Below are 72,089 nucleotides of genomic sequence, written 5' to 3'. Positions count from 1 at the left end.
ACTAGATAGATAGAGTAAGCATCATTAATCGAATCAAAACTATAATTTGCCACTGAAGTTTATTCTAATTAATTTATCTTAGGCCCAAAGAACAAGAACTAAAGCAAAAAAAGACTTACGTTATACTTCTTTCTTGGAGTTGGCAGGAATTTTTTTTTTTTTTAGGTTGGTAGCTTGAAAATTCCAAAATCAGTATCTTTGAACGATCTAAATATTATTTTTAAAATATTAATCAAATTAATTAATTAAATGTACTATTAAGTTCAAAAGAATCTTATGACTCTTGTGTGGGGAAGTCTCAAACCACTAATATAGGGTTTGTACTTTGTAATCAAGGCCACCATTTTTGTGGAATTTAAATTTTGAATAAATTTGGTGCCATTTGGACCTAAAATTAGTTTATTGAGGAATAAATAAATAGATAGAATAAACTTGCTAGCTCAAGCCACACGAGGAGTATCACTCTGTCTAAATTGGGTTGTTGTTTTTGGCATGAAAAGAAGAAAAAGTGCTACTAATTTGTGCAAGACTGTGAGAAGAATGTGACTGTGAAGCAATAGTATAATTGTAAAGGTGGGAATACATTAAAAGATGTGTTAAACGCATGCAATATAAAAATAATGCACTATTACCTAGTTCTTTAGGGAAAAAAAGGAAGATTAAAAAATATATATTACACCTAGTTTTCCTCAATACTCATTGGAATGGTGAATTTAATAACATGATCCCTATATAGCTCGGAGCTAAAACGGGCAATTTGTTCTCTCTCACTCTCTGTCCTTTTTACTTCTTCTTTTCTTTTCTTTTTAACTTATTATAACAACAAAAAAAATAAAAAATAAAAATAAAAATAAAAAAACCTTATAACTCAATTAATTAATACTTTTTAGTATTTCCAGTGCAAATATCCATGATTCAAATTGCTCATTCTTAACTATCGAATTTATTAAAAAATTTAAAAAAAATCTTAGAACCCCAACCTTCTTTGAGATTTATCAAAATGACACACTTCTTAACATTTGCATAGATAATTTTTCTTGACTCCTTAAGGTTTTTATAAATGCAACATATGAGCTTATATTCATTAGTATTGATACTTGTTTAACAAAATATTTCATTTTAAAAAATTCTTATTCATTTTGTACAAAACCCCAAGAGGAGAGTACTATTTATACAATTATTAAAAGGAGAGTGTCATTTTATAAATATTTTGAGGAACATTTTTTCTTTTGAAAAAAATTAAACATTCTTTTAGAAAAGTTAGGTATGGATTTATTAATTACATTTTTATAAATCATAAATCATAATGGATAGTTGTGTCATTTATACAAATATTTCTCAAGAAAGATTTGGTGTAGTTTACATAATTGTTTATAATTGAGTAAGGTTGGATTAAAAAAACAAAATAATTTCCCTCAATAATTAAACTAAGATGGCAATGCCTTTTATGGCAGTCTTTGTCTCTCAATATTAGAATCTAATCCATTAATAAAGAACCCAAAAATAAAAAATAAAAAATAAAAAGAAAGACAATGAGTTAATCGAGAAACCCAGAAGATTCCAAAGCTGGCCACTGTAAATAACAAAAATTTAGTATCTTTTCAGTTTTCACTGCAATTTTTTTTAGGCAACGTTAGTTATATTATTTGGAGCTACTCGTCCTGTCATGCTGTAACTTGATTAAAATTAAAAAGTACTACTTTTTGTGTTGGCGGACAATTTTCCATTTCCATTAGAAGCAGAACTTTAAAACCATTGCATATGTACAACTTTTACTCTAGCATGCGCAATAGGATTCAAATTTATTAAGGTCTGTGACTTTGATACTGCAGTGGATTCCCCTTTTGAGAGACAATTGGGGAGGAAAGTATAGATAAAATAACAAAATAAAGGAGAGAAAAAGACCTTGCTTTTATGAGTTTATGGTAGAGTATTTGCCTTACCAAAAGCAGGTTAAAGGGTAAGAGTTCCAAGAAATAAAGGAGCTACAATGGCATTGCCACTAAGGTACATGTAGTAGAGTAATACTATAAACTATAAGGCTCTTCTTTTTAAGGGCTTTAAGGTTTGTCTTAGCCTCCCAGCATGTGATTAAGGCCAATACCTACAGCTTAGGGGTACAAAGAAATGGAATTAATGTTTTTAGGAACCTAACACTTTTTGGCTTAATGCCATGATGTACAAGGAATATAATTTTAGCTTTTTGTTTGATAAGTTTTTGAGTAATTGAACTAAATACTCATTCCACCCAATTTCAATTATCACATTCGAGCAAGTTGCATGTAACTCATATTTTTCTTCAGAATAACTCCTGTTACTTCCCAATTGTGGATTGTGTTTGTAAAAATTAACAAGTTTTATCATGAAGCATTTGTAATTGGTGTCACCTTATTTTTTTTTTTGGTTAAAAGGTATTTCATTAAAGCAACTAACTAGCCATAAGAGACACTTATTATTAGTTTTCTTCAATATTTCGATAAGTTTCAAAAATTTTGTAACTTAGCTAATTGGCACATCAATTTCCAATAAAAACATTTAGGATTTAGATCCCCACCCCTAACTATCGATGTATAAAAAAGATATTTCAATAACTTTTATTGTAAAAAAATTGTAATTTTTAGTTATTATTATTATTATTATTTTTATTAACAGAACACGTCGTCTCACAACACTAAGAATAGTATAGTGATTTGATCATAATATATATGTGTTTACAAATTGAAAATTGCATGATATGGTAGCTAATATAGATAGGCATGTTTCATGCCTACTAAAAAATGTATATATCCTTCAATTTTTTTTTTTTTTTTGACATTCTTGATTTTGTGTTACTAAATTTTTTCCCCTTTTTGTTGGACGTGGTTTCAATTGTTGCAAAAACAACTAAATTTGAGTAAAAATGCCATATTTCAAATCAATTGTTTCTCACATAAAAATAAAAAAAATAAAAAATAAAAAAACCAATTTTTTCTCATATAAATCTTAGAAAAATGATATTAAAATTTTATTATGCTTAAAATAATTAATATAACAAAATAAACATATTTATTATATCAGTAATTTTTCTAATTACATAGAATACAGACTACGGTGTTAGTTTCACACACACACATACACACATGCGCGCACACACAAAGGAGTTAGGAAATTTAAAGGATTAAGATTAATTTTAGTGAATCCACAAATATATTTTTTAATGGCTTTTATGACAATTTTTGTCAAAGCAACTAAACATGAATAAGAATGTCATATTCTAAATTTATTATTATTACTAGTTTTATGCTTGTACGATGCACGGCTTAGTGAAAGAGTTATATATAAATTTTTTTTAAATATATTTTTTTGATAATATAATTAAATTTAATAAAAAATAAAATAGTAAAAATATTTTATAAATAATGGCTAGTTTTAAATTTCTAAAAGCTCTTAGTAGTAATTTTTTTTGAGGAACACTAATTAATGATTGGAGAGAAATGCTATATCCGGTTATACTAAGACATAACTTTTACTCGTTCAAATAACAATTAAGGCGAAGTAAGATGTGGAAGAACAAATAATAATTATAACATACCAACATGATAACATTTATATTTAATTATAATGACTCGCTTGCATCTCAAAGTGTCAAATTAATATCAACACTAAACATGCTAGGATGTTTATGTTAATTAATCTAAATAAGCAAAAAATTATTATCAACATCTAACACCCTACTATTGCATGAATTATGATTAAAATTGACGAAATATTTTTACTTTAACCCTAAGAAATCATCCTGAGTATACAAATTAAAAACTACCCAAATTTATAAATAAATAAAAATTGAAAGCAAAATTCACTACAATACACACATAAATATATACACACAAAGAAACTCAGAATTCATTAATTACAAATAATATAAATTTCTAAACGTTAAAAAAAAATGGAATTAGAGTTAAAGTAAAGACACTCACATGAAAGTAGAATTAACTTTGACAGAAGGGGGAGGCAGGCGAAGTCATGTAAATTTCACATCACCTTAAATATCCATTGTTTTTATATCACTCTTTTTATATTTAATCAATTTTCTGTCTCCATTCTTTGTGGAGTGATATTCATTATCATGGTTTTCAATGCTCAAATCTTGGTCTCATGGCTACCTGTAGATCTCTACATATTGGAAAAATCAATAATAGTACCTTACTTTGTCAATATTTCATATATACACACACACACACATATATTACAAATTAAAAGCTACCCAAATTTATTTTTTTTAAAAATTGAAACAAAAATTTACTACAACACATACATAAAAATATACACACAAAGAAACTCTGAATTCAATAATTACAAACAATATAAATTTCTAAACATTACAAAAAAAATCTAGAATTACAGTTAAAGTAAAGACACTCACATAAACACAAATTTTTCAAAAAGCAAATAAGATTTTTGTTAAAATTAATCTGTTAGTTCTCATGGAAGATATACCATTGATTCTGAAGACCATATATAATAAGCATATAAATTAGATGAAATTTAACAAAAATAACTTAAACAAAAGGCAACCCACACACAAAACATATTCAATTTGATGAAAAAAAAAATTAAGAACAGAATTTTATGAAAAAAAAGAAGGCAAATACATATATGCAAGTTTCATAGGTAAGGTATGAGAAGGAAATAATATCAACAAACTGTATAGTAGAAAAAGGGAAAAATACACCAAAACCGTATATATACCCTCACTTTTATATTAGATAATTTTAAGTTGTGAAAAAGTTGATAACTTGATATGAACAAAGAGAAAAAGGAGTTTACCTAATCAAGAAGTTTAGGTTAATTACATATTAGTGTTTTTTTATTTTTTTTTTTATTTTTTTTACTTTATCACAAAAGATTAGTCAACGTTATTAGCTAGATTGTTATTAGATTTAAATTTTTTTGTTGTTGTTTACGTTAAAGTTAATACATATTACCTATTTTTTTGTTACTTTATCCCAAAAAAAAAAATTAGAAGAAAAAATAAAACTTTTAAATTTGTTACTATTAGAAAATAGATGGTGTAGGATAAATGTTTATCCAAAAAAAATACTAACGTAAGCTAAGAGTAAAATTGTTACTTTATAAAATAAAAAAAAAAAAAAAAGGTGATACAAACACTTATTGTTACTTTATCCAAACTCTAAAGAAATTGATAAAATCAAAAACTTTTTGTTTTTATCTAAAAACTTATTGTAGTTTGGTGCAGCCACTTGGCTTAACAATTATATATATTTTTTCAAAAATATAAAAAAAAAATTCTTCAATTTGGTAAAGTCACTTGGTGTAACCATGGCGTTTAAGCCCAACTTTTATTATATAATATATGATTCCAACTAAAAATTATTTTCTATATAGAGTTTATAAAAATAATTATATAAATTCATTTAATATAAATAATTAATGCACAACAATACATAATTAATATATGTATTTGTAAGGACGCAATTCGTGGCGGACTGTAACAGTGTCGGGTTCGCGCGTGAAAAGGCCCTAACAATATCATTTGTAGAGCGTGGGTTTGGAAGGCTAGGCCTTGATCGACAGGCGGTGGGTTTTTCATGGTGTTCGTACAAGTTTAAGTTTTCCTTCACCCCTAGAGTCTTTCTCCTGGAGGTGGGCTGAGAGGCTCTGGTTTTTGGCCATTTTTCCCAACCCCCTGTTGGTGCACCTTCCTTTTTATTATATAGTCTGTCTTGGTTGATCCTGACCCTCCACTTGTAGGTCAGGCAGGAGCTTATTTCTGTACCCATCCCATCAACCGTCCCGTCTAACTTTCTATTAGTTGCATGGATCGAAGTTTACACCGTCCAAACGTCTTTTCTCATTAATCAGCTCTGGGTATTGGCAGGTGCATTTACTGAAGAGGGGACGCATTTTCCTTGGTCCAATTTCACACCCTGCTTCCCTATGGGCCCCATTCCGTTCACATCCCCTTGAGAGGGCTGTTTGGGGATTGCCTACACCATGGTGTTGGTCTTCCCATTGAAGCTCTGGAATGCCGAGGACAGGGTAAGTTCTCAGCCGTTCCCCTTGCTACCTCGGCCACTGATCATTCGTCTTTGGCAAGATACCTCCTCGGCACGGGCCCCTTCTTTCTGGGGGTACTTTGGGTCTGCCGAGGACTGAACTGCCCTCGGCGGTATCCAAAGGCTATCTTGTCGAGTTTGGGCCATAGCCCTCCTCGGCTTGGGCCTTCGGATTCTCCCCAGGTAGATGGGCCTGGCCCATAAATCATTTGGGCCCCACAATAGCCCCTCAAAACCCGGCTGTCCAACCTCTTGGTTGGAAAGGGGGGTTTTGGTGATGCCGAACCTCTTCCTACGGCCCAATCAATTTGGCCTATTAATAATGCTGGCGGCTCTTCATCTGTCCAAGAAATGCACCGGTCTATGAGACAGTTTTTTGATTTCGCGCTTGATGCGTTCTTATCGTTTGGGCATCCAAAACGCGCTTTTAATGACCACTATTTATGAGACTACTTTAATTCGGCGGTTTGTTTTGATGGGGTGGAGAAACGGAACCGACATGTTTGTGTTGGCAGATTCCTTTGGAGATCTGAACCTATTAAATGTCTCCCGCTCCACCCTCTGTATAAGAAGGAAGAGAGGAGGTTATTGTTTTTGTAAAGAATCCCTTTTCATCCTTCTGAGATTTGAAATACTTGGCCTCCCCTAGGGTTCATTTTACCCACTGGTTTATACACTAAATCGTGATACACTTTACCATAACAACGAGTGATGCAGGAGCCAAACCCCTCCCATAAACGCCATGTTCCAATAAAACTCATTATGGCTCGATCGGGACAGGGATGGCGAAGACTCAAAATCAACCTCACCCTTCTTTCAGTCCAAATCCGAAGCAGGGACTTGTCACGTCAAAATTTCGGCGTGACTGAGTCGAGAACACCCATCATCAGTACCAACCGCTCTCCTATGAGCATACCTAGTATGGCTCCAGTGTGTTGGGAGTCAGGATCGAGGCAGGGACTAAGTGTCTCTACTTCTTCCTCTCTTCCTTCACTGGTGCTATCCTCCGTCTCCCTTTCTTAGTCTTCCCAGCACCAGATCCATCCTGGTACTTTCACTTCTCCCTCTTTTGCTCATTTTTCTTTCTTTTTATCTCTTCTCTCTTCTTCTCCTCCTTCTTTACTCATGTCCTCCATCTTTTTCATTCATCTCCTCCATCTTCTTCATTGATTTCTTCCTTACTATTTCCTTCTCCTTCATTTTTTCCCAAAGAATGTCCTTATCGTAATATGAGCAGTATTGAGGCAGAGATTGGAGAGACTTTGAAGACGAGTTTAAAAAACGCCTGACAGTTTACTTATCTGTACTACGGATGTAATTGTTGCTTAGGCAGTTCACATTTTGTATAGGCTCGTTTGAGCCCCTCTTTGTACGTTGTAATAATTTTTCGTATTAATAAAAATTGTTGTTATTTTATTTTGCATGTTTTGTCTCTATGCCCTTTTTTTTTAAATTTACAAACGCTGCTCGGCACCATAATATAGCATCTAAATCAATGACGACTAAGACCAAAATACTTGATAATAAAAAGATGTCGCCATAACTTTAATAGGAATGCTTGGCACAATAAGGCCGACCAGTGAAAAGTAATATTTACCCCATGCTAGCCGAGGAGAAAAACGAAGGTTTGATGCCGTGTGAGGAATAACCATTTGAAGATATATCACCCACCAAATGAACAGCCTTCTTATACGACTAAATGCTGGGGCGTTCCACCACCTTCCTTACACCTTTATTGGCCTTAACCTTTTATGGTGTTTAAACCGTGGATGAAGTGACCTGACATTTTTATCAAGTAACCCATCTTACGAAATTCAAACCTTTTCTTATCCAAGTATTTGGTTTCCCCATTGGCTTGGGTCCGAGGACCATACAAGGCCTTGGTTCTGTCCAAAACTTGTCATAATTATAATTTTTTGTACTTGGTTTCCCCATAGGCTTGGGTCCGAGGACCATGCAAGGCCTTGGTTCTGTCCAAAACTTGTAATTTTTTTATGTACTTGGTTTCCCCATAGGCTTGAGTCCGAGGACCATGCAAGGCCTTGGTTCTGTCCCTGAGCTCCTATGCTGAACGAGCCTGGGCCGCGAATTTACTGGGCCCGCAAATTAAGAGGTATTTCCATAGTCTTTGATCACGCGGTACTTTTTGGCATCCCAGTGTTCGAGGTGCGCTTTCTCGAGACTCCTTTAGCCTCAGGGTTGCAGACGACATTGGAAATCGAGCCAGAGACATTTTGTTTGTAGCGTTCCTTGGGACGCCGCGTGAGTAAAATGCCTCCACCTTATCTCTTAAATAAATAGGAGAGAAAGTCGCTTTACTTTCGCACAAATCCTTCAATCTTCTCTCCTAGTACATCATGTTCGAAGCGAGGGTTGGGGCAAAAGAGCTCTCTCCGCCACAAAGGCGCCGTGTCCTCCTGAGACTCCAGATGGTGAGGCACGGGCAAAGGAGGCACAAATTCAAGAGAATATTCCAGTTTGACAGAGGGGAAAGGGTGTTTCTCCCTCTTTTAGTCAAAATCCGAAGCAGGTTCTGTTCATGCCAAATTTTTGGTGTGTCAGAAGAAAGATTCTCCGCCCCCAGCGCCTCTGCCTTGTTGCAGGCAATTTTTTGGTGAAGGCTCCTCAGCTTCCGGCTCCCTGCATCTTTCCCTCAGCGGTGTGAGGCTTAAGTCGGGTTCTTTTGCTGCCTGAGTTATGGGCGTGCAAAAGCATTGAGGAGGAATAAGGTCTCGAGGCAGTAGCCAACTTCTCCTCTGTGCTACCTCCTCGGCTTTATTTTCACTCTCTTGTATTTTTCGTTACTTACGTAGTTAGCTTCAATGTAAGCTTTGTTTCAACTTTTCATTGTACACTGTACTGTTCCTTTGTCTTAATAAAATATGTGTCTATTTCTCTATACATATCTTTCTTCTCCGTAACAACTACTTTATGCATGAATATTAAATATAAGCTTGCCCTTAATGATATTCCAGGCAGAAAAATGCCTTAACACAGATTCCTACTAGTTTAAACTTACAAATATTATCAAGCATAACAAGGTTAATCCTCAATAAATTAAACTCTTGGAACTAACCGGGATAACCGCTGAGTGCTGTGCGATGCATGCTAGAGCGATGTCCGAGAACGATAAATTCTAAATAATTCGTCCGAGAGGGTAGCCGAGTAGCGAGGGACTTTGGTTGTGCTTTTGGGTAATATGTTGCGCCGTATCGCATCAACCCCCTTGATACTGGGGATCCGAGGGTAGACCGAGGAATCCGCGCAATCAAGGTATTAACCCATCTGTTAACGCGGAGTTCTCTTCGGATGGATTTTGAGGTTTATGTGCCATAGTTTTTTTTTTTTTTTTTTAAATAGTTGGTTCCTCATCCAAGTAGTTGGTTTCCCCATAGGCTTGAGTCCGAGGACTATGCAATGCCCTGGTTCTGTTCAAAACTTAGTTTTCCTCATCCAGGTAGTTGGTTTCCCCATAGGCTTGAGTCCGTGGACCATGCAATGCCCTGGTTCTGTCCAAAACCTAGTTTTCCTCATCCAGGCAGTTGGTTTCGCCATAGGCTTGAGTCCGAGGACCATGCAATGCCCTGGTTCTGTCCAAAACCTAGTTTTCCTCATCCAGGCAGTTGGTTTCCCCATAGGCTTGAGTCCGTGGACCATGCAATGCCCTGGTTCTGTCCAAAACCTAGTTTTCCTCATCCAGGCAGTTGGTTTCCCCATAGGCTTGAGTCCGTGGACTATGCAATGCCCTGGTTCTGTCCAAAACCTAGTTTTCCTCATCCAGGCAGTTGGTTTCCCCATAGGCTTGAGTCCGTGGACTATGCAATGCCCTGGTTCTGTCCAAAACCTAGTTTTCCTCATCCAGGCAGTTGGTTTCCCCATAGGCTTGAGTCCGAGGACTATGCAATGCCTTGGTTCTGTCCAAAACCTAGTTTTCCTCATCCAGGTAGTTGGTTTCCCCATAGGCTTGAGTCCGTGGACCATGCAATTCCTTGGTTCTGTCCAAAACCTAGTTTTCCACATCCAGGTAGTTGGTTTCCCCATAGGCTTGAGTCCGAGGACTATGCAATGCCTTGGTTCTGTCCAAAACCTAGTTTTCCTCATCCAGGTAGTTGGTTTTCCCATAGGCTTGAGTCCGAGGACCATGCAATGTCTTGGTTCTGTCCAAAACCTAGTTTTCCTCATCCAGGTAGTTGGTTTCCCCATAGGCTTGAGTCCGTGGACCATGCAATGCCTTGGTTCTGTCCAAAACCTAGTTTTCTCTTTGAGTGGGATCTTGGCTTTAGGGGAGTTAGCTCCTCAGCCAAGCCCCTAGAGTTTATCCATACGATTAACGCTATCAAGTGCCTAGTTTGCTCTTTACGGGGGACCTTGGCTTTAAGGGAGTTAGCTCCTCAGCCAAGCCCCTAGTCAAGAAACGTAGCCCCTAGCAGAACTTTATACTAGAACTTTATAACCAACGGTTAGAAATAACGAAGAAACTCTATCGACCCACATCCTATACCAACACACAAGCCTTTCCCACAGACGGCGCCAATTGTAAGGACGCGATTCATGGCGGACCGTAACAGTGTCGGGTTCGCGCGTGAAAAGGCCCTAACAATATCATTTGTAGAGCGTGGGTTTGGAAGGCTAGGCCTTGATCGACAGGCGGTGGGTTTTTCATGGTGTTCGTACAAGTTTAAGTTTTCCTTCACCCCTGGAGTCTTTCTCCTGGAGGTGGGCTGGGAGGCTCTGGTTTTTGGCCATTTTTCCCAACCCCCTGTTGGTGCACCTTCCTTTTTATTATATAGTCCGTCTTGGTTGATCCTGACCCTTCACTTGTAGGTCAGGCAGGAGCTTATTTCTGTACCCATCCCATCAACCGTCCCGTCTAACTTTCTATTAGTTGCATGGATCGAAGTTTACACCGTCCAAACGTCTTTTCTCATTAATCAGCTCTGGGTATTGGCAGGTGCATTTACTGAAGAGGGGACGCATTTTCCTTGGTCCAATTTCACACCCTGCTTCCCTATAGGCCCCATTCCGTTCACATCCCCTTGAGGGGGCTGTTTGGGGATTGCCTACACCATGGTGTTGGTCTTCCCATTGAAGCTCTGGAATGCCGAGGACAGGGTAAGTTCTCAGCCGTTCCCCTTGCTACCTCGGCCACTGATCATTCGTCTTCGGCAAGATATCTCCTCGGCACGGGCCCCTTCTTTCTGGGGGTACTTTGGGTCTGCCGAGAACTGAACTGCCCTCGGCGGTATCCAAAGGCTATCTTGTCGAGTTTGGGCCATAGCCCTCCTCGGCTTGGGCCTTCGGATTCTCCCCAGGTAGATGGGCCTGGCCCATAAATCATTTGGGCCCCACAGTATTTAATCTATTGGCTAATTCAATGAACTAATACTTTAATATAAATTCAAACTTTGTTGATTTAGAAAACTAAATAAAGAGAATTTCAAATAATGCATGACACAACCCTATACTCTCCAACATGAGATCTTTACTTATATATATATATATTAACTGTGAAACTATTAAAACGGGATTTTAATGATGTCAAAATAGTATATTCTTTTGCTTTTTAACTTAAACATGGCTAGAATAGAAATTCTATATTGTAAAAAAAAAAAAATAAAAAAAAAAAAAAAACCTTAAACGTGGCAGAATTTTAAATGAACTTTTTTTCTTCATGGCAACAAAACCTTAATTGCGACTTCTACTTTTATATATAATATGAGATTTATATATATATAATTTGGGCCTGACCCGTTACCATGATAAATATTCCTTTTTTTTTTTTTTGTTTCTGGGCCTTAACCATGATTTATAGTTGTGAAAAATAGCCCAATGAACAGAGTCATAACTATGGGCTTGTTATTTTCCCTCAGTAGTCCCGATTCGTCGGCTCTATGGGTTGGTAAAAAGTAAAAACGCAGGCCATGATAGTCAACAATGTGGACGCTTAAGGTCTAATATACCCACATCCTGGTGGACTTGCAAGCTTACAATTGCAATCAGAAGCCCAAATCCTAACTTTACAGGATCCTAGATGGTGAAAAGCCCGTAGGCTATGAGATGGCTTCAGATCGTGAAAAGCTCCCTGACTTAAAGTCCAGTCCACATTAGCATTACGGCTCTTGCAGGGTCCGAAACTCTTTACAAGTTTTCTCTTCCAAAAAAAAAAAAAAAAACCCTCGTGCTGAAGGTTAGCTTCCATAGAGAAAGAAACATTAGAACAAAGAAAGCTTCTTTTCTTAAAATATAAATTATTAATTTGATCCTCCCACTATTATGTAAATTCAATTTCTCAAAGACACAAAAAAGAAAAAAGAAAAAAAAAAAGATCACTCAATTAAATATGTCAATTTTGGTATTCTTAAGTTTCAAAATTAAAGCACCAAGAACCTCATAGGCTGTATCTCAACTAGTTGACACTTTTTAGTATTTTCAACAGACACATTTATAATTCAATTCTTCTCCATCTCCAACTATTGAATTGTTTATATAAACAAAATCAAAATTAAATCAGAGAAATTGGAGTGTCAAATATGCAGTCCAAATTTTATAGGAGAGAAGGGGGGAAAACTTTGTAGACATTTTATTTTATTTTGGCTCAATCAAGTAGCAAATAATTTTGTGTTAAAAACAACTTGTTGGACTTAACTCAAGTCAAAGACAATTATGGTATAGTAGGAGAATTGAATTTCATCTCATAGTATAAGGAGACAAATTGCAATTAAGGCAGTAATTTTTCAAGGGTACTCCAGAAAATTTTGATTGCCAAGTTCTCAAACCATTACAAGAACTCAGAGCCTGAGAAGGGGGATATCTGTTAAAAATCAAATGGAGATATATTTGAGAATGTTTCAAGGACACTAGGGGAAAATACTGGTATGTTCTGATCAATACCTCACTAGCTCAGAAACATTGTCTATTACAGATTCCACAAAATTTCTCATATACCAAGTGTCACACTAATGGGATCATCTATCTGTGTTTCCATGAGAGAGACAGAGAGCACACAGCACATTCATGAAATGACAATAATAATTTTACTACTAAAACAAACAAATACATCATACATAGCTTCAAAGCATATTCAAAACTGTTAAGGTTTTAATTCTCAATTTTTTTTCTTGCCTCTCTTTCTTGAACTAGTTTCAGCCCCTTCTGCCTCTTCAGCCTTCTGCTCGGCTTCTAATATGGCCAGCTGCATTATACATGCAAAGAAAAGAAAATTATATGTAAATTTGAATGATTTTATTCACAGGCAGTATTGCTATGCGAACCTTGAGATACAAATAAAAAATATTACCTCATCAAGAATGGGTTTAAGCTCCTTGTATCGAGACTCAGCAAGATCAAAACCATCCTTGCGAAGCTCCTGCAAGGCCAAGACAATATTATGTCAGACATCCATAAAGACATTCAATATTATATCCAGTTACAACCTGGCTCTGTGCTTTTACTTGAGGACTCAACAAAAATGGGGTTAAAAAGGTTTGAGATCAAATTTAAACTGAAGGATCCCCTTCCACACAAACCCATTAAAAATGCCACTTTGATTCAACCATTTCAAAAGTACTTTATGATACTTGCTTCCTCCAATTGTAAGTGGACTAGACCTGGGTCTTTCTTGCAGAACTAATAAAATCTGATACCATTTATTAGTATTTTTTATGTTTTACTAAAAAATTGAAAATGGGGCTAAACCCTTTGATAAGTAAAGCTGTTTTAATTTATCCAACACCAATAATTAGCTGACAGAAAACGAGCAACAAAAGGGAGAAGAGATAACATGTAGCAGGTATTTCCAAGAGAGAACAGAACTGTATATAGTTGGATTTATTTAGGGGGAAAGAATAGACCTTTCCAGTGTGTTGAGTATGTTCGTGAGCCGCCATTTGCCAGTACATATTTGTACGCTTATAGAAATCCCTCAATGATTCTCCAGGCTTCATGCACAAAGATGACAAGCTATCAGTTGACAAATTTATGGGATGAAGAAAGATAAATTAGGAGTCTAAACTCTAAAGCTGCCTTCAGCTGCATAATAAGTAAAGACTGCTATAATCAGCAACGGCAATCAAAACACAATCCACATAAATTACATCCTCATGCTGTAAATGATTTATATACTTGAATAAACAGCCACATATGTTAAAGTACCACTGGGGTTCTTTGTGAATCTGAAAGGCCTAGACTGGCTCTGATCTGCTCTATCCTGGCCCGTTTTTCCTTTCTTCGAAGAGTCTTTCCTTGACCTTTGATCAAAGCAACCGCATCTCCCATTTGAAGGGACCCATCATTTTTAGCCTATATGCATAGAAGAGCGAAAACCAAATTTAAATAAACTGGCACATCTTCTCAACTTCTATTAAATATAAGGAAATAGCAACCAAAACATCTCTAAGCAGCACATCAGCAGCTCTCTCTCTCACACACACACACACACACAAGATCATGAGAGTTTGAATCACATACTGATATATATATACACACACAAACATATCACAAATGAATTAGAATTGGAGGCACCAAGTCAGGTTTAATTTTCACCATAACAAACACCCTCTCCCCCGGCCAAAAAGTAAATAAATAAATAAACTAGAGATTTTGCCTTTAACATCTTCATCATTTGTATCATAATATACAAAACTAGAAAATTGTTTCAGAAACAAGATTGCATATTTGAATATTATTTTATGCTCAAGAAATTAAGTATTCAAGATTCAATAATATCAAAATATTGTAGAATTTTAATTTTATCAGCGACAGTATCTACAGGCATTAATTTCTAATGAGAAAGCCTCTAGGTGAAACCTATGCTCTTCATATTAAAGGAACAAAATAAGATGATAAATGTCATGAAATTAGGGATACTCAAAATTTGTGTTTTAAAAAGATAAGGAAGGAGAAAACAGGAAACAAGGTTTCAAATATTGAAATTCCAAGCAAGAGAAGGACAAAACTAAGGGTTCAATCTTGCTGCTAACAAGTTAAAGAGGGTGCATAAAATTTGTGTTTTAAGAAGATAAGGAAGGAGAAAACAGGAAACAAGGTTTCAAATATTGAAATTCCAAGCAAGGGAAGGGCAAAACTAAGGGTTCAATCTTGCTGCTAACAAGTTAAAGAGGGTGCATGCCTAAACTAAAAAACAACACAACTATCTTTTGCTGAATGAGGAAAATATGATGCACCTCCACATCATCATCATCATCATCATCAGTAGTCTCGTCACTATTGCCTTCCCCATCATCATCTTCACTATCATCTTCATCCTCATCTTCATCTTCATCATCATCTTCGTCCTTGGCTTCCACCCATTCAGATTCCGATGCCTGTCTCAGAAAAATAAAAGCATAGTCAAGCATTCAAGAATGCAAGGATCAAAAATGATACACTTTGCAATATTTCTCAAATTCAAACAAATTAAACATGCAAAGAAATAATATTAGCAAAGTCAACATTTCAAAACTAGTTTTAGTTGTGCAATTTCATATTTTCATGACAAGTAAGTCCCATCATTTTTGACATGAAATCTCATAATAAAGACATAGAATAATTTCTAAATTGATTGCCATATCTAGCCATTTTTAGCCTTCAAGATTGGTTCAGAATAGTGACAGGGTGCAAACAGGAATAAATTGGCTTTACAAATGCAATTTTTCATTATTAAGGGAAGAAAGAATGTCCATTAAAACATATCTTAAAAAAAAAAGGTATAACCTTTATGCATTAATTTAGACTGGAGAACTTAGAAAATTACACATTCATCCCTATTGCAGAAGTTAAAGCTTCTGTGACATTACAAATGATTAACATTTAAGACTAGAGTACAGCACATCACTACTTAGACATCTACAAATTAGTAAAAATAAGCATTGACATGTAGGGAAGGAAATGAAACAAACCGGAATGATGCACTTCCATTCATCAAGTTTGCTGAGATTAAGAGAATACAGATCATCGAGTGTAATTTCTTGATCTTTAACTTCCATCATGCCCCCATATATATATAATGTATCTCTTCCAACAACCATGCAGGAGTTTATGCGTCCACAAGGTTTCACTACCTAAAAGTTTGCGCTGAATTAATGATCCAATAATTGAATAAACCTAAATGCATATTGGATTAATAATCCAATAGTTGAAAGACACTAAAAGCATGTGAAAAAATCTCAATCCAGCATTACAAACCTCTGCCAAATCAGAATTCTGCATTTCCAATTTAGCACCAGATTCATGAGGCTTTCCACCAGATTTGGCAGCCAACCCTCCATTATCAACAGTCACGGCTTTTGCCATATGCTGAGATATCTCATCAAGGTTGGTCTCCATGTCACCTGCTTGGCACTCTGAATTCTCATCATCATTTGCTGCACACTCCTCTTGTTCAATTGGGTTAATCTTACCATCAAAATCCACATCCATATCTTTCTGCCCACAACTCTTTTTTAACTGAAAAACACCAATGCAGAAGGTAGCCGCTATTAAAACAAAAGCAATATTAAATGAATGACTTCTATTTTTTATACCCAAAGAATGTGAACACAAACTCTATAGGCAATGTATCTGGGAGATATCCAGATTAAATATTTTTCCTATACCATATTATTATATGATAAACAGAGTATACCTTATCTTTCGTTGACTTCTCCTTTCGTAGCTCCAATGGATACCTATATACAGTGTATTAACATAATCAGTAAGTGGCATGATCAACAAAATGACATTCACAACTAAAGTAGTCATTGCCTTTATTTAAAATAAAAATTCATTCATTATTGCAAATAATTAGAGAAATGAAGCAAGATATAAAGCCAAAACTGAATATCATGACAGTGCTATACCCTTACATAAAAGATGTAAACACATAATATGTCTAGGAATAACTGAACCATTACAAAAATAATGTCAGGTAGAACTTACCACCGACGGCTGTCTATCTGGAAGCCATAAAGTTCATTCAGAAACAAGCTCATTATAACATCACCTGCACATTTGGGGGGAAGAAAGGCACCGGCCCATAAAAAGACAGACAATCATGAAATCAGAGACTGCAACTGTATAGGAAGCAAGAATATAACGTGATGTAGTGAACATATTTAGTCATCAAACCTGATACTTTGAGGTCAGTCACACCACTTATATTTTGCAATGTTGTTTTAGCCTCATGCAGTGTTATTCATCAAAACACAGACAAAAAAGTTTTACTCACTAACTTAATTCTCATTTCCCTTTTTTTCAGTCTTGATTAGTACATTGAACGAAACCATTTCACTTCTCACCAATGCATGCATTATTCTTGACCAAACATAACCCTGCCATCAGTACACAGTTGGTGCTATCACTATCATCTCACAAGCATTTTCATCACTGATCCTGTCCTTTTACCATCAATTCAAGGGTATACAGATGGCTTTTAAAGTGACACTCGTAGGTTACAAATTCAAGCACGTGAGGGAGTAGAGAATATAAAATAAAGTAGTTTTTAACATTCTTATGAGCTTTGATAGGTGACAACCAGGTCTAGGAGTGACCATTTTAAATTAAGGATTGACAATGTGCAAGGGAGCGGTTGATGAGAATTTGCAGTTCAATTACTTAGGATTAGTTTCACATGATATCTGTACATCAAAGCATGCCACACATGCACATATATGACATCACAAGCAGATGTAAAGGAAAACTGAACACACAGACCAGAACAACTAACCTTGAACTTCCATATCCACCACACCACCGAATAGCAAGGCCCGCCTCTTATGAATACACATGGTAAACCCAGCACGAGGCCCAGGAGGCATCCCACTTTTCTTAACCTATTACAAAGGAAATGATATTAGCAACAATAAAACACATTCATAGCAACAATCTCAACAAAAGAGAACTTAATTAGATAATGATAACTTTAATTTCAGGAAAAGTTTATATGAGCAGCACAGAAGTTGCTTGCTCATGATTCTTAAGTCACTTATTTTTATAAAACATTAAAACAAGGCTGAGACAAGAACATATAAGTTAAATACTTTCAGGAGCCAGCGGCATCTTAAACCTACTTACGATGATATGAATACAGTTAGACTGAATAGTACACCCACAAGCATGGTTGAATTTCCATAAATAAAATAAAATCAAAGTGTTCTATGCATATATAACACTTCTATTAAAGAAACAAGACAAAGAAATAAGGAAAAAATAATTTTCCATTTAAATATAAAAGAAACCAGAATGGAAAATCATGGTCATAACGACAGCTATAAATATGCAACTCATATGCCAAATAATCAATTAATAAGGATCTAGACAATAGTTTGACGTGTCAAGTGGGGCTTGCTTATAGAGGACTACAGAATAATCCTAGAATGTTACCATTGTATGCTTGCTGGGCATTAGTTTTAGAGTAATAACTTCTGTTTCTTCATTAAGAAGAAAAAGATTAAAGACAACTCACACTCTTTACAGTATAACCCCTGACTGTAGGGTTGACAAAATGCCTTTGGGTCAAAGACATTGGCACTTGTGTTCCTTCCCAGCTCACAATAAAATAGTCAGTGATACAAATTAAATATAAGACAATTTTGTTAAGCTTAGCACCAAAAAAAAAAAAAAAGAAGGTTTTGTTAGAACATTTGGAAGATCATCCTCTGTTTTTTATAGACAGATGGTGAAGTGAAAGTGGCTCCTTTGTAATTGTATCCATTGCCATAAAGAAACCATGCTTGCCTCTCCATTCTAATACACTTCTATATATTCATTGAAAAACAAGAAAAGACTTGAGGTTATGGACCTTGTTCCATTCCCAAGTTCTAGGATCAAGTGACCACATGTCTGAATGAACAATTCCTTTCTCAGAGCTGCTCTTATCAGATGAAACTTCTTTGGAATAGCCACCATATAAGAAAATCTGCAATGCCAAAGGAACTCAGTAAATATATAGTTTTCTTTTTCTCCTGAAAACACTTCAATTCAGTGGTGGCAGAAAAGATGACAAAGTCAAATTCATTGAAAAGGACAATAAATGGTAAAGACAATGCATTTTTATTTGATAATTATCAATGATAATTTAAAAACTCGAGTCTGCAAACCAACAATAAAGAAAATCTTATATAAGAAAGCAGCTTACACCTTTGAGGCTAATACAAGCAAAATGGATACAAATGCAAGCATTGCATTGCATTGTTCAACAAGCCAACAACTTAAAACTAATTAATCATTCATTAACAACCTTTTTTCTTTCTTTCTTTGGTTTTTATTTTATTTTTTATTTTCCGAAGAGAGAGGAGGGGAATAATGATAGTGACTATCCTAGATCAAGAACCAACCTTACTGGTATGCATCAAACTCTGACCACTCAAGTCAATAAAATTTCTAGAAATCCTAAATCAACTCCATTTGAAATCCCTCAAAGAACCTAGGAATCATATCGAAGAAGGCAATATACCAACATAAAAAGTCATTGCTCATACCAAGGGATAATTGTAATTTTTTTTATAAGTAAATTGTTTCTCAACAACTCCAACTAATGTTGGGACATGACAAAATTCAAATTTACAAAATCCAAAAATACCCGTAAAAGTACATAAATTCCTCTTTAACTCCAATGGAATTTGACATTTTGAATGATAATTATATGCTCTGGACTTCGTAGCACATCTTAGGCAGAGTATGACAGATCTAAAATAACAAATAAAGCAGGGAATAGCTCCATAGCTACCATAACAAAGTGCATTCTAAATCACTCACCTCATCTTGGTTAACAAAAAACTGAAAACCACTACGAGCACTTGGCCACATGGATCCAGGACTAGGCTTTACTTCTTGCCACTACAATGCAACATTTCATTAGCATTGGTTAAATGATAGATGGGGACATAACAGATAAGTATAACACTAGCCTCCTACAACGGGGGCCAAAAATGTGCACCTTGTACTGATCCAGGTCAAATACATACAAATCGTTATAATACCTGCACATTTGGAGTTAAACAGCTTCATTAATCATATGGCATAAAGAAGTGCTATTAAGTTCATACAAACTGATTAGCGTTTATTACCAAACATGTTTAAAAAAAGAAACTCATTCTCTTCCTAGATGGAGGAAACAAATCAAGCAGAGAGACAGACATAATAGTTTTTATGTTAAATAGTTGACAATGTGTATTCAAAACAATAAAAAAGTATTTGAAAGCTTAGAATCTACAATTATACTACAACTGACAAGTATGCAAGACAAGACAACAAAACTCTGATCCTTGGTTCAGTTAGATTACATTCAAATACATGAATTATAGAATCTGGATTCCTCCTTCTGCAAGACGTTATGAAACCTCATCTGTTAGGCACAAAATTTTTATGAATATCCTAACCAAAAAGATATAGTATCAAGAAGGGCATAAATATATTCAACAAATCATACTCATGATTAGAGTCCCTAATGTGGTTACATTTCTCTATTAATTTTTTATAGAAACAGTTATGCAACAAAACAAGCTTGAATTAGAGTCTCTTTTGTGGTTTAGGACAGGATCTTAAAAATTCAAGCAGACAATCAACACAGATGCATTAGTTAACAATGATGAAACCTTCAACAACGTTGATAAAGACCCATCAACAACCTCACTTCTCTAAGAGTGTCATAGAATCCACCGAAAACAATAATCTTGTGCTTGTATAAAACCTGTAACAGAATCAAATAAAATTATTGAAAAAGAACAAAGACCATATGAGATTAAAAGACAATACTAATACATGAATTATGAAAATGTATCAAAACCTATATACGCATCAACTACCAAAAAATGGATGACATTTAAAAAGCAATTGAGCAATACATAAAGCTGAGAAGTCTAAAAATTAGTTATTCAACTAGAAAGGAAAAAATAAATACTTGTGAGCATGCATATGGTGATCAGCATGTGTAGGGGTCAATGCGTAATGAAAAGAGAGAGATGGAAGGATCCAAAGAGTTAAATTAGCAAGAAACCAACACCAAACAATAATAAAAAAAAAATGTAAAATTAATCACACAAGCCATAAAAGACATCTGTGCTATTAACAACTGAAGATGAGGTTATTAAATTACAATACAACTAACTAATAAAAATCTTGATAAAGGCTCCACAACAAGTGCTGAGAACAATTTGCTAACTTTTTGAGAATCTAATGGCACAAACTTGATGCATTAACAAAGAGACTAGAGAGTCAACCAATTCTATAGCATTGATGAGAACCGAATAGCTTGGCTCTCACTTTTCTAGCTTTCTAATACATGTAGGACTTTTCTAATTAATATATGCTCCTAACTTATCTAGACTAAATTTAAAAGAAAGAGATGACAAACTAATATGATAAAAAAAGTTCCAATTACAAATGCAATACTTGAAATATGAAGTAAATAGAACTTGAGTGGATTGTTCAATCTAACTATATTTTGATAGCATAATGCTTTGGTCCTTGCCATTATCTTTTTTAAGTTTCAAACTGGATGTAATTGAAACTTTGGTAGCATGTCATTTAAAATCAATACCATATGAAACCATAAACATTGACCATGTAATACGCTGAATCATGAACTACAATTTACAGAAGTTTTACTGCTTCATTTAATTTGTTATTTTTCATATAAAATTATTGTTATTATCACTATTATAATTGAAAATTTGCAATGTTAACCGTACCATAAATTACAATATACATTCATGTTCAACAACATTATTTTTGGGCAGGCTCAGATGGTTATTAAGTACAGAAGCAGAATTGTTAAGAGGTCATCATATATTACTTCTAGTTTGCTTTCAGCCTATCTCAAGTCAAACAAAGTTACAAATCCATTCTTCAAAATTAAATTAATTCCAATTGACGCATTTCCTAATTTGCTCATGTCATGCTTTTTTTATTCATATAAGAATTTTGCTTCATTCACACATTTAACACATGATGGTGCATCTTTACATAAACTTCATATACAAGTCCCTGGGTTGAAATTGATATTGTTGAGATCCTAAAAGAATAAGTGATGTATGTGTCAATTTGAAGTGACATGAACTTACCATTCGATGACCTGAGCGCGGACTAGGGCAACCTTTTAGATTTATTTGTTCCCATTGGTTTGTTTTCAGGTCCAACGTCCAAAAGTCCTATGCCAACAAAATTGAAAGGCATGATTATTAACTTAGGCACAAAACAAACTGATATATCGGTACAACAGTTCAAAACCCAAACTTTAATCAACCATGTATTCTTGAAAAGAAGCAATATGACAGAAGATTCACCTTGTAGTGATGGAACCTCTCTTGATTTGGGGATGTAAACTCACCACCTAATTGAAAAAAAAAAAAATGTAACTATATATGTGATGCAATAGTTTGTGAATGTCTGCATGGATGTACATATTAAGCCAAAATGCTGTCAGTTTACCAAAGATATAGAGATTATTCTTCCAAGCAACTGCTTGATGAGCACTACGAGGAGGTGGACTATTAGGGCTTGTAATTAACTTCCATTCCTGCTTTTCCACATCATACCGGTAAAGATCACCATACACAAATGTCTGCAACAATTCAAATTCACTTAGTATTAGTGTGAGTAAAACAGAAAAATCATTTGTCTTCAAAATAAATAGATGATTACACTCATGGATTTCAAGAACTAACCTTGTTGCCATTGTAGAATTCACCCCCATAAAGGATCAATTCTGTCTCTTTCAAAGGATTTATGTTTAGCTACACAATAATTCAGAACAATCATCAAAGAATCAATCTAACATGCAAAAGTAAAAGAAAGGCCAACTCAACAAAATCAATAACAGCTAAAAGTAAGTGCATTACCGAACAGTTGGATCGGGGAGACGGTGCTGGGACATTCTCCTCAACATGGACTTCCTTCTTCTTTGCCTCCTCCTTTTGTATACTCAACTGTGAAACCAAACACATACATTATAATCTAAGAAACTTCAACCCTCCAAAATCCTTGGCGTGTCGTGTTAAACTCAGACACTTCAGGGACGCTCTTCATGTGTGTCCTCAGTGTACTTTGATTTTTAGAGATGTTTTAAAATAAACATGAAACATGCCTAGAAACATGTCCTAAATTTTCAAGAATTTCCATGAGTGCTCATGCTTCTTAGTATAGAATCATATACTTCAACAAAAACATTCACTACTTACGTTGTTTTACTTGAAGAAGCCTACATTATGCCAACACATATTTAAAACATAACAATTCAATTCACAAACCGATCATAAATTTGACACATAAAATCTCTTTCTGACATAAACCCATTAAATCTAAACATATAACATAACAGTCCCTAATTCAACTCCCACCAAAATATAATTCTACAAAACACAATTTCTCTCAAAAAAATTTCCAGTGAAACAAACAAAATAATCTCAAAACAAAACACAATTTGATCATTCTAAACATATAACATAACAGTCCCAAAATTGAACTCCAACCCAATATAACTTCAAACACACAAAAGCTTCAGGACCCATTTTTCTCTCAAAAATTTTCCAGTGAAACAAACAGAATATATCGCAAACTTTTAAACAATTTTCACAAGAATTCAAAAATGAATACCAAAATGGCATCGATGTCATCTTCGGGAGAGAGCTTCTTGGACTCTCTGCGAGCTCTCTTCTCCTCTGCTTTGGCTGTTTTCTTCACTGTTTTCTCTTTGCCTTTTCCGGGCTTCTTCGTTTTCTTCCCCATTTTCACAAACTGCGGCTAGCTCTGAATGCAGAGAGTAAGAGCAAATATAAACGACGGCGTTAGGGCCTCTGACGGTGTCGTTTTTATGTTTATTAAACGAACCGTTTTGGATGCCCCAGAAATCTGGCGGGAGGCCTTTGAATTGGGCCCAAGGATAATGCACTTTAACCAATGGCCCAATGTAACATGGGCTATAAACTTTTATTTACCTCAAAATCGAGTACCATGTAAATTTTGTAGATCCTCGTTACAAGTTTCTCTTGTGCAAAATGTTTCATCTTATATACTATTAATAATTTATCTTTATTCTTAAAAAAATAAAAATTAGGATTAAAATTTTTAATTCAACAAAATTAAAAAACAAGAACAAAAACTACCCACGCAAGTATGTGAAGGCCATCTTTCATAATTCTCCTTGCACATTTTTGATATGATGGAAGATGACCGACTCTTTGATTTCATGAAGGAACTTCAACCTATGCCAAAATGTCCAAGACTTAGAGATGAAACAGGCAGCTAGCCTGCTAGATTAAAAGTACTTAGCAAAGGGGGGTCGAGACCAGGCCAAGGGCAAGGGCCTAAAGTATCGAAAAAGGCAAGGACCCCAAGAAAAAGCCAAGCCTAAGGCCAAGAAAAGCGAGCTCAAGATCAGGAGCCAAAGCGGACCAAGAAGAAAGAAGAAAGGAGTCATCTACTCCAAGCCCCTAAACCTAAAGAAAAAAAAAATTCCTAAAAATTAGCATGCTCTCTATCTAATCGTATCTCACATACGTTTGATACTTCTTCTTCTTTTCCGAAAAACTAGCATACACTAAATCCAATAATTTACTCCATTTCACATTTCCTGTGTAATCTCACTAACAATAAATAAATTCAAATTGAAAAATTATATTAAACTCAAAATAAAAAAAAGAGTCTCATCGCACATGTGGAGTGCATGTGATGAGGCTAGTAATTTATTAATAGTACTCCCTATTTATGTTTCAATATTTTGCGTACTAAAATACCCTCACATAAATTCTTAAATTGTCTAAAATACCCCTATCTCTTAGTTAAATAATTTTAAATTAAAAAACACAAATCGGTTAAAAGAGTAATTTACTGTTCTTAAATTTTAGGTTTTTTCCTTTATCTTCTCCATTCGGCCTAAAACTTAGGACATTATCTCAATCTCATTTTTTAACATTATTCTACCTTATCTTATCCCTTTCTTTAAAAAATAAAGCACACCGTTATTTATATATTACTTTTAAACATTATAACACTAGACCAAATAAAAAAATACAAAAGAGTATTATTGCATGTGCAAAGCACGTGTAATAAGTCTAGTTTTAATATAAGAACATATTTTTTCTATTTTACATACTTGTTTTTCAAATAACTCCAGATCAAATTATCTATTTTATACTACATTACATTAAAATAATTTTTTTTTTTTTAATTGCTTATCTTTCTTCACACAATATAATCATTATCCATTCTCTTTCTTCAGCATCAGGATATGTAAAATAAATAGTATTACTGTAAATTTACACAGTTACTGTAGCAATTTTGTAAATTTACACATTTTTAGCTTGATTGACGTAAGTGATTTTGATATTGAATGTATAAAATTGATAGCCTTTTATATTTGCATTGTTGGGGCCAAAATTGCAAATGCACTAATATCATTATTCATTATTTTTATATATTATCTTTATATATTAAAAGAATTCAAAAAATTAGTTATGGCTTTGAAAAATGTCAAAAATATCTCTAAGCTAATTAGATAATCCATATTATTAACAAATAAAAAATAGAGTTAAAATTGTAATTCAACAAAATTCAAAAAAAAAAAATTACCAAATAATTTTTTTTTTCCTAATAATAAGCACACTTTCTATTTGAATATATCTCACGCACGTAATTTGAACCAATAACAACTAATCACTTATGATTTGTTGTGAAAATATTGTAAAAATGTTGTTGACTTTGCACTTCTTCACGTTTAATACAATTTTTCCTAAAAATTAGCACACACTAAACCTAGCAGTTTACTAATTTTTAAATCCTAAATTTTAATTTCTTAAAAATTCATTCCTTTGTAATATCACTAACAATAGATAAATTCAAGTTGAAGAATTACATTAAACTAAAAATAATAATAAAAAGAGCCTCATCGCATATTTACTCTCTCTCTCTCTCTCTCTCTCTCTTCGAACTAAAGGCTTTCAAAAACAAAATTGTTATTTTTAGTTCCTTTATTTGTTGTTAATCTCTTTTTAGTCTAGTTTGGGCTTGCTAGGACATGTTGTACAAGCAAAAATAAATTTACACAATTTTTTACTACAGATTTCATCACATTTGTTCTACATATTGCATTTTGATCAAACGGTGTTTTATCCATTTAATTTGTTATTCTCGAACAAAGCTTTTATTCATGACAAAAGTCCTTGATTATTCACTAAACATTTAAATTATTGAGCCATCACAACTTAATCATCAGTTTTTAGAGGCATTTGAGAATGAAATTCAGTGAAGGGTTTGACAGATTCTGTAAAATCATATTCTTGAGTCTCACTCTACAACTAATACATAATGATTAAATGTGCTTTTAATTATTCATATACCAAGACATAAGACTAGATTAAGTTTATTAAATTTCATTATTCTTAGAAAAGATAACGATATTCTTATTGGTTAATGCAGCCAAGTGTTAAATTTAATTGAGTAGCTTTTCTTTTTTTTATGAGTTAATTGAGTAACTTGATGTATGACACTATATCATCTTTCTTTCTTTTCTTTTTTTTTTAATTTTAATTTTTTTTTTTTTTTGAGAAGGACTATATCTTAGGTTTACCCCAAATTTTTTTAAAAAAAATTTGAAGCCAGATTTGCTTTAATTACAAATTTGCCACTGCTTTGGCAACACAATGTTTTATTGGTACTGGCCTATGTGGTGGGATGAACATCCAAGAACTTGTAAGCAAGTGATGAAGATGTTTACTTTGAGATTTTAAAAAGAAGTGTATGTGTATTCTCTTTTGCCTTTGTCAAATTGGTGAATCAATAAACTGGTTGGCTGGTTGCTGTTTGTTGCAAGGGCTAAGGCCTTGAGTCTTTTCTTTTCTTTTTTCTCTACTCCAATAAGATTTTTTTAATTTTTTTAATTTTTATAAATTGAATGTATGCTTAATGCCTTGCACAACTTTAAAGAGAGAGAATGTCACAATAATGCTACAATAACGACAAAACTTTAGTCCCAAAATATCTTAATAATGTTAATGACATAAAATTTGTTAAGGTGGTAAATTGTGATAAGAGTAATATCATTTTCGCATTTAGGTCTAATTGACACAATTTTTATCATAAATAAGTCGCAACAAACCACGTCAATAATTGTGAAAATTGTGTCCTTAAACCTACCAAAAATGTCACCCTGAAAAGGCTTTAAAAAAATATATTTTTTAAAGATGATATTGGTCTAAAATTTTAAAATATAAGGCAACAATTATGTCAATAAAGTGAGCAAAACACCTTTGATGTTAGTGTTGGAACTAGAATTTGATATCAAAGGGAGACAATTTTATAAGTGACAAACACATGAGTGCTAGAAACCAATCTAAATAATTAAAAGCTGTTTATGTGAATAATAAGCGGCATTTTAATGAACAAAAAAAAAAATTCATTGTGTTAATTAGTTAGAATTTTATTTTTCCAAATGCATAAGCCATTTTCTGATTTTTATTTGAAGTCAAATATTCCACATACAATCACTACAAAAAGAAAGTTCTATAGCCACGTTTTAAAAATGCGCCTATAGCTCAGAAAAACGTGGCCACAAGATGATTTCGCTTATAACTGCGTTTTTTTAGGCCGCATTTTTAAAATTAATGCAGTTAAAAATATTGACATATGACATAGGGAATTCATAAATATTTAACTATTTATTCAGTAAAAGAATATTTAATTATTTTTTACTAATTCAAGGGCACAATTATTTTTTCTATTATTGATAGCTTTTGTTAATAGATTTGCCTGTTCGCTTGTTGGCTTTTGTTTCAATTGTTAACAAAGCAGCTAGATATGTGCAAGAATGCCATATTCCAAATCCATTCATTTTTTAATATAATAATTATTCTAAAATAATTTTTTTTTAATTTTTTTTAATAAAAATAACTATATGAATTCGTTTTATATAAATCACATGTGTTATGCATGTGTTCAAAGACTCTTTTTTTAAATAAAATAAAATAAAATAAAAAAATGAAGTATAAAATGTATGTCCTAATTTTATTTAGTTTCAATTTGAGTTTAAAATTTTTTACTTTAACTTTAAATCCTTAACTTGTCTTCTTGTACTAATTTTTTATGGAACTGAAATTTTTTTTTTTTGTCCTATGGAACTGAAATTTTTAATTTATCTTTGTATTCGTAATTTGTCTTATTATTCAATTATATAATAGTGCTAAGGAAGTATGGAAAAATAACACTGTAGTTGCACGATTTTCCTGGCCCAAGTTCTATTGATCAGGCCCTGGCCCAAAGCGCAACCCACAATAAATATTTGTAGAGGATGGGTCAAAGAACTTAGTTTCAATGAGCCTATTCGGTCTGATACATGGACAGTATTGTTGCAGAAAACCCAAGCACAAGAATGGATCTCTCACGTATATTTCTATTTCTTTAGTTCCTCATACAGTATTTTTCGTCCTGCTCTTTGAGGGACTCCACTACATTATATAGTTCCCCTCCTCTCATCTCAACCTTACACCTGTTGATCATCTAAGCATCTACTTGAGTGCCTGTCCCATCAGACGCCCTCATCTCTCCCCATGTGAGTTGCAGAGGCCAAGGCGGTACTGTTCAGGGGTCATTTCCTCATTAATGCGGCCAAGAGGGTGGTTGGGGCGCAATTAATGTGGTGGTAGCTCTCCCTGGGATATTTTGGATTTTATTCATTTTATATGTTGAGAGGGTGAACTGAGTTGACTGGGGAGAGTTCCCCATCTGGACTTCGTGACGTCCGAGGAGGAGTTACTCCTCGGAAAGGTTACCTCCTCGTTATTGGGATTGAATAGTGCTTCATGTGTGGTTTCTCTTCGGACAGGACGCTCCTCGGACAGGCCTGATTTTGGAATAGTCCATTATTTCTGGGCCGGGCCCCACAAACACTAAAGAGTAATTATTATTATTATTATTATATATAATTAGTATACTAAGATAATTAATACATAATAACAAATACATTTACATGCAATTAATTATTATCAGTTTAACACTTTGACATAAATGCATAGTTTGGAAAAATGGAAGACTAAATGAAGAGAATCCTAAGAAATGCACCATATGAAAGAACCTCACAGTTCCTTATATGAAGTTCCTTGCTTTTTTTATATACTTGCCAGTGCCTTGAGTAATGTACTACGCCTTTTAAAATTTTTGTAAGAAATTATCTTATAGTCCATTTTATATTTATGAAATCTACTTCAATTGTGTTAAATACATGTTATTGAAATAGAGAAAACAAAAGTAATTAAAATAATTAAAAATTTGATCTTCTTTCTTAAGTGATTGGACAAATAATTAATTATTTTCCTCTAACTTAAGAATAAGTATTACCTATGGTATTGTAGGAGGGGTGAGGCTGAGTATGGAATAAAAACTGTAGGCCCAACCTGAGGAGGAAAAAGGCCCACTTGCACATCAATCTTGGCCCAGCCTGTAGATTCGAGCCTGAGAAGGATAGATGAAGAGGCCGACCTCCCAAGGAGCAAGCATTCCTTGGGAATTACCAAGTAAGCTGATGGTACCAGAAGACAAGAAACCCAGGAAGGTGGAAGAAACATGTGAGCAAAAAAGAAATGAATTATCTAGATAAAGTAGCCATCATCTCCTCATTTAATACACTATACCAACTCAGATGGTTGCATTAAAGAAAGAATGACTCCTAAACAATAACCTCCACCACCCTAAACAAATTAATGGTATTGGGCCTCACAACCTAACTCCACCACCCTAAGGGGCCTAGTATATCTTTAGGCCCATACAGGTATTATTACACATTTATTACCGTTGTTTGTTTGAGTTTAATTGATTTCATAATATCATACCACATAAGTTCTTAAGTCTTCACAATTTTACATATCATTATCTTAATATAATTTTAATTCTATTGTATACTTAAATATTCCAATAGAATTTTGACACATTATATATATATATATTTAACTAATATAATATATGTTTCACCATTATAGTAAATGCTAAATACTAGAATATTTATTTTTATACGCAAGCATAATCGTAAAAATATTTATTAGCAACTGTCATAATTATCATTTTTTTATATTTTAAAAAAGGACTAAATTTAGCTATAAAATTGGTTGTAGCCTTAAATTACAACCTTACTTAATATTTTTTTATTGAAGGTGAATTTTGATAAATCCATCATTGAAATACATTTTCTTCTTATATCTTCCATGCTTGCAAAATTTCCAGAAAATTAAGATCAATATCTGTGTTATCAATAATTTATTTAAATTGCAAGTTTTTGTAATTTAAAACTCAACATAAAATATAAGCTTATAGATTATATAGTAAATAATATCCGATTGACACAGAATTTGACATATGTATTGTAAGAGTGTAAAGAACATGCAATCCAATGGTTCGATTTTCAAAATATGTAATAATGTTGATCTTTTAAAAAGAATTCGTAGCCTCAGATTACACCTAATTTTGTAACTAAATTTTTTCCTAAAATAATAGAGAAAATGCATTGCTTATGTGGGAGAGCATGCATTTTCTTCCATGTGAATTCTTTATAATTATCTTCATTTTGTCTTCTAACTTACCAAACTTTGCATTTATGTCAAAATATTACAAATGCATGTGTCAAGTGGCTATTTGGTGAAAAATTCAATCTTGACATGGAAGTTTTTATTTAAATATAAGGCTGGACAGGTGTCTATATGAGGCAAGATTTAAATGAAAACTTCCATGTCATGATTAAAATTTTCACCAAATGGCTACTTGACTAGTGTGTATTTTTGCAGGAGTTGCTGCAACTTAGTTTGTAGTAAATCCTTACCTTTTTAGTAATACTTTGACATAAATACATAGCACAAATGACATTTATTGATTATCCCATTATTACATTACAATTAATTAGTAATATTTTGACATAAATGCAAAGTTTGGTGAGTTGGAAGATTAAATGAAGATAACTATAAAGAAGGAGTCACATGGCAGAAAATGCATGCTCTCTCACATAAGCAATACATGGGAAAATATAGCATAATATGATTTTTTCTATATTTTAAGATAAAATTTAGCTACAAAATTGAGTGTAACTTGAGGCTATGAATTCCTTTAAAAATATCAATATTAATACATATTTTGAAAATCTAACCCTTGAATTGCATGTTCTTTACGCTCTTATAATATATATAATGTCAATTTTTGTGCCAATCAGATATTATTCACTATATGATCTATAAAGTAATATTTTATGCATAATTTTGCATTACAAAAATTTGCAATTTAAACAATTTATTAATAACATCGATTTCTAGAAATTTTGCAAGTATGGAGGATATAAGAAGAAAATGTATTCCAATGGTGGATTTATCAAAATTCACCTCCAATAAAAAAGTATTGAGTAAGGTTGTAGCTTAAAGTTACAACCAATTTTATAACTAAACTTAATCCTTTTAAAAAAATATATAAAAATTGATAATTATGACTGTTATTAATAAATATTTTTACGATTATGCTTGCATATAAAAATAAATGTTCTAGTATTAAGCATTTACTATAATGGTGAAACATATATTATATTATTTTAAAAAAATATAATGTGTCAAAATTCTATTGGGATATTTAAGTATATAATAGAATTAAAAATTATATTAAGATGTAAAATTGTGTGGCCTTAAGAACTTTTTTTTTTTGAGAGAGAGTTTTAACCTAGAACGTCTGATCTTGATGATTGCTCCATATTTCTTATTTAATCATCAAAAATTTTATCAGTTGAACTAACTGGAACTCACATGCCTTAAAGAACTTACGTGGTATAATATTATGAAATCCATTATAATCAAACAAACAACTTTCCTAAAAAAAAAATTTAACTCAAACAACCATATATGTATTGGTTGATATTAATTAATTTAGGTTGTGTTTGATATCTCTTCTAATAATGCATCTCACAAATTTCTAAATATGAGAATATATACTCCCTTTTTTGACTATATTAAAAAAATGCATTTTACAACCATAATGAGTATCCCCGGAACTGAGAATTCAATCTCCATTAAAAAATATATTTTCCTTTATCTTAAATTTCCTTTTCTCTTTCATCAATTTTTTTTTCTTCTTTTTCTCTGTTTCCATTTCATTATTCCACAAAACTAACTAACTCTCTCTCTCTCTCTCTCTCTCTAAACCGAAATTGATGAATAATTATGATATGACAAATCCTTCACTGACGATTTATTTATTTATTTCTTATTCCTGTTAGTGTTAGGACTACTTCATCAGGATCAAGAGTGGAGTCAAGGACAAAGAAATTCCTTTTATAACAAAAGTATTATTATTTCTTTAAAGAGTACAAGCATTTAATAATAAAAAAGGTATTATTAGGACTTCAGTAAATTCTATTCTTTCCATTTTCAAGGATTAAAAATGGGCTTATGAGAAAAATTAAAATTTTAAACAAAGCATTTAACCAAAAAAAAAAAACTTTTAAATGAGGGAATAAAAAGAATACTTAAAAAAAAAAAAAAAAAATTCTTTACATTCCATTCCCCCTATTACTCTCTCCAAAACAAATTGTAACTAAATTAGCTAATTTATTTTTATACAAATTCTCTAATTAAATTTTTTTTTCTTTACTATTGCTTATTAATTAAATTTGTACATCATATGTATTTTTTTTTGTCTCAAACTTTTCTATGTTTTGCACCGATTAATGATTAGATTGCCGTAAGAAATTATTGGCATCCTAACTCTTAAGGTTTGTGAGAGAGAGAAAAGGGTCAAAGGATTTTGGATTATGAACTAACAAAAGTATGCAATTTAAAAATACAACAACAACAACCATAACAACAATAATAATACTTGTGGGTTTCAGTTAGCTCAACTGGTAAAGTCTCTGATGGTTGTATAAGAGATTTGGGGTTAAATCTCTCCCTACACCAAAAACTGATTGGTATCATCAGAAACGGACGCCATAGGTTGAAACTCTCTCATAATAATAATAATAATAATAATAATACTTACTGGATTTAGTCAGATTTTAATACAATTGTAAATCCATATTGGTCAACCATTTGCAAATATTATAAAGAAATTTCCATAAAATATTGGTATTTAAGTCAGGTCATAAATGACCACATTAAATAGACAAATTTTAGTTTCAAAAAAAAAAAAAAAAAAAAAAAAGACTAATTTTGGTTATGCTATTTTAAGTCGACTTTAGCTGTAGTTGGGTACTCCAGAGTAACGGACCTATTAAGTATTGACTGCATAGCCTATAAAAAGGCCATAAATAGCCACCATTTTTGTACAACCAATTAAGAGGGAATTGTCTTTCTACTCCCTCCTATCCTATTCCCTGTATCTTCTGATTATATTATCTCAAAAAAACAAAAAACAAAAAATTAAGAGAGAAAATCTCAGAATAGTGCAATAAAAATGGGCAGGACCTTCATCTTCATGCATTTTTTTGTCGTTTGCCTCTTCTTCTTTTGTATAGTAGAGTGTGAGGCAAAGCAATCGCTAGCACCAGCTTTATACGTATTTGGAGATTCATTTGTTGCATCTGGCAATGATAATATTCTAAACACAGATGCAAAAGCAAATTATGCACCTTATGGCATAGATTTTCCAAATGGAACAACAGGCAGGCTCACAAATGGCCTTACATTGGCTGATTTCTATGGTAAATTTCTACACATAAATCAAACAAGCAAGTATCCTAGTATCAGTTTGTTCATTTTGAAAATAAGTTGAGAATTTATGCTTGTAAAATTCATAATTGGTATAGCTTGATGTAGCAGTGTGCCTTCAAATTATTCCAAGGCACTAACACGACGAATTGACCCAATGTTTTGGGATAATTTGTCATGGATTGATGGGCTAGATTTGGTTTATTATTTATTTTGGAACTCGTGTTAAGTTAGGTTTGAGTTGATAAAATTTTCAATGTAACCCGGCCTGACTCACACTATTAATAATTTGAGAATTATGTGTTTTTGTGAGTTTGAGACTTGGCTTAAATTTATTAGCTTGATTTATTTTAGTGTTTTGAGATTGCGTCATGCTAATGGGTGTTCTTAGAGAAATGGTTAATAATCTATTTTAAAAAAGTTTTAACATCACTTTTATGGAAAATGGAAAAAGCTGTTAAAACATTAATTATTTTTTTTTTCCCCATAAAAACTTTCTTTAAATGGATTGTTAACCATTGCCTTAAGAGCATTTGTTAGCATTTCCCTTTAAGATTTAAGATTTCAATTGAGTTTAGAATGTGAAAAACAATTGTTTAATTCTAATAATTTATTGAATAATGATTTAAATAGTTGAATCAAACTATACTACTTTCATTAGGCTACTCTATCCATATCTTTGGTTTTTAGAGCTAACATGGATTGGATTTGTTTAGAGATTCTTTAATCCGAAGAAGTCAATTTTGTTTAAGTACCCTAAACCCCCAATAGTTTGATGGATGCTATCATTTATGTAAGAACTAGAGCAATGTTGAAATTTTCTATGATAAATACGCTTAAATATTATTAACTTTGTGATCTAAATGCAGCTCAATGGCTTGGATTACAAGTCCCTCCTCCATACTTGCTTTTCAATCAGACAGAAAAACACACTGAGGGATTTAACTATGCATCTGGCCCAGCTGGGATCCGTCCTGAAACTAGCACTGTTGATCATGTAAGAAATTCAATTTTTGTTTTCCATTTGGCAATTTTGTAACATGTCTAAAAGCGCGCGGTTTTTTTTTTTTTTTTTTTTTTTTTTTTTAAAGGCTCGTGCTTTGCTTGATATTAGACTTAAACTAATATAATATGTAATTTTTTCGTGAATGTTTTATAATATGCAAACTATACGTAATTTATTCAAATCTTTATTAAGAATAATTACACGTGTCACGAAAAGAAAAAATATATTTTTGAGCTTTTTTAAATTTCAAATTTTATTGTATAGCATATAATGTTTTTTAAAAACTAAAAATCCTTTTTATTTCTTCTATTGGCTATATCATGCAGGGTGTATTTTTAAGCATGGACAAACAAGTTGAGTTGTTTAAGAAGACAGCTCAAGAATATTTGCCAACACTTTTTGGTAATCCAGATGAGCTCAAAGACTACTTGTCAAAGTCTATTTTTCTTGTTGTGATTGGCAGAAATGATTATACCCAGAATTTTCTTTCACCTAAATACAATAGTAGCAGCAAGTGGAATATGAAACAATTCGCTGAGATCATTGTAGATGAACTTGGAAGTAAAATATTGGTAAGTCCATTCTCTCCAATTAGGAATAAAAATTCAATGTCTCACTTTTATTATTTCATTTTATACTCCACCAATTATAATATGTCATGTATATAATTTTTTTTTTTTTTCAATTCAAATTTTAATTATTTTATAAGAAAAAATAATTGTGTGAGTCGTGTGACCAACTGCAAGGGGAATATAATTTAGAACATTAAAAATGAGACATAGCCTCATATATAATCATGCGTCCATGGTCTTGATTTTGTGCAGGATTTGTATACGGTAGGAGCTAGAAAGTTTCTAGTGTTTGAGATTGACGCCATGGGTTGTGAACCAGCTTTCTATGAAAAACAAAAGAACGAATGTTCAGATAAATTAACTTCTTATATATCTACTTACAATCACAAGCTTGAAGTAGAGCTTCAAATTTTGGCGAAAACTGTTAGAGGCGCAATATTCGCTCTGGCAAAGAGGTATCAATTAATGTATGATCTGGTGGCAAATCCTGCTCGTTATGGTGAGTCCTATTCCTTTCTTTCTCTTTCCAAAAAAAAAAAAAAAACCCACTTTTATAAAAATTGAGAAAAAAAATTGTATATAAAATATTCATTAAATTGAGCATATCATGAGGTTATTATAGTACATTAAGATGGATATGTGGGAATTCAAATAAATGATAAAGAATTTCGTTTATATATGATAGGAATAACTCCTTTTAATAAAAGGATAATATATGGTCTTTGAGATGGTCTAATTATCTACAAAAGAGACCAATTAATGCATATAAAAAAAAATTGTGATTTGATTCAAGCTGATTGAATAAAAAGATATAAAGGACAAGCAGGGATGGACATAGGTGGGGCCCAAGGGGGTCCGGGCTCCCTTGGGTCCCAAAAAGAAAAAAGAAAATATATATATATATATATATATATTTTTTAGTTATTATGTTATTTCAAATTTATAATTGGCCTCCTTCTAAAACCTTAAGTTTTTATTTTACTCAACAAGCCTAACTAGTCTCATCTAAATCGCAACTATCCAATCCAAAAACTTAATAAAAATATTCACAATGGTAATTGTATTTTAGCAAAAAAAAAAACTATTTTACTACTAAAAAACAAAAAAATCACGTGTTATTGAAAAAGTTAAAACTAAATTTTTTGTAACTACAGTAAACTCATATAAATACCAGTTGACTGTAGTAAGTTGTTAAAAATAAAATTCAATATTTTATTAAGATTATATCTCTTCCTTTATTATTTTAATGAGTTGTTTATATTATTTTAAATGAAGTGATAAAAAAAATAGAACATTTGATATTAGGTGTATTGTAGAGTAAAGTGGTAAAATAGATATAGTAGCTTTTTGAATTGCTAATAGCTAAAATTTTTAGCACCACCACTGTGAAGGCTCTAAGAGCATTAACAACAGTGGAGTTAAAAATTTAGCTTTTTAGCTCTACCAAAAGTTACTTTATTTATTATACCTACACATATGCTGCAGCAGTGAATCTATTTTAGCTATCAACGCAATAAAATAATATAAACATCACAATAAAATAATATATCCCTACAATAAAATAATATACCACCTACAATAAAATAATATATCCCACTACCCAAAAAAACAACCCAGCACCATCCACAACCACCTCTACCATCAGCCACACCCACAACCACTACCACCACCACCAGCAAACACAACCAAACCCACAAAAAAAAAAAAAAAACCAAACACCGTACCACCAAACCATAGCCACAACAACCACCATCGCCACCACCACAGCCATCAAACCCACAGAAGAAAAAAAAAAATCAAACATCATTCCCACATGAAAATACATTAAAAAAAAAAAAAACAAACAAACAAACAAACTCAATCACAGCAAAGAGAATGGCGTGGGTCTGATCGGAGGACTGGGCGGAGGCGTTGATCGGCGGAGTGGGGAGGACTGGGCGGCGTGGGTCTGATTGGAGGATTGGGCGAAGGCGTGGATCGGCGGCTTGGGGCTTGGGCGGTGACGTTGAGGCTGGCAGAGGGGCGCGGACTGGGCGATGGGGCTTGGGGAGATCGGTGATGGGGCTTGGCGTGGGTCGGCGAGCTGGATCGATGGAACAGGTCAACGGTGAAGGAGCTGGCCGACGCGCTGAAGGATGAGGGAAATGAGGGAGGCCGGCGAGCTAGAGAGAAAAAAAAATGACCGGTGAGCTAAGGGATAAAGGAGGCCGGCGAGCTGGAGAGAAAAAATAAATTGAGGAAAAAAGAAGAAGGAAGAGAAGTCGGAGAGAGAGAGAGAGAGAGAGAGAGAGAAGGATAGGAATATTTTAATTAGAGAGGAGAGAGAAGTGTAATAATAATTTTTTTTTTTTTTTTTTTTTTTTTAGCTTTGAGCTACAGTGCACATCTAAAGATAGATGTGCACTGTAGCTGAGGAGCTAAATCTTTTAGATTTAGCTCCATTGCTGCGTAAAGATTTAACTCCACTACTGCGTAATGGTTTTTGGGTATTGAGGAGCTAAAAAATAGCATTATACCTATATAGCACCACTGCTGTGAGTGCTCTAACTTCAACAACAACAAAATCCTAGCCAGCCTAGTATTAAAAATACATTATTTTGTTTTTGTTTTTGCCTTTGGTGGTAAATTATTCCATCTTAATGTATTTAGAAACAACAATTTTGTGTATTTATAATAATTTAATACTATATGGATGCCTATTTGAAGTTTTTTTTTTTTTTTTACTCCGGCCCCCGCTAACTTAAAATCCTAAGTCCGTCCTTGAGGACAAGTATAAAATAACATTAATAAATTTTTTTTAAAAAAAAACATATTATTTAAAAAGGTCGACATTGAGAAGATTACTTATGTGGTCGACTTTAATTAGTTTTTTTTTTTTTTTTTAATTTTTTTTAGAGAGTTTCAACCTATGACATCCGCTTCTAATGGTAACTCTTTATCATCAGACTAAGACACCAATCGGTTTTTTGATGTAAGCGGAGATTGAATCCCAAATCTGTTATTCAACCATTAGAAACTTTACTAATTGAATTAACTAGAACTCACACTTTAATTAGTTTGTTGATAAATTATAGTTGATATTAAATTTTTCGGACTAAGGGTTTATTATTGTTTGTATTTTATTTGATAAGAAGAGAAGAAACTCAAAATCCAATGATGTATTTATTCTTTCCTTTTTGCTAGCCTTAGCTTTCTCAATGACCAAAGTGATAGTCATATAATTTTTTTTTTTTTTTTTTTTTTTTAATTATACTTACTTCTTGATATATTTTGTTCGTTTGTAACTTAAAAGATCTAAATTTTTACAGGGCTAAAAGATTCACTAAACCCATGTTGTTCTGTTTCACAATCGGGGCTATGTGTTCCAAATCAAGCCCCTTGCCAAGACAGGAAATCACAAGTCTTTTTCGATGCAATTCACCCAACAGAAGCAGTATACAGTATTATTGCAAATCGATGTTTTAATGGTTCTGGCCTATGTGGTTCACTGAACCTCCAAGAACTTGTAAGCAAGTGATGAAGATGTTTACTTAGAGATTTTAAAAAGAAATATATCTGTGATCTCTTTTGCCTTTGTGCAAATTGCTGGACTAATAAACTTGTTGAATGGATGCTTAATGCCTTGCACAACTTTAGAGAGAGAAAATGTCATGATGATTGATGATGCTACTATAACGACAAAACCTTTGTCCCAAAAATGTCGTAATAATGTTAATGACATAAAGTTTGTTAAGGTAGTAAGTTATGGTAGAAGCTACTATATCATATTTGTATAGATCTAACTGACACCATTTTTATTACACATAAATCGCAACAGTGAAATTTTAAAATATAAAGCAACGACATTATGTCAATAAAGTGAGCAAAAAACACCTTAACACCTTCAATATTAGTAGTGGAGCCAGAATTTAATGTCAAGGGAGACAAAATTTTATTAAGCAACACACACATAACACATTCATGCACGCAAGTACTAGAAAGTAGAAACCAATCTAAATAATTAAAAGCTATTTATGTGAATAATAGGTGATATTTAAAATTAAAAAAAAAAAAAAACATATTTGCATTGTGTTAATTTGATAGGTTTTTTTTTTTTTTTTTCCCAAATGCATAAGCCATTTCATGATTTTTATTTGAAGTCAAGATTCCACGTATGTAACGGTTTTAATAGTTAGACTAATCTCAAACAGATTTCTTATAAATTCTGATATTTTAATTAATATAGACTTATAAAATAGTCAAACTGTGATTTTCGAAAACTATATTGTGAATATATCTGAAACAATTTAACTTTGAAGTTTATTTTTTACAAGTGATAATTTAGTGGTAATAACATTCCTTATGGTATCTCATTTTCATGGTTCGAATAACCACACCTCTCTCCCTCCCTCCCCTCCCCTCCCCTGCTATCTACCAACCTAAAAAGAAAGAAGATAATTTGTTAGTTTGTGTCTTATTTGATGAACATTGTAATAAAATGACATGTCTCGAAAGGAAAATTAATGATACCTAAATTTAACCTAGAGCTTTTGTACCTTGGGTGACATTGCTTGCTCTCCTTTATAAGAAGAATTAGTGTTTAAAGCCTCATCCCCTATTGTTGTAACTATTGAATTATAAAAATAAATTTTTTTTTTCCCTTGGCGATATATGAAAAGTTTTAAACTAAATTGCAATACACACCCTTAAATTTTGGGAATTTATTTATTTATTTTGTCCCTAAAAGTTTCAAAATTTGCTATACACCAAATTATCTTGCACCTAAGGGTCCCAATGCTACTATGCCCTACAATCCTGAACAATTTGCTGAACTTCTTGTTAAGCAAATGGGAATTCATTTACAGGTAACTCAATTATTTTCATGACCTGGGTACTATGTTATGCATATATGTATGTACAATAAAAATAGGAAAAGAGTGACATAGTTATATGGATTTTTTTGCCATTAGGCTGTTTTTACTGTCAATTTCGTTATGTGGCTGAAAAGCAAACTAATTGGTTAAATAGCATCTTCAGTTCAATGTGGATTTTTTCCGCGTCAGCTTTTGCCACCTCTTGGAGCTCTTTCAGTGAACTCGCGAGTTAAGTTTTAGAGGCTTGAGATACTACTTAACTAAATAGTTCGTTTTTGGGCCACATAATAAATTTGTTAGAAAAACAACCAAAGGGCAAAAAAATTCTAGTTATATCGCATGTTGGGAGCAAGGAATTTTGTACTGTTTCAGAGTGGTGCAATAGGTTGTTTGCCAGTCATGTTAAACACACCTCAACCAATGCCACCAAAGACTAGATGCCTTAATCAAGTCAATTCTTTGGTATCTATTTACAATGCCAAGCTTGCTGCAAAGCTCAATGAATTAGGCTCCTTCCTTAAAAGGCTCAAAGTTTGTTCTTGCAAAAGCTTTTGGATTTACGCAAGACAATATATTGAATCCTACTCACTATGGTAAGTTTACTTTGCCTTATTTTTTCACAAATCTGTTTGTTTGCTGAGAATATGTTGGAAAATGTGAGAAGCAAGAATGCTAACTCATATTCTATTATTAATTAGGACAGAGAAACAGAAACTAATAAACTTCACCCTTCGAATTTCTTTGTTTTCACAGCAAGCATAGGCATAAAAAAGTAGTCTGATTATTTATTTATTTATGTGTCCAGTACATTTATAACTTTGAATCCTACTTTCTATAGGGTTTCAAGATTCAAGAAATTCATGTTGTACAACTACACAACTTGGGTCATGTATTTCAAATCAAGCACCTTGCAAAGACAGGAGCTCCCATGTATTTTTTGATGGAACACACCCTTCTGATGCAGCAAATAAGGTTATTGCTACAGACTACAGAGTGCTTCAATGGCATACATCTATGTTCCCCAATAAATGTCCAACAACTCGTGCAGAAGAGCTTGAGTTATAGCCGATCCCAAAATTTTAAGATTAAGGTTTGATTGTTGTCATCTTAAGCTTAAGTTATGAGCAAATAAACTCTAAAATTGTTACTGATTTCTTTATACTTTTCCATTGCATTTGTACGCGGACAAGTATTGAATAAAACTATGTTTTTTTATGCAAAATGATGAATTTGTGTTTTGAAAGCAAGCTAACCAACTTCGTAGTGATATATAATTTTTCAATGATCCTCCATATTATATGGTCTTCAAGTATGTATAACGTACCTACAATATCAGCTCAATGATAACCTTTTGGCCAGCAACTAAATCAATTTATTAGTTAAACTAAACCACAATGGAAAATCTTAAATAAAAAAAATAACCATTTGTTTATACACCGATTGAAAGAATTAGCTATTAAAATAATAAAAGATCATTTGTCACATACAAGAATACAAGTATAAGACAACACACACCTTCAAGGGATGGAGTCAAATGAATTTTAGAGAAGATGACAAACTGATCCCATGAAATTACAAATTTTCTCAACATTTTAAGAAGATTAAATCTTTGATCATCTTTACAACAAATGACAAATCAATCCTCTATTTGGGATAAGGCAATCGAGTATGGTTGAACTTGGAAGAGAGAGGATGTTTAATACAGAGCCTTAATATCCTTGAGGGAGTGATAGTATATACCTGGAAAAACATTGGCAACCTTAAATGATTTTCTCATATGCTATTCAGGAAGAGGTATGCAGCAGCAACACAGCCAAGCAGAACCCCATGAAAAACCACAGAAACAAAAGAGACAGGATAAAACACAAGAAAAATTAGAAGCAAAACAAGAAAATACATTACTAAGACATAAACTCCTTGTACGACCCAAAATCAAGTCATCTGTGATGTTTCCAGTTATGTGAGTTACCTAGTTTTGACCAAAAAGAAGTGACAAGCTTCGTCTAGTCCCTTCTTGTTTCTGTCAAAGGTTTCTGTAATTTCTCTAGCAAACTTGGTCCAATATTATTATACTGATTTCCTTCCAACTAATGAACTATAGTCTAGGTTGTTTGGGGTTGGTTGACTTCTAGCCAACTGTCAATCTAATCCAATATTTTTCCATTTTTAATATGCCAGTGAAATAAGACATCACAAAGAAATTCTAATCTTAGCAGCATTTAAAAGTGGGTAATCCAACTCGACAATAAACACCCACTCAAAAGTTAAAATAATAATATAAAACAGCTAATTCTACGTTACAAATTATTTTACAATATTTTTATAAAATATTATTGTGGCCAATTTTTTACTGATTTTCATTTAGGCTTACTATTAATATCATTTTTTCATTTACCAATAACCACTTACCACATTAGCAATTAATTTTTTTTTTTTTCAAAAAAGTTTATATCTGTTACATTATTCATATAAGATATCCTTCTTTTGCCAGATGCCAATTACTTTCAATTATATCAACATTTTATTAAATGAACTGATGGATGAATGTCTCAATATGCTTGTTTATTATTATTGTTTTTTTGATAATCTCTATTTTAATTATTAAACAAGCTAAATTTCATATCAATATGCTATTATTCAATATTCAACCCAAAACTTTTTCCGTCAATTTTTTAAATTGAAAAATTCATAATTCTGAAAATTACTTAATTCCTTATGTGGGGGCCATTTAATTAGGAGGTACTGTTAAGGCTGTACTAATTGGGCCTATGGCCCAATCCGAGGACATTGGACTATCCGAGGATGTTCAGATGAAATTATAAGGGGAACAAAATAAAGAGAATAGTAGAGATAATAAGAGATAAGTCCAACGAATGTCCGAGGAGAAAAGCCATCTCGGTATCTAGTGTCCAAGGTTAGTAAGAGTGTCATATCATTATAGACCTTCTTCAAAGTTACATCACAACTAAGGGTTGGACGTTGGACAAGGGGCGAAAATGGGTAATTACCCATAAAACCCCAACTATTTAGTTAGTAGGGTCCGTTTGGAAACATATTGGCAAAGTAGCAACTCGAGCCTCAGAGGCTCGATTTAGGGGCCCAAAATCGAGCCTCTGAGGCTCGGTTTACGTTCTTTGGAACGGCCTTGACGTGGCAGGAGTCTACGTGGAACTCGAGTTTTTAAGTCTCGAGTTCCACGTAGGTGCCGCCCAAACTCGAGTCTTTGAAACTCGGTTTACGTAAAAAGTGAAACCGAGTCTCAAAGACTCGAGTTTTAGCCGAAAATACGCACGCGTTGAACTCGAGTCTTTGAGACTCGGTTTCACTTTGAAACCGATTCTTAGAGACTCGAGTTTTAAAGCATTATTTACCCTCCTGTCTGGTCTTATCAAGTGTCTTTGCTGTGTGCTCTGTGCTAGGAACGTGCTCTGTGCTAGTCTATTAACTGAATACGTGCAGTGCTAGTCTATTAAAGCCTGTGTTGAAGGACATGTTTTGTCTTTTGTCTGTTGCTTGTGCTTGTCTATCTACTATTTTTGTGCTTTTGCTAGTCAACAGTCTTTGTTGCTTCCTCCAGCAGGTAAGAGTACGTTGCTGAAGGACATGTGAATATAATTTGTCTGTTTTGAGACATATTCAAAAAATATGTTAAACTAGCACAAGCACCCAAAACTTCTCTCAGACTATGTTGAACCTAAAAAACTCTCACACTACTCTCAGATGCAGAAAATATTTTGACTAAACACAACTCTCTCACATGAAGAACAACTTGCCTCAACAACTCTCACCTTCAGCAACTTCAATATACATATTTAGCAGCAAAACATTGTTCCTCTCACTCTCATACAATCTCAGCAGTACATTTGCACATCATTATGTCAAGTAAGGGTCTCCTCACTCTCTAATTAGTTGTTTAGTGTATATAGCTGCTTTAAAAAGTGTTGCTTGCATTGTTTTAGTGTATATGCCATTTCCTAATAAAATATTTGTTTGTATTAGGCAAATATATTTGTTTCCTGATAAGATATTTGTTTGTATTAAAATATGTATATTTGTTTCCTTATAAAAAAAATACGTATATATATTTATATTTATATTTATACAACTATATAATTAAATATTTATATAAATATATTTATATTTAGCCTATTTATACAACTATATAATTAAATATTTATATAAATATAATTATATTTTTATATTTATACAACTATATATATAAATACTTATATAAATATATTTATATAAATATATAAATATTTAATTATATAGTTGTATAAATAGGCTAAATATAAATATATTTATATAAATATTTAATTATATAGTTGTATAAATAGGCTAAATATATAAATATATTTATATTTATATATTAAATTAGATGATATGTCTAATTTGATTGATCATGATTATATTCACATTAGTGTTTTTCTTTTTCTTTTTTTGTCTGATGAACCCTGCTCTATGTTATTTCATCAATAGTAGTGTAATAGGGTATGGCATTAATTTAAAATTACTTGAATGATGTTGTTACATAATTGCACTCATTCATTTGCACATCCTCATGACTTTTGTTGTTTGGTTTGATATTTTTATTTATATTTTTGTTAGAGCTGAGTTTCAATTTTGTAATGGGGGTGAGTTTTGTCTTCAGTTTTTTTATTTGTTTGAGTATGAAATTATAATGATTGAGTGTGTTTGTATGTGATGTGGGGTGAGTATATGCAATTGTTACACTTTTAGAAGTTGTGATTCTTGTACTTTGAGTAGATAGAAAAGGTTTTGTAATTGATGTGAAATGAAAGAGATCAAATATGTCACTAACATAAATTTAGTTGGCTCTCTAATAGGTGCACAATCTTTGAAGAATATTGACATAAATGTATACTTCGGTGGACCCCTTTACAATCCTGAAGGGATTGACGGATTCCCATTTAGAGGGGAGGGTATCGAATGCTACTACATGATGTTACGTCGTAAGTTGAAGACGTTGACTGATTTGAAGAGGAAAATAATGGACGAATTGAAATTGAACCCTGCTTGGTATGACATCAAGATTATTTATCGTTGCCCACAAGAAGTTCTTCATGAACGGATAAATTATGGGTATATGGCGATTAAAGAAGATAAACATGTAAAGATGATGTTTAATAGGATCCAGAAAATGCCCCAAGTAAATGCTGCTGAGTTGTATGTAAGTTTGGAGGCGAGTGTAGACAACAGTACTGAGGTGGTGCAAGAAACATCTACGGCTTTACAATTTACAACCCTAGATGATGGATGCACTACAATGGGAGGGTATGCAATGGGAGGTTATACGCTCTCATCTCAAGATTATGTTGCGAATACTGGTGGAACCCTCTACTCTCAAGAGACACATTTAGAGGAGGAAGACGAAGACGAAGACGAAGATCATGCTGCGAATGATGGTGAAAATAATGATGATATGGATCAGTACGAAGAGAGGATTGAGCGAGGTGACTTTGAGAACGATGTGGATGAGCATGAAGTCGTTCCTAATTTTGAAGAGGAAAATATGGAGTACCATGATGAAGGTGATGCAGATGATGATGATATTGGTGTCCAGCATGATACAGATACGACCACTGGCTACAGACCTCCTGCGGACTCATTCTACGCAAATACTTGGGAAAATATGGTTGATCCTTCACGTCTTCAGATACCATATCTTTGTACTTGGCAAGATGGGATGCATTTTTGTAAAGGGTTGACTTTTGCAAATAAAGCTGCGGTGAAGCGTGCATTGATAATATACGCAGCAAAGGATAATAGAAATTTCTCCATCCAAAGGTCGAGCACAACTGAATTGTGCGCCGCATGCATTGACGACAATTGCAAGTGGTACGTTGGGGCATACATGAAGCCTAAATTCAATGGTCTGTGGATGGTCACGTCTTATGTGGGTCCACACAGTTGTATACCCTTTGGGCTGCAAAGAGATGGTACAATGATGGATTCTAATTTTGTTGCATCAGAAATTGTGGGAAGATTGCGAAAAAAGCACACTGCTACTGTTGATGAGCTTTGGGAGATCATCCGTACTAAGTATGATCATGAGCTTTCTTACTATAAAGTATGGGACGCAAAACAAAAGGCAATTGCTAAGATTTTTGGGGATTGGGAGGAGTCTTACCAAAGGTTGCGAAAGTTGTTGTTGGCATACTTGGATCAGGATTCGGGTACCCAGTATAGCTATCACACCATACCTAAGCCATTAGAAGGTACTACGTTACTGTGCTATGTATATTGGGCATTCGCTCCATGCATTGCTGCATTCCAGTATTGCAGGCCAGTGATCAGTATTGATGGAACTCATTTATATGGTAAATACAAAGGGGTATTGATGATTGCAATGGCAACCGATGCTAATCAAAAGGTTTTGCCTATCGCCTTTGCTGTTGTGGACAAGGAGTCAGGGGCTAGTTGGGGGTGGTTTTTAGAGTGTCTCAGGACTTCGATAGAGCGTGTTATTGAAAACAAGGACATTTGCATTATTTCTGACCGACATAAAGGTATCAAATGCGCCATTCGAGAGTGGCCTAGAGGGCAAGACGAAAGAGAACGGGTATATCATCGATATTGCCTTCGACATGTTGCTAGCAACTTCAACACACATTTTAATAACCCGACTCTAAAGGCATTGGCCTTGAAAGCTGGATATGCGACTCATGATGCTAAATTTGTGTCCATAATGCAGACCATTAAGGAGGCCGAGATTAATTTACTGAGGGGTGTAGACCCTACTGATCGCCGGATTATACGTTATATGCCATACACATATCTAATGAGTGAGGATGTAGACAAATGGACCCAGTCACATGATGGTGGAAGACGTTACGGGGCAATGACAACCAATATCTCTGAGTGCTTTAATGGGGTTCTTAAAGGTGCCCGCGGTTTGCCAATTGCTGCAATGGTTGAGTTCACTTATTTTAAACTTGTTGCATATTTCCACGATCGACATAAACAAATTACTTCTGATCTCTCTCGAGGTAAGGTGTGGAGTGATTATGCAATGGAGATCTATAACAAAAATGAGCAGAAAATTGCAGGACACACTCTGAGGAATTATAATCATGCAGAGGGTATATATCAAGTGGTTACCCCGTATAATGACCATAGAGCTGGAGGGGGAAATCACAGTCATGATGTGCGCATATTTGATAGAACCTGTGGTTGTGGAAAGTGGCAAAACTTGAAGATCCCTTGTTCACATGCAATTAAAGCTCTTAAAAGTCTGCATCTCGATGCGCCCAGCTATATTGACCCATGTTACAGTCTGAACAACGCCATTCTCACATATTCACATAATTTTGTGGTGCCAAAGTCAGAGTCATTATGGACAGACGTTCGCGGACCACGGTGGGTGCCTGACCCACGATTGTTGCGGGCCAAAGGTCGTCCTACGATGTCAAGAATAAGGAATGAAATGGATGGGGTACGGCGAGAACGGGGAAGCCGGAGGGAAGATCCGGAGTTGAGGGAGATTCAACCGAGGCAACGATGTAGAGTGTGTCATCAAGAGGGGCATAACCGTAGATGCTGTCCCAATTCCCATGGGGCTTCGACAAGTGGTAGTGCTATGAACTAGGCAAGTGACGTCACTGTTTTTATATAATATACTCAGAATGTCATTTGGTTTTTGTTCTTTGCATTTGGAAACTAATAACCGTATTTCATGTTTGTCAGGCAAGCGGAGACTTGATTTTCGTAAGTGACATTGTACGTGGGACTTGTCGTTATCTTCTGTATGGACAAGCTAGGTGATTATGTAGAGTATGTTGTATCAGTATGGACAAGTGTTAGGTGACTATGTATAATATGTTATATCCGCTAGGCGAATATGTAGACTATGTTGTATTAACTTAGTTGTTATTTTGTTTATTGTTGTAAATTACGAATAATTGAACTCTTTGCTATCCATTTTACTCGTTACATTAGTTGCGTGATGCAGCTTTTTCCTATAATACGAACAATGATATTACTTTGGCAAGTTCAACCACAAGGCCCTTCTAGTATTGAACTGCCATTGTGTGCTAAGACTTTTGTCCAACAATAATTTTATTGAATAGTTACTGTTTTAATTTGGTTGTAGAACTTTAATGTATGCTCCCTTCGCCTATCATATGCTAGTATGTAGTTGTTTGATGTGTTCTGGACCCTGGAAAATTTGCTGCAGGGGAGAAAACTAATTCTGGTCCATGCACCTGCGGCAAAAAAAAAAAAAAAAATCCATCCAAAAGAACTCAAGTATCTAAGACTCGATTTCTATTTATGGAAACCGAGTATAAAATACTCGAGTTCTATTGGGATTTTTTTTTCCTTTTTTTTTTTTTACCCCAATTTGAGAACTAAAAAACGTATAAAATACTCGAGTTTTATCGGGATTTTTTTTCCTTTTTTTTTTTACCCCAATTTGAGAACTAAAAAACGTATAAAATACTCGAGTTCTATTGGGATTTTTTTTTCCTTTTTTTTTTTACCCCAATTTGAGAACTAAAAAACGTATAAAATACTCGAGTTCTATCGGGATTTTTTTTCCCTTTTTTTTTACCCCAATTTGAGAACTAAAAAACGTATAAATACTCGAGTTCTATTGGGATTTTTTCCTTTTTTTTTTTTACCCCAATTTGAGAACTAAAAAACGTATAAAATACTCGAGTTTTATCGGGATTTTTTTTCCTTTTTTTTTTTACCCCAATTTGAGAACTAAAAAACGTATAAAATACTCCTTTTTTTTTTTACCCCAATTTGAGAACTAAAAAACGTCTCGAGTTGGGATTTTTTTTTCCTTTTTTTTTTTACCCCTAATAAAATACTCGAGTTCTATTGGGATTTTTTTTTCCTTTTTTTTTTTACCCCAATTTGAGAACTAAAAAACGTAATTTAATGTGGTAAATAATTCTGGTCACCTGCGGCCAAAAAAGAAAAAAAAAAATTCCCAGTGGAACTCGAGTATGTTATACTCGGTTTCCATAAATGGAAATCGAGTCTCTAAGACTCGATTTCCATTTATGGAAACCGAGTATAAAATACTCGAGTTCTACTGGGATTTTTCCTTTAATTCCCAGTAAAACTCGAGTATGTTATACTCGGTTTCCATAAATGGAAATCGAGTCTTAGAGTCTCGATTTCCATTTATGGAAATCGAGTATAAATACTCGAGATTTCATGGGAACCCATTTTTCTACTTTTTTTTTTCTTTTTTTTTATTACCATTGAGAACTATTTTCAGCAGGAAGAGTAAATACCTTGTAAATCCAAAAATATAACTGAAATTTATACAATCTGGTTTTTTAGTTTTCAATTGCCAACATATAAGTAACCCAACCCTGTAAATCGTCAACATCTTTATGGAATTAACAAGACTATACTACCACATTGAATCCAAATCCATCCAAAAGAGTTGACATTGTTTAAATTCAATAAAATACTGGCAATCTTTACAAGAATGAAGCTTATTTTGACATGCTTGCCAAATACTTACAATAAGAGATGAATCTGTTTAAATAGTTGAGGTCACAATAAAGAAAAGTACCAAAAACTAAACAACCCAAGCTGCATAATGAAAACACACACGATACCTTTATTTTATTTGATGCTTCAAATCCATCCAGCTGGTTGAGAAGCTCCAGCATAGTCCGCTGCACTTCACTGTCACCATTGCCACTACCAGTTTAAATGCAGAAAGTAAAAGGGTACACGAGGCAAACCTCCTTTATCTCTTTAATTTGCTGGTCAAGACCGCCAATCATGTCATATGTGGAATCTGGAACCTTTTCAACTTTCATGAGGTTGACCAATGGATCAACTTTGCTTTGCAAGATTAAATGAAGCACATAACTGTCATTACGGAGAGCAACTCTTGTTGATGGAGTTATCTTGGAGATATCGATATTTTTATCAATGTCAACAACATATTTCCGTTCAAGATGAACCTGGGAAACAAGATGAGATTGTTTAGATAAAAATGTATTCAAACTGTTTTCAAACCATCTCTTATTAACAAAAAGGCACTCCTAAGGCACTCCTTGTGCATGTAATAGTCTATTCTCTTGCTAAAATATCATTACGTTTCAAAAAAATAAATAATTAAGGCACAGCTGCAAATTTACAATAATTAAACACATATTACATAAAAATGTATCACAAAAGAATATTTAACAAAATAAACAGAGATGCCAGTGGTATTTAAAAAACTTCAACAAAGTGTAGGCACCCCCATGTGCTTCATAATCCATACAAAGAACAAAGCTGTTGGCTGTGTGTGAAGAACAAAGCCACGGATCAATTATATTCAGGGTGGTGGAGTGAAACAAAACATTAACATGGACACACACTACTTCCATAGCTTCCGCAATGACATGTTTTCCTCAGTCTCCTTCTTCATTACCTTTGCCACTACCATCTCAAAATCTTCTTGTGTTACATTAACCCTCCTCTCCCACAGAGCAAACATCCCAGATTCTGTGCACACAGCCTGCAACCAAAAAAAAACGAAAAAAATCTGTGACAATATGATTATGCACAGAGAAAACACACAATCTTTCACTTTTGAAGACTTTAATAGCCCAGTGCAATAGGTCGTTATGGAATTAACAAGACTATACTTATCATTCTATCCAAATCCATCCAAAAGAGTTGAGATTGTTTAAATTCAATAAAATACTGGCAATCTTTACAAGAATGAAGCTTATTTTTTACATGCTTGGCAAATACTTACAATAAGTTCCAAAATCTGTTTAAATAGTTGATGTCACAATAAAGAAAAGTACCAAAAACTAAACAACCCAAGCTGCATAATGAAAACACACAGGATACCTTTATTTTATTTGATGCTTCAAATCCATCCAGCTGGTTGAGAAGCTCCAGCATAGTCCGCTGCACTTCACTGTCACCATTGCCACTACCAGTTTAAATGCAGAAACTAAAACGGTACACGAGGCAAACCTCCTTTATCTCTTTAATTTGCTGGTCAAGACCGCCAATCATGTCATATGTGGAATCTGGGACCTTTTCAACTTTCATGAGGTTGACCAATGGATCAACTTTGCTTTGCAAGATTAAATGAAGCACATAACTGTCATTACGGAGAGCAACTCTTGTTGATGGAGTTATCTTGGTGATATCGATATTTTTATCAATGTCAACAACATATTTCCGTTCAAGATGAACCTGGGAAACAAGATGAGATTGTTTAGATAAAAATGTATTCAAACTGTTATCAAACCATCTCTTATTAACAAAAAGGCACTCCTAAGGCACTCCTTGTGCATGTAATACTCTATTCCCTTGCTAAAATATCATTACTTTTGAAAAAAATAAATAGTTATGGCACAGCTGCAAATTTACAATTGAGTGCATTCATATAGGAATATTACTTACCTTAACTAAAACGTTATTCTTCCCCATTACTTTGACAAATAGTGTGTATATATATAACTTTAAAATGGCATCAATGTTAATATAAATGTGCTAATTTCGACTTTCAACATTTAAATCAAGTTAATTTTATTCTTAGAAATTGGTTTTAAAAGTGTATGAACAAAATTGATTTGAAAGTCGAGGGACAAAATTGATACTATTAAATGTGGGGAAAAGATAACGATGCTCTATATAGAATTAAGGTTTAGGAACTATTTTTAAAAGCATCTGATAAAAAAATTGGGAGATACTTTTTGTCCTTAAAAATGATTTGGTAAGAAATAATCTAAGGGCATCTGTTAACAAAACCCAACTAAAACTAAAACTGTGACAAATTTATAAAAACCAACAAATTGTAGTTTGGCCATTTTATTATTATTATTATTTTTTTTTGGAGGGTGGCCATTTTATTAAAGTTACTAAAAAAATTCACACCTAATGATGACATTGGCTTGATTTTGAAAGTTAAGTGATTAAATTGATACAAATAGTATGTCTAAAAAAAAAAATATTGATACAATTATACAAATAGTAGTTGAGTGTTAAATTAAATTTAGCCCAAATAGTTTGAAACCAAGTTAGCAATTTAACATTCCATTTATTTTATTTGTTTACAAATCCTTTTTCTTTTTTTGGGTAAAGAATCTACAAATCTAGTTCAAAGTTTACATCTGTCGTTGCCAATGGTTGCAAGTTTCAGAACAGCAACAACAACCATCTTTGATGCAACCACTATCACATACAAAATTTTAAGATTCATTCCAAGAAGGTTCGTGGTAGGCACCCCAACTTTCAATGTACTTAGTCTAACACAATACTAGCTGTGTCAGCCAAAAAATAATAATAATAATTAACAACCAAAGCAGTAGTCGCTAGCTACCGGTGGGTTTTACGTCATTCTGGGAGGCTACCATGTCATACTTGAATGTATTTTCTGAATTTAGGCTTCATTTATTTAGCACACTTCATACATTCAATAACTCTGTTGGATTTATGGTAAAATGATATCTACAACCAGGTTTTCAAAAGGGGGTATAATCAAACAGTCCCTTTTCAATTGCCTTCATGTTTTCCTTACATTATATGGCTTTCGAAAGCATAAATGCATGTTGTCGGGGTTCTGCAATCATTAGTAAAGGAGAACAAATTGCTAGAACAAGATTTTCAATTACAGCCTTAATTTCAAGTAATACCTATAATTCTATTTAAATTATATACATGAGGACAACTACCTGGCTCACAACAGGCCACCTTATCTCCTAGGCTTTTTTACAAGTAAAAAAAAAAATTGAAACAGTGGAGGAATCTTCAATGAAGAATATGGGTGAATCAATCAATTCCACCTCTTAGAATTCTTCGTTCCTTTTGATTTTTGTTTTGCCTGCTGAAATGCTTGCCTTTTCTGCTTCTTCAGGGCTTCCTTCTCGGCCTGTTAGAGGAACAAAATCTAAATTTCAACTCAGATTGCTACAGCAGAAGCTTATGAAGCTATATCATTTCCTTTCCTGTTTCATAATGCTGGTAATAATAACAACAATGCTTACCTTAGACATCTTGGATTTGGCATTAATTTTAGGAGCCTTCAGCATATCAGCTCGGCCTCACGTTCTAGCTCCCTCATCCTCGCATCAAGATTTTTCTCAAGATAATACTGTAATATATACACAAGGTCATAAAGTACTAATAAATTTAGCAATTGGATAATTGCACTGCATGGAGGACAACGTCCAGACTCCCACTAAGCTATGCACATGGGATATGATAATTTTATTTTATTTTTCATTTATAGTTGCATAATGGGCTTAACAATGTCAATAATGTATCTCATGATATGATCACAAATTAGGCCTCAATGGGCTTAACAGACAAGCATACATATTTACACAGGCACAAGTGCAACCCTATGCCAGGAAAAAAATTACACATGTAGATCACTGGATGCATTGAAATAGATCCAGTTTAAGTCATACATCTAACTTCCAAATGATACATAAAATCCACAAAATATTTGTGTCTTCCACCCTTCCTAGAATCTCCTTGGGTCCAACTAAAACTCAACAAATAATCTTTTTTTAGACAAAGGGGTGGAAAAGAAACACCAAAAACCATGCTGAAAAATCAGAACACTGGAATTAAGAATGACATAGACAAAATCATGTAATGGTTTTTAGTTGTATATTTTGTCTATCATCTCAGCAGTTTTCATTCAGGAAATCACAAGACTTTGTCCAAAAATCCTCAAACTATCACCGGAAATGAAATCCACCAGATTGTGCTGCACTTTCTTATTTCCATTAAACTACAATAGTACTCTTTAACATTATGAAATATATACAAGAGACTAGGAAATTCATGCTGTTGATAATTTCTGCTTTCCATTAAAGTACAATACTACTCTAGTGTATATACAAGAGACTAAGAAAATTATAAATTAATTTTCCAGTTAAAGTTTTTTTGGGAATTTTTTTTTCTTGATAGGTACATGTTCCAGTTAAAGATCTGAAGCACAAAACAGAACTTGTTATGGCACACATAAATGCCAGATATATGTCCACTACGAGAGAATACAAAATCGCATAAGAGCATACAGTTTTAGCTTACCTTCTCACCACCACTCAAAAGAGAAACCTTTCTATCAAGCATATCAGCTTTAAAATTACAACGCCCAAGGAGTCCCTTTATGTCATCACTTCTCCAGTCCTCTGCAGCTTCTACTACTGTCTCAAGCACTGTTTTATTGAAATGAAGTGCCTCAGCCTAAAATAGATGCGGGTCAGTGTCAGTTAGCACAAGCAAAAAATTAGCAAAACATACAAACTGCCAATTATATAAAAATATATATGAAGTACATGTATATGTTTGTAAAACCATTGGAGCTTAGAATTAAGCATGAAAAAGTAGAAACACCATGATCATTAGATAAATGCGAGATACAACATTGTAGACACTAACACACCTGATTTTGCTCAAAATAGTTTGGCAGGACATTATGCTCCCCAAGCAAAACTTCACCCCCTCTTGGCTTCTCTAAATCCAAATGATAATTTCGGCAAAGTGCTTTTTCCACATCCATTTGGGCCAATTATGGCAAGTTTTTCTCCCCTTTCAATTGTAAGATTTGCCTTGTTCAAGAGCACCTGACACACAACTCATCAATTTCATAAAACATAAAAAATCAGAAATAGATAATTCAATGTTTCTAGAACCCTCTTCCTAGTTTGATTAAGTATATCAATTCACCTTATCTCCAAAGCCAAATTCCAAGTTATTAATTGTTACAACAGATCTTCCACTTCTTCCATGCTCAGGGAACCTTACTTTCATTTGTTTCCGTTGAAATGGCTTCTCTACTAATTCCTCTTCTTGAAGTCTCTCCAGCTTCTGTTGTCACCCAAAAGCAATCAGAGAGAGTTAGGAAGGAATTACAGCAGCCAGAAAATAGCATGAATGATCCAGGCTCCTGGAGTAGCTGTAATTCTTCCCTAAGCCTTCTCACTGTCAATTTTTTAGATAACGTCATTGACCAAATCCTAACCAAAACTCAAGAAAGTAAAAAATATATATGTAGAAACATAAAATAAAATTACTGCAATTGAGTAGATGCAATATTTCTGTGTTATGCAATCAACTTTAAATAAATCCATCAATGTTAATGACTAGCCACCCATCCTAATTCCTAAATGAAGAGAATAATAAAAAAAGGAATGAAAAATAAGTTAGTGTTTAGCATCCCATGACAACCATATCCACCCATTACAATGCCATGACATTTGAGCCAAAACATTGATTAAATGACATCCTGATAACTAAATAGAAGTTGCAGACTCGCCATAAAGCACATAACTTTCTGATATAGGAATTTTTTTACTCTATGTAAAAAAAAGGGTGTGATAAATTTACAAGTAATATAATTACATTAGGAAATCAAAGTGACTCAAGCAGCGCATGACGCTTCATGACAACTGTAATACAATGAATAAAGTCGAAAATCATACAAAGTGAAACCCAATAGAGCTAACTTTAATGCTAAAAAACTCTGCACAGTGACACAACAACTTACTGCAAGAGCCTTAGCTGAATCTCCTTCAGTTAAAATGAAGGTACATTTATCAGCAACCCACATAAAAAGCCTACAAAAATTTTGAAGCTACGGCTGCATAAATATAAATTGAGTTTGTTTTTCTGATAAAAATCTCGTTATGCTAATTCAAGGTTGCAATATTTGGGAAACAAGCATACCTTTTTATTCAATTAAGGTTTCAAAACCTTCATTCAGATTAGCTCCAACATTAGTGCAGCTACTTGAACGTGAGAGGTAGGGTCCAAGGAAACCGATGAAAAGGCTGATGAGGTTCTAAAGTTGGATATTCTGGATTGTTGGACTCCAGAAAATCATTACAGATGGTCTAAACCCAACATGTTTAACACTCAGATTCAGTCCATCCGTAGTGATTTTTTGGCGTCCAACAATCCAAAATATCCTACTTTAGAACCTCATCAGCCTTTTCATCAGTTTCCTTGGACCCTACCTCTCACGTTCATTCATCTGCACTAATATCCACTGCATGTGATTGAATCCCCACCTACAAAGAGTCATACAGTAGTCTGTGAGATATATACATAATTACTTCCCTAGCTAAGATCATATACCAAGAGCTCAGGCAACTAAAGGGTACAAACCATCAGAGGATAGGATGGCCCCATAACATGTGACTGTTCAGTACGACGTGGGGGAAAATAAACAGCATCTCTTTGAATTCCATATTTACAAGAGTCCTGCAAATCAGATTGTTTAAGAATGAATAGATACAAGTCAACAGTTTGAAAGATATTTGAAGAGAATGCACAAACCTCTAATCTCTAAAGCCCAAATACTGATCAGCAGAGAATGCACATATACATAGGGAATTTTTTTTTTTTTTTGAAAAGAAGAATTGGTTAACTATTTCACATTCTACCGTAGATATCCTAAAAATTCTATAAAAGCATGAAAGCATGATATGGTGGATGGAGGGGAGGCACATGAAATGAAAAGAGAATATGCCCATCTTTGGCACTTGGCAGGCCCCCAAACTATGGAGCAAGCTCATTATAGATAAGTGGACCACTAACAAACGAGTGGATTTTTTCATCCTCTAGTACTTTTTTTTTTTTTGTTGATCATCTCATCCTATGGTACTTTGATAAAGACATTTCCTTCCCCTCACTAATAGACAAAAACCTAATTAGGTTACTCATCTTTATTGGTTGGAAAGGACATTGTGCATTAAAGGGTCCCTTTCTTCAGTACTTATTTGATACATTTTGCCACCCCTTTGAAACTGCCTGTCTTACAATTACAGCAATGTCATAGGAAAACACCAAAACCTTCCTCCCCTCCCCCCCCCCCCCCCCCCCCCCCCCCAAAAAAAAAGAAAAGGGCTTTCCTTTTAATTTCTACAACCCATCATCAAGCCTATGGTTTATTGGCCAAATAACTTAGACCAACTCAGAATGTAGATATTACAAAGGATATAGGAAATAAAGACAACTAGACAACAGTCATTTATCTTAATATGCGCGTAGTTGCTTGGTAGGATGAAATATCTATTCGAGGGCACTTCTTTGACGTTACTTTCACCTTAGCTTCTACGGCCATTAACCTACATACATGTTGCATTATTTATTAATTTATAGTTGATTTAATTATTTCTATAGAATTCAGGCAAGCCATGTCCATGCAGGGAATCATTAAAGGACCTGCTTCTTGCATTTTATAAGATTAAACTTAGAGAGTGGGTTTAGTTAATAGATAACATACAATTATATATAGAGTAGTGCTCATGCAACAACACCAAGGATAAGCTTACAAACTTACAATGAAATAACTGCTTTGCTAATGTATCAGTAGGCATATATTCTGCAACAAGTAACCTCTCATCACCGTCACAGCAACAACCAAGTTCATCATTTACCCAGCTGACCCAGCCTTAACCAAGCTTAAACATTAAAAATAAAAGGAAAAGGGGAGGTGAAGAAAAGAATAATCAATATAGACAATGCTAACTCCAACTGGTATGACACAATCCTTGTTTTCAATGAGTGTCTTGATTTTATATTTTTCTTTTTCTTTTTATCCTTTTCAATTTTAATTGTAGATCTTCCACATCCACATTCCTTGATTTCTTCTTATGTCAAATGTGGTTAGAGATATATTAACAAAAGCAAATTTTTTTAGGGAAAACAAGTGAAGAAAGAAAAATTATGGAACATTTGTGTAAAATGATATCAGTTACCTAACCGGATCAATCCAAACCAGCCTTAACACAAGCTCAAACATTATAAAGGAAAAAGGCACATAAGAAATAGACACACTTTTAAAGAATCTATTATAAGGATTCTAAGTGTAAAGCAAAGAGTGCCGTTAAAGATACAAAAGTATACTTGCTAAATGCATATAAATGCAGAGGCAGTAATACTATGGAAAACACACAAATAGAGATACATACAACCCCTGAGTCAAGCCATATCAGATAAAATCAATATTATGTTAGGTATAAAGCCAAGGATTGATGCATACCATCAGGTGTATCTTCTCCTAGAGGGGGTACTATGTTATTCTCAGGCATTCTTTCTTGCAGTCCAGATAAATTTCCATTTCCATCCACAAGTCTCTTCCATGTCCATTTCTACCTGCCAGAATTACATGTAAAATGAATCTTAGATCAAAGCAATTAAAACACTGACTAAAAAGTTCTGCTTTCCATAGGAAATTAATTAATAAGAAGCACAACACCAAACAATGAGAGGCTATACGAGATATATAGATACACAAACAGAGTAGATTTTACAATTTTTTTCCTTAAAAGGCTAAACTATTCCTATAAATTATACAGCAAAAGAAATGATCTGTCAGGAAGATTGCACTAAATATAAGCACCAACTATTCTGTATAAATAAAAGTGAAGAAAGCTTTAAATTCATACTGACAAATCTTGAGTGGTATGGAAACTAATTTTGATTGGTCCGGATTGAGATGACTATAACAGCCCTAAAATCCAAAAAAAAATAAATACAAATAAAATCATTCCTCAATTTTGAGATAAGTTTTTCTACTTCATGCAGAGAATTACTAAATGCCATCATTGGGACCCCAACAAAGACACCTTTTACCATGACCAGGAAAAAGCAAGCAACACAATTGAACCACTAGACCATTCTTGCGCTAGAGCATCATTTAAACAGACTTTACATGCAGGATGCCACCTAATAAAATGTATACCAATTTGAACAGGAAATTTGACAGCTTCACAATAACATAGAAGAACACCTTCCTCAAAATATGACAGCTCAGAAGCACACCGAGACCTTACACACAAACAAGACACTGAAAACTACACAAGTAAGCTTGGCAAAACAAGTGCCACCAGCACAATTGACCTTACACCTGACACATTGCCACAGGGACTTTTCATAACTCACTCATAAGTCATTCCTAATATCTGAAACACGTATATTAAGCTTTCAGATACCTTTTTTGAATCTTACGCCGTCTCGTATAATGAGGAGGAGGTCTTGCATGTCCTTCGTCAGATGCCTCAGGCCCAACATTGTGTCCATGTTTGTGCCCCCCTGTCCCACACGGAGGTGCCTTTGATATGCGTTTAGGCCGAGCTTCAGCCGCTGTAGGTAACCCAACCGCCTGCTCAGCCTGAACATGGGGTGCGTCAATGGCTGAAGAAGGGGTACTAAACGAACTATGGGAGGGTGGCTCCTGCTGCATGTCAGGTGGGGTACCCAGGTCAAAGGATGGAATGGGTGACAGCTGAAGAAATGACTGTGGGGTGGGTGGACGGACGTCAGACCCATCACAAGGAAGTGGGGTGGGTGGAGGGATGGTGGGGCAAGGAGATGGATGGGGGGTGGGTGAAGGGATGGTGGGCGTAGGGGCTGGATGTGGGCTACGTGAAGGGATGGTGGGCGTAGGGGCTGGATGTGAGCTAGGTGAAGGGATGGTGGGCGTAGGAGCTGAATGTGGGTTGGGTGAAGGGATGGTGACGGTAGGGGATGGATGTGGGGTGGATGAAGGTATGGTGGGGCTGGCAGATGCATGTGAGGTGGATGCAGAGGGATCGGGGGCAGGGACAAGCTGGGGGGTAGCAACAAGCGGACGAGATTGACATCCGGCCGGAGCTGTGCTCGTGCTTGGGCCGGTAGGCATAGCTGCCTCCTCAATCGGGGCCTCAGGGATAGGAGGTTGGACACGTGTCATCGCCTGCACTGCCGTCAGCACCTCAGTAATGTCGTTGTGGTCCTCGGTGCCCACTGGATGACGCCTCAACAAACGGACATATCCTTCAATCTGCACATGGAAAAACCACACATATTAGACCTGCAATACGAAATCAACAATGCCAATTGATAATAAAATAAATGTTGGTTCTGCTACTAATAATTGCAAATTAAAGGGAGATGAAGTGCTAAGCAAAAAATGTAGTAACAAACATCATGCTCTCTAAACAGTGGTTTCATGGTAAGACACACAATCTATAACATGTAGAAGACATTGAGAAGTTACCAGCAGAGTCACTACAGCACCAGGCCTATCGATGAACCTCCGAGTCACCCTTTTGAACCAGTCGTGGTACTCGTGCTCTGGAGGCATATCACCAAGCACAGCTTCGCAACGCCGATCAAAGCGATTACCCCACTCAAGGATATGCGCAGCATGCTTCTGCATCCAATTAACACCGATCTTCCCCCTCAAATCAATGCCATGAAGCACTTTGTCAGTGTTAACAGCGCGGGGAATTTCTTGGATCATCCCGAATTGACGAACAACACGATCCGGTGTATGTTTCTCTACTAGGTGGAAACATACAAGCGGCACCCTTGCCGTCCATACGGCCCTCCCTGCAACACACCACGGCGGGAGGTCGTCAAAATGAGCTTCATATGGCTGCCACACCACCTACAATAGCCAAAAAAGAAGTACACAACACATTAGGGAACAATGTTTATATTTCAAAGTTCACGAAACCTATATGGACGTTCGTAAAAGCGTAAAATAAGGCATTTTCATACCTGGTCTGGCAACATGGAAGCTAGTTGCTCGCGATACCTGTCCCTGAAGATGTGGGCGGGCCTATTTTTCTTGTTTGGGACCCACAACCACCTACAATCAAGAAGAATGGATCAATAAGTACTGAGATAATGTTAAAACTATAATGTAATCACATATATTAAATTAAAGGAAATATACGGAAATTGAAATTTGAGGGCACTTTGTAATCACTTAAGATGAAGAAATAAGAGGAAATTGAAAGTAAGGTGGAGGGTGAGGTCATGTGAATTGCAATAGTAATTAATTCAAAGTTAGCTTTTTTATACTTTTTATTTATTTATAATTTTATATGCTTATATTTCTTTATATATTATGAGTCAACATCCATATAATTTATTGAGTCTTAAAACTATAAGTCCATATTTCAACTAATATATCAATTTCAAGTCTAAAACTCTACCCAATAATTATAATAATACTATTGATTCTCAAAAAAAAAAAAAAAAAAAACTATTAAAACAATTTTTCTATTAAAATATTCTTAAAAAATTACTATTAAAAAACAGAAATATAAAAGCTCAAGTTAAATATTGCAGTACTAGTTTTATTACTTATATATTACGTGTGGACCCACATAAACAAAGCCTAAAACTTTTTTTTTCAAGTCTCTTTGTCATTTCCAACAACTAGTCACATGCTAGGTTCACAAAACAAGAAAGAAAACACAAAACAAGGCAATGAAAATTCAAAATAGAATTGAAGAAGGACTAGCGAACGAAGAGAAAGAAGAAGAAGAAGAAAAAGAAGAAAGAAGAAAAAGAAGATGAAGTAGCAATAGCAACTGCCTCGCCTCAGCCTCTCTATCTCTCTGTGACTTTGTCTCGCCTCTCCTAAATTTCCTTACTTTTTTCTTTTTTTCTTTTTTCCTTCATCTTTCAGACTTTCACTTTCTCTGTTAGGTTTTTCTGAGTTTTCTTCTTCTTCTTCTTGATTTACATGGGTCATGGGCTTAATTTTTCAACATATGTGTAAATATATGGGCTGTAAATGTACTTCATAAGGGGGGCTGGCTGGGCTAGGAATTCACGAGGGGGGCCTAAGCTAAAAACTAAGGTGGGGCAAGCTTTTTTTTTTTTTTTAAAAAAAAAAATTTAAGCTACTAATTAATTTTTTTTTTGTTTTTGTTTTTTGGGGCCCAAGGGGGCCCAGGCTCCCTTAGGCCCTCACTTGGGTCCGTCCCTAATTTAGAGGCAACAAATTATGAACCAACTTACCAAACCCATAAGCATGTGTTGTAAAAGCCATAAATTCTGGTTGGTTCGCTATCCAGTAATAGTGTCTTCTTCCTTGTGAGGCACGCAAACAAAAATGATATCTATGTCAATGTGTGTGCTTCGTAGTTTTCTTTTTTTTCTTTTTTTCCTAGTCAGAGTAACCATTTTAAGAGAACCTAACAATTGCAGTTAATTTCCAAGGTACGTCATCACGTTGGTTTGAAACCCAAACCATCTTCTAGCTTAATTGGCAGCTGTTTTAATTTATAAATGTTTACTGTATACTCCAAAGCCCCAATAGCATGGTGTGAGCTGGAATACATAGCTGTTTAAATTTGCTTCTTACTTCAATATAATTCACTTTGAAACTTTAACAAAGAGATAAGGTTTGGTGCTGAACGTGAAGGACATTGAATGTTTTACATTCCCATCCATTAAATTGTTCCACACAACTTGACTGAAAAGCTCATATTGCTAATAGCTTTCACACTAGTGTTTTATTTTGATCTTTCTTAAATACAGTCCTAATGAATCAGGATGGGCCACATATATTCTCAATTATATATTTCTTTGTTCTAGGGGTTTCTGTTGAACTTTATATTCTGAGTCATAATGCTAACTCTCTTTACATGAAAACATCCAACTATATAAGTAACATATTATATTCCTTTTTGATTGGCCTTCCAACTTAGTTTTCTCTACTTCTTTTAATCATTATGTTTTTTCGATATCTTCTCTTGCTTCTTATAGGCACAATCCCCAAGTTCCAAACTGAAAAGGAATATTTAGATTTATATTGTTTGAAATGGCTTTCATCTTGAATAGACAAATCATTGGTGGGATTGTGGCTGCATTGTTGACAGGCTCAATCCTAGTGGAAATATGCAAATAAAGATGGTAAAACAAATTTCCAAATATAGATGCATTTGTGTGTGTGTGTGTGTAATGCATTGTAGTTGTCAAATATAGAATCATATTGGGAATCAATTATTATTATTATATTCTTTTTTTGGTATTGTGCATCATAATGTGCAGACATTTTGAAAATTTATATAATACTATAATTCATATAATAATTATACATATATAATAAAATTAAAGCATTTATGCTGATTCACCTCTTACTCATTATATGTAGTGTCTTTTACATTCTTTATAAATAACCTAAAGAGACTCTCTCTATGAGTGTTACTGATTACAATAAAGCCTTTATAAAAAACCTAAAGAGACTACGACTTCAAATAGCAAATAAAATTCCTCAAGAAGAAATTAGAACCAAATAGAAAAAGAACTCAAAACATAATATAAGACTCGTGCTTTGGTGAAGACAGTATGTTATAGCAGTATGAGGTAGAGACTTACTTCAGGGATAGTGGACCACGTACTGGAGGACCGTAAGCACCCACTGGCGGGCCTCGCTCAACTGTCGGGCACAAATAGGGGAACCTGGCCCATGCCCAGTACTGGAGCAACAGCAAGCACCCACCAATCTGACTGGTGTCCTCGCTTGCCCTACATAGCTCTCGATACAACCATGCAAGGCAAGCACTTCCCCAACTGTACCTCCGTGGATTGTGAAGGTCTTCCAACTGCTGCACCCACATTAGATGCACCCTATCGCCGGATTTGTCCATGAATATTGTGTCCCCCAATAGCGCTAGGATGTAGCATCGTGCGTACTTATGCAGCTGATCCTCTTCAGCATCAGGCGGCAATGGGTTAGCAACTTCCTCCAAAAGGCGGTTGATGAGAATCCTCTGCCCATCAAGTTGCTTATGGTTATTTTGAGTTACAGGTTGAAAACCAAGGAAGTCCCGGCACACATTCACCCAAGTTTTTTGTGTGCTCCCTGTTATAGCGTCACCATCAACAGGAAGCCTGAGAAGAACCTCCACATCCTGCAATGTGATGGTCACCTCACCATGTGGCATGTGAAAGGTGTGAGTCTCGGGCCGCCATCGCTCCACTAAGGCCGTTATCAGGCCATTGTCAATCTCTCTACCCGGGACCCACAAGAGTCCCTCCAAACCAACTGTGGTGATGATGTTCCTCACTCGGTTGTCCACCATTGGAGGTTGCTTGGAGAACTCTGAACTACGACTACGGCAGGTAATGGACCCTGGATCCTGCACATAACAAAATCATGGATTAATATAGTATATGCAAATATGTGTACATTGTATGGATTAAATGCATGTGCACAAGTTACTGTTTTAGTTGAGTGTTTTACCCGCCCATTCCAAATAGCTTCAGACCGATGCGTCGCCTGTTGTGTCAACACTGAGTCGTCAATGGGTCCAGGCTGTGTATAGTCAATGCGTCCAGCATTTGCAGCAGCCATACTGAAGAAGAATGATAAGCAGTTAATTTCAAAATTGAACACACAATATGCTTAAATATATAGGTATGAGTTAGAGCAACTAAAGCCACTTTGTACAATGAGAATTCAGTAAAAGATGAAAGACTAAACCAAAAGAGGTGGTTAGCTTCATGAGGCAAGTCACCTCACAGCAGGGAATTCGGTTATAGGGTGTTGCCAAAGTCTTGGGCTCAATTGGTGAAGCCAGATCGAGTTCAAGGTGATTTGAAATGGGTTTGGCCTTCATTGAGGTTCGATTGTGGTTTTCATAGCTGACAACGATGACTTGGGTGGGTAATGTACTCAACATGAATTGGTTCATGGTTGAATGACAGTTGGACCCTCTGGATTTGTGACGAATAAAATCTCTGGTTGGGGTGTTTAGGATGGGTCTTGCCACTCTATTGTAGGTTGCAGCAAAGATTGGGTTGGCAATGCTGAGGGTGTTTTTTATTTCTTAATGAATTATGGGGAATTTGGATTTAAGCTGGCTTTGGAGGTAATTGAGGGTCGTTTTTTCTTTTTTTCTTTTTTTTGGATAGGTTTTTGGAGTTGATTTGAGGTTTTGGAGTTGATTTGAGGTTTTGGAGGTTGACTATGTTGTGAACTTGTGATGGTCAATTGAGGAGGGTAGCAATTATGGTGGCTTTCTTGACTTTCCTAGAGACTAGATCGTGGTTTGCTCAGATACCACACATACCAAAACAGAAGGACAATAAAATCTTAAAAGGGAACTTAGAGTTGGAGGAAACAAAAAGAACAAAATTTATAGAACCTAGGAATCACTACCAAGGATGAAAATAGAAAAATAGAAACTATTAATCACTACCTAGGGTTTGAGGAAAATCAAAACTAGTAATTACTACCTAAGGTTGCTTGGAACCAACACCAAGTAATGGGTTAGCTTGGAATCACCACAAGGCACTAGAAGAAAACTTCCAACCCAATTTCATTAATCCAGAACCAACTATCTACAATAGTGAATTTTCAACCCTTTAAAACAGCTCCCAAAATCACATTAGACATTGGGAAAAAAAACCTCATAACAAGATTACATAAGAGATATGAGAAATAAAATAAAATAGAATCAAATCCATCAAATAGTATCAATCAGCATCAATCAAATCCAACAAAATCAATCAGCATTAATAGGTCAAATTTGGCATCCACGCTACATAATCCACAATAACTCCTAAATAGAGAAGACAATTTTTTTTTTTTTTTTGAGAAGACAATAGACCACAGTTTATGGCCAACTGCACAATGCAGCAATAAGAGATCCACAATAACCCACTACCCTTCCACATGCAACACCAATCGACAAGAGTAAATGTGATGCTATATTATTTAAAAGGGACTCACCACACCAAATATCATTCCAAAATCTAACTCTTCTGCCATCTCCAATCCCAAAGCCAACAAATTGACATAAGGAATCCCAACCTACTACTCTAGCGGCGTTTCAAACTACTAACCCATGAGTAGTGCGAATTGGACGTAGAAATTGGTTTTATTGTTGGGTTTAATGTAGGAGGTCAAAACATGGGGATTATGAAAATCTCATATTTCCTTTTCACAGATGACATTGAACTGTTTTGTGAGGAAATTCTCAACATCCTGATTACCTATGAATACGATTCTACGAAGTTTTATCCTTTGCTTTGAAGTAGTAACAAGCTTAAAGATCTTTATTTTTCTGATAATAAAAAAATTTTATAGAAGAGGAAAAGATAAAGACACATAATAAGATGGGAACAATCCCTTTTCAAAGAATACAATCGCAAAGAAAGAGAGTCAATAAAATCAACAAATGACATCAAATGGAGGTCGCCAAGAGAGTGCACTTGGCTTAAAGGTCATATTGAGTAAAAATGAGCCTATATTGATTGAAAATGTGATTGGGCTGTACATTGGGTCATTTACCTACAACATATTTGAGATTTCCATTTCATCTACATGTGTAAAGAATAAACTAATAATAAACTTTCAAATTAGATTCACCAAGAGAGTGAATCACAAGGAGTAGTGTGTAGCGGGGAGTGGAGCTTAGGTTCATTGGGAAAGGAGTTCAAAGAAGGAAGAAGGGGAAAATGCATTTTCTGGCTAAAAGATACTAATACCCTAGCCATATCTGTTCTGCCTGCACATTGGTGTGCTAGCTCCTTGTGTTCGCATGGGTTATTTTGAGTGCAATGCACTCATTATTTTCTCCTAATTCACCCTCTGTCTCATTTTTTACCACACATTGATATTGTTATGTGACATAGACTGAAGACCTTATCTTGAAACAAGTTTTCCATTGTTTACCTCTTTGTGTCAGCATGGGTTATTTCAAGTGCAATGCACTCGATGTTTTTTCCTAAATCACCCTATGCCTCTTGTTTTACCACACATTGATATTGTTATGTGACATAGACTGCAGACCTCATCTTGAAACAAGTTTTCCACTAAGTTTAGTTCTGACCTTTTGCCTTTGATCCTACTTACTGTGCAATTACAACCTTTAAAACAGATTGGACAGCAAAACTTGGCATTTGGGCTGAAATTTAATGCAAAAGGAATTGTTGATTGTTATGAAAGAGAACTTGAAAGCCTTCCTTTTGTTCAAAAGCGTGATATTGAGTTTAAGATGATTGAAGGAGACTTTCAACTATTTGAAGGAAAATGGTCTATCGAACAGGCAATATTTTGTTGATTTAATGTTGTTGGGCATCTTCTATGTCAATTTGTCTCTTTAGTTGTTCTCGAGCATGTGTATGCATGCATGTATAGCTGCTCATATGGTTTAACTTGCTAATTATATGGCACTTGTTCTCTATTTAAGTTTTGCAATTGTTTCTAAACATCTCAACATTCTGTTTAAAGCTAATGTTTATAGAAGTTAAAGATTGGACACTGTTTAAGCTAGAATGTATTAATTATTATACAGTTTCTAAAGGCCAGCTATGATCTATGTTGGGGACCACGCCTCATGAAAACTGGAGGCCACTAGTTTGAATCTCTCCTTCTCCCTCACCTTAGGGCCAAAACTTACTTAAAAAGAAAGAAAGAAAGAAGAAAAGAAAGATTGCATCCTAACTTCGAAACTTGCACACGACTCCAACAAAATTCACTGGCTAGGTTGCAGACATCTTTTTATCAGTGTAAAATATATGGTTTCATTGTTTTTATATCCCAGAAATTTCGTCAAAGATCATAGCTGGCCTTTAGCAGGTGAATAATACACTCTAGCTTAGAATTTTGAATCAAGAAAATATAGGTATGGGGGCTACGATCACCAAAAACAGGAACAACAAAAGATTATATCTCATAGAGTTAAATTCCTGCTCTCAACCCATAACTAATACAAGCTCAACAGAAGCTATTAGCCACAGGGCTCCTCTGTTTTAAAAAAGAAGGAACAGAAATAATCCTAAGAGAAGCAACCAAGCCCATTCCAATATCTCCTAAATCTTTCAATCAATCTATTATAAGTATATTTTGATCATTATCCAATTACAATTACACTAAGCATACGCTTCATATGGAAAATTTAAAATGACAACCCAATTGAAATATTTAAATGTAAATAAAATTTAAAGGAGCACAGATGCAGAATTCACAAAATTAGAAAAATAAAAAGGGGTTTAAGAAATTATCAAATTTACCAAGAAGAAAGTCATCAAACTTTCAGTAACATGGATCAAATTAAACACTAAATCATCAACTTTAACAAACCCTATCATCAACTTTAACAAACCCTAACATCAACAATTTAATTTAACAAAGACCCAGTTAACTAACCCTAACATCATCACTGCAAAACAATGCATAGTATTAGCAAATGAGTATGAAATTTCCCTCATATCAACACATCAACCCACGAACAGAACAAAGCACAAAACAAAACAAAAAAAAAAAAAATCAAACCCACAAACCAATTCAATCTCAAAACACAATAAACTTTCGCTCTTTTTTAGCAGGTTTAACAGTTTTATTACAAATTCAATACAGAACCCAAAATAGAAAACAAATTCGTGACTGATGACTTTCTTTAATTTTTCATGCATGTTTCTCGGCAACCAAACAGTAAACGGTGGGTACAAAGCAACTCACCTTTTTCTTTAGTTTTGAGAGACCGCGTAGAAAGAAAAAGGTTGCTGTCGCTTGATCGAAGCTTTTGGCGAAGGCTGACTGAGACTGAGAGTGAGATTGACTGAGAGTGCGAACAATGAGACGGAGAAGCCGGTGAGTGAGAGCGTGAGTGGAGAAAGTCAGTGACGGATCAGTGTGTGAGAGGGTGAGACAATGAGTGAGAAAGCGTTTGCTCTGTGTGAGAGAGAGGGTGAGGGTGAGGGTGAGGGTGAGTGACAGTGGAGAGTGATTTGTGTGAGGTGAGAGGCGTTATTTTTGAAAATGTATTATTTGAAACTCGAGTCTTTGAGACTCGGTTTCACTTTTTACGTAAACCGAGTTTCAAAGACTCGAGTTTGGGCGGCACCTACGTGGAACTCGAGACTTAAAAACTCGAGTTCCACGTAGACTCCTGCCACGTCAAGGCCGTTCCAAAGAACGTAAACCGAGCCTCAGAGGCTCGATTTTGGGCCCCTAAATCGAGCCTCTGAGGCTCGAGTTGCTACTTTGCCAATATGTTTCCAAACGGACCCTACTAACTAAATAGTTGGGGTTTTATGGGTAATTACCCATTTTCGCCTTGGACAAGGGGTAGGAAAAGAAAAGGGCAAACAAATATCTTCAAAGGCTATTACCTCCGCATTAAATGTCTCTCAACCAACCCTCTGGCCACATTAATGTGGAAGTGATGCTTGAACAGTAATCAAACAGCTTTACAGCTACTGGTTGATGGTTTTGGGAGTTGCTGGATAGGACAGGAAGGAGTTCCCCGAATTTAACCTACATGTGTGTGGTAGGGATGATACCAAGATTGTAGTATATAACATGAGAAGATGTACTAAAAAAGGGGATCGGAAAAAATCAAGTAATTGGAGAAGAAGACTGCGAACTCTTGTATAATCTTATTGTTCAACAAGATAATATAATATAAACACCTCGAGTTACTCCGAGGACAGATTTTCTCATCCTACTTGTGTTTAACAATCTTAAAATTACCAAATTTAATTGTTTTTCTTTTGGAATATATCTAGTTTTTTCATCCACGCTCTACAAATTTATTGTTTGGGCCGCTTGGGCTAGAACCCAATCCTATTTTGGGTCCAGTCCAATTTTAGTCCTTACACCTTAGATAAGATGATTCTTAGTCTTCAATTTTCTTGATATTTGATGAGCACAATAGTGATATAGGGATTATCTAACAATGATTTAGGTTTTTTTTTTTTTTTTTTTTTTTTTTTTTGAAAACTTATTAGATATATTTTTTAGAAAGTTTCAACCTACGGTATCTGTTCCTGATAATAACTCTTTACCAGTTGAGCTAAATGGAACCCACTACTTACTAAATATTTTGATGTAACATTATAAAGAATTATACCAAGTGTGACGTGAATTTAGTTTTTAGCAGATTAACATATATTTATGGTATTATAAAAAAAAAAAAAATACTTCTGGGATTTAATCAATAAACATGAAAAAGTCAAATGGTGCTTGCCACCTATTCCATTAGATTAGAACCAAGATAAGGAAAGTAAACAAATTAAATATCATCTAAATATCTTGTTATATTTTCTAATTAAATTAGATTGTAACTCGTGCTTAAGTGAGAAAATATTTAACAATAAAAAAAAAAAATAATGAAGAGGTGGTCTTTCCGAAATAAGTGAGATGATTATCTCTTCATTCCTACTAAAATATATGTTAGCTGCAAAATTAGACTATAATTAGAAGTTAATTTGAATTCAATTTAGATTATGATTATGCTTTGATTTTAGTGTGTTACAAGCAATGTGTGTGAGATAGCTCTTAAGTTTATAAAGTTTTGGGTTGTTCATTTTTAACACATAAAAATATATCATCTATATAGGTTCCAATTATCTCAACTCATAAAATTGATTACAATTGAACAAGGAAATTATGTCATATTATTTTTTATAAGAAAATTATAAATAAAAAATTCCCACTTACGATTTGATATTATTTTCTATATAAAAAAATTAATTAATAAAATACTTATTGGACAAAATTTATGTATTCTTTATACTTAATTTCCTCAATTAACATGTGCCACATTAATCAATAAATTACATGAGATAATACATTTTATATTATATCAGTCCATAAAGCCATATAATTTAAATTTAAGTGAAGAACTTAAGCTGTGGGTTCTAGTTAGATCTTTGATGGTTGAATAAGAAATTTGGGTTCCAATCTCATCTTATATCAAAAACTGATTAGTATTTTGGTTTGATAATAAAGAACTATCATTAGGAGTAGACGCCATAAGTTGAAACTTTCTTAAAAAAAAAAAAAAAAATTAAGATACTTTATTTTGTCCAATATTTTCTTTCTGGAAAAGAAGATTAAAATCATTGACTCAAAATTGACACATCTCTGTTTTTGCTGGTATTAGCACATTTTCGATAAGCGCAGGAATACCCTATTATCAAGCGTGGATGCCATAAGTTGAAACTCTTTAAAAAAAACTTAAAATACTTTATTTTGTCCAATATTTTCTTCCTGAAAAGAAAATTAAAATACTTTACTCAAAATGGACACATCTCTATTTTTGCTGGTATTAGCACATTCTCGATAGGTGCAGGAATACCCTATCCCTGACCGGAGTGTCATTTTTTTCTTAGCAACCAAACGCACCATTTACATTCCCACGAAAGCAAAGCCAACTAGCCCACAAAGCTTTCTCAGCTCTTCATTCTCAGGAAAGCCCAGAAAACTGTCCAAAGAGAGATGAAGAAAGCCACAGCAATCTTTTCAATTCTTCTATTGGTGTCTCTTTCTCTTCAAGAAATAGCCTATGCAGTTTCTCTTTCAGAGCCAAACCAGGTAGCCATCTTGTACAAGAAATTACAAACTACTCTAGTAGTAAAAAAAAAAAAAAAAACAAAATTGGATTTTTGTTTATTGGGTAGCTTCAATTTCATATTTTGAATTCTGGGTTTTCATTGTTATATTGGTTGTGAAAGTATTAGCTGTTTTGTAATGGATCTGGTACTCAATTTATAGTGGTTTATATGTGTATATATATATATATTTTGATAGGTAAAACATGAAGAAGAAGGCAATATATATATATATATATATATATATGTATATAACGTGAAAGTATCTATATGCTTTGTTGCAAGCTGACCCTTTTTTCTTGTTTTTATTTTTATTTATTTTTTGTTCCAGGATTTTGAAGGATTTGCAGGTTCAAGGTAACATTTCTTTCTTGTCAGATTAGGCAGACAACTTAGTAATGTTTTCAGTTTTTTGTTTTCAGAAACATGTTTTTAGAACTCACAACAGATTTTAAAGTTAGAAACACGTTTGGTAAGCTAAGGGAAAAAGAGCAAAACTTAGCTACGGTTCCTTTAGTGATGTAACTTAGGTTCCCTGTACTAAATTCAAACACTTTGCTCCATTGACCAGTACAAACAGTGTTGCTTTTTCCCGAGGAAAATTAAATTTAATACAGCCATGTGTGTACCTAAGGAACTAACCGAAGTTTTACCTAGGATATAAAACATTGCATATCACCCTGTTCCAATCACGAAATAAATCAAAAATTGGGTTTTCGTGTTTGAATTTGATAGGAGAGAGTGAAGGATCTTTTGCTTGGATGGAGGATGGTTGGGTAGGCATTCTTCCGATATTTGACCCTTGGATTAGTCCTACTTCTTTGAAAGAATTATATCCAGAAATGTTTGCTTGTGCTGTGGATAAAGAAGCTAGGATTTTT

At 34.1% G+C, this 72,089-nt stretch overlaps 6 protein-coding genes, 1 long non-coding RNA gene and 1 pseudogene across 11 annotated transcripts in view; 3 read left to right on the top strand and 5 right to left on the bottom strand.

Moving 5' to 3' along the window:
- Nucleotides 1–12,914: 12,914 nt before the first annotated feature.
- LOC115965139 (kelch domain-containing protein 4) lies at nt 12,915–23,785 on the bottom strand. The gene is made up of 20 exons (XM_031084328.1): nt 23,625–23,785; nt 22,871–22,957; nt 22,697–22,765; nt 22,461–22,593; nt 22,316–22,362; nt 22,094–22,180; nt 20,660–20,721; nt 19,969–20,011; nt 19,788–19,868; nt 18,832–18,948; nt 17,758–17,863; nt 16,971–17,034; nt 16,678–16,720; nt 16,239–16,499; nt 15,953–16,114; nt 15,239–15,379; nt 14,208–14,354; nt 13,907–13,993; nt 13,354–13,422; nt 12,915–13,248 (listed from the first exon to the last, which is right to left on the bottom strand). The coding sequence occupies exons 1-20, from the start codon at nt 23,754–23,756 to the stop codon at nt 13,162–13,164; spliced, it is 2,025 nt and encodes a 674-aa protein (XP_030940188.1). The 5' UTR covers nt 23,757–23,785; the 3' UTR covers nt 12,915–13,161.
- A 9,625-nt stretch (nt 23,786–33,410) lies between these two features.
- LOC115963115 (GDSL esterase/lipase 7-like) lies at nt 33,411–39,023 on the top strand. The gene is made up of 5 exons (XM_031082009.1): nt 33,411–33,681; nt 34,558–34,685; nt 35,021–35,266; nt 35,519–35,765; nt 38,575–39,023. The coding sequence occupies exons 1-5, from the start codon at nt 33,435–33,437 to the stop codon at nt 38,781–38,783; spliced, it is 1,077 nt and encodes a 358-aa protein (XP_030937869.1). The 5' UTR covers nt 33,411–33,434; the 3' UTR covers nt 38,784–39,023.
- Nucleotides 39,024–45,226: 6,203 nt separating this feature from the next.
- Nucleotides 45,227–47,728, top strand: LOC115964253. The gene is made up of 3 exons (XM_031083606.1): nt 45,227–45,467; nt 45,681–46,210; nt 46,310–47,728. The coding sequence occupies exons 1-3, from the start codon at nt 45,227–45,229 to the stop codon at nt 47,726–47,728; spliced, it is 2,190 nt and encodes a 729-aa protein (XP_030939466.1).
- Nucleotides 47,729–49,814: 2,086 nt separating this feature from the next.
- On the bottom strand, nt 49,815–55,081 carry LOC115964252 (annotated as a pseudogene).
- LOC115962816 lies at nt 52,942–53,319 on the bottom strand. Its single transcript, XR_004085616.1, has 2 exons — nt 53,106–53,319; nt 52,942–52,990 (listed from the first exon to the last, which is right to left on the bottom strand). It is a non-coding gene; the product is annotated as an uncharacterized LOC115962816 (long non-coding RNA).
- Nucleotides 54,959–59,871, bottom strand: LOC115962815 (vegetative cell wall protein gp1-like). Of its 2 annotated transcripts, XM_031081688.1 has the most exons (4): nt 59,073–59,871; nt 57,419–58,233; nt 55,801–56,144; nt 54,959–55,056 (listed from the first exon to the last, which is right to left on the bottom strand). In XM_031081688.1, the coding sequence occupies exons 1-2, from the start codon at nt 59,810–59,812 to the stop codon at nt 58,230–58,232; spliced, it is 744 nt and encodes a 247-aa protein (XP_030937548.1). In that variant the 5' UTR covers nt 59,813–59,871; the 3' UTR covers nt 54,959–55,056; nt 55,801–56,144; nt 57,419–58,229. The 2 variants fall into 2 exon arrangements, with proteins under 2 accessions (XP_030937548.1, XP_030937549.1); XM_031081689.1 differs by lacking the exon at nt 55,801–56,144 and having other exon boundaries at nt 54,959–55,049; nt 58,121–58,233.
- Nucleotides 59,872–59,926: 55 nt separating this feature from the next.
- On the bottom strand, nt 59,927–64,219 carry LOC115964251 (serine/threonine-protein phosphatase 7 long form homolog). Its single transcript, XM_031083605.1, has 5 exons — nt 64,109–64,219; nt 63,241–64,004; nt 60,625–60,715; nt 60,119–60,511; nt 59,927–59,932 (listed from the first exon to the last, which is right to left on the bottom strand). Exons 1-5 carry the CDS (start codon nt 64,217–64,219, stop codon nt 59,927–59,929), a joined length of 1,365 nt encoding a protein of 454 aa, XP_030939465.1.
- A 6,755-nt stretch (nt 64,220–70,974) lies between these two features.
- LOC115965875 overlaps nt 70,975–72,089 on the top strand; it is a 6,442-nt gene continuing 5,327 nt past the window's right edge. For 2 of the 4 annotated variants that reach the window (XM_031085170.1, XM_031085169.1), the window contains exons 1-2: nt 70,975–71,191; nt 71,540–71,565. In XM_031085170.1, the coding sequence (XP_030941030.1) occupies nt 71,096–71,191; nt 71,540–71,565 (122 nt within the window). In that variant the 5' untranslated portion in view covers nt 70,975–71,095. The remainder of the gene's footprint in view (nt 71,192–71,539; nt 71,566–72,089) is intronic. The other 2 variants (XM_031085168.1, XM_031085167.1) reach the window with 1 other exon arrangement.

Source organism: Quercus lobata, chromosome 10 (assembly GCF_001633185.2).
Source record: "Quercus lobata isolate SW786 chromosome 10, ValleyOak3.0 Primary Assembly, whole genome shotgun sequence".
In the NCBI taxonomy this organism is placed as follows: domain Eukaryota; kingdom Viridiplantae; phylum Streptophyta; class Magnoliopsida; order Fagales; family Fagaceae; genus Quercus; species Quercus lobata.
The sequence above is the reverse complement of the archived record's forward strand: the minus strand, read 5'-3'. Positions and strand labels throughout refer to the sequence as shown.

Bases quoted from the DNA above. Each gene is read 5' to 3' on its own strand.
- LOC115964251 (XM_031083605.1), bottom strand. From the start codon at position 64,219: ATGGCTGCTGCAAATGCTGGACGCATTGACTATACACAGCCTGGACCC. The intron at 64,005-64,108 runs GTAAAACACTCA...TGTTATGTGCAG, and splicing joins AAGCTATTTGGAATGGGCGG to GATCCAGGGTCCATTACCTG. The intron at 60,716-63,240 runs GTAAGTCTCTAC...TCTTGATTGTAG, and splicing joins CGTGGTCCACTATCCCTGAA to GTGGTTGTGGGTCCCAAACA.
- LOC115964253 (XM_031083606.1), top strand. From the start codon at position 45,227: ATGGCGATTAAAGAAGATAAACATGTAAAGATGATGTTTAATAGGATC. The intron at 45,468-45,680 runs GTGGAACCCTCT...AAGGTGATGCAG, and splicing joins AGATTATGTTGCGAATACTG to ATGATGATGATATTGGTGTC. The intron at 46,211-46,309 runs GTATGGGACGCA...TACTTGGATCAG, and splicing joins ATGAGCTTTCTTACTATAAA to GATTCGGGTACCCAGTATAG.
- LOC115963115 (XM_031082009.1), top strand. From the start codon at position 33,435: ATGGGCAGGACCTTCATCTTCATGCATTTTTTTGTCGTTTGCCTCTTC. The intron at 34,686-35,020 runs GTAAGAAATTCA...TATATCATGCAG, and splicing joins AAACTAGCACTGTTGATCAT to GGTGTATTTTTAAGCATGGA. The intron at 35,766-38,574 runs GTGAGTCCTATT...AAATTTTTACAG, and splicing joins GGCAAATCCTGCTCGTTATG to GGCTAAAAGATTCACTAAAC.
- LOC115965139 (XM_031084328.1), bottom strand. From the start codon at position 23,756: ATGGGGAAGAAAACGAAGAAGCCCGGAAAAGGCAAAGAGAAAACAGTG. The intron at 16,721-16,970 runs GTAAGTTCTACC...CACTGTATATAG, and splicing joins CAGATAGACAGCCGTCGGTG to GTATCCATTGGAGCTACGAA. The intron at 16,115-16,238 runs GTTTGTAATGCT...GCAAACTTTTAG, and splicing joins AGAATTCTGATTTGGCAGAG to GTAGTGAAACCTTGTGGACG.
- LOC115962815 (XM_031081688.1), bottom strand. From the start codon at position 59,812: ATGACACGTGTCCAACCTCCTATCCCTGAGGCCCCGATTGAGGAGGCA.